Source organism: Cololabis saira, chromosome 6, assembly GCF_033807715.1.
Source record: "Cololabis saira isolate AMF1-May2022 chromosome 6, fColSai1.1, whole genome shotgun sequence".
NCBI classification, from domain to species: Eukaryota; Metazoa; Chordata; class Actinopteri; order Beloniformes; family Belonidae; genus Cololabis; species Cololabis saira.
The window spans coordinates 39,769,621-39,830,568 of record NC_084592.1 but is presented as its reverse complement, the minus strand read 5'-3'; the positions used below and the strand labels follow the sequence as shown (position 1 = coordinate 39,830,568).

The 60,948-nt window shown below is 42.4% G+C and overlaps 1 protein-coding gene across 4 annotated transcripts; it reads right to left on the bottom strand.

Annotated features, from left to right (window-relative positions):
• Positions 1-338: 338 nt before the first annotated feature.
• abcb6b (ATP-binding cassette, sub-family B (MDR/TAP), member 6b) lies at positions 339-51,821 on the bottom strand. Of its 4 annotated transcripts, none has more exons than XM_061724565.1 (19): positions 51,626-51,821; positions 49,111-49,297; positions 42,495-42,587; positions 42,261-42,337; positions 39,997-40,112; positions 39,800-39,921; positions 38,830-38,939; positions 38,490-38,555; positions 38,278-38,403; positions 36,910-36,986; positions 35,634-35,697; positions 31,963-32,048; positions 31,497-31,554; positions 28,528-28,632; positions 17,345-17,519; positions 17,141-17,253; positions 15,190-15,284; positions 4,580-4,648; positions 339-684 (listed from the first exon to the last, which is right to left on the bottom strand). In XM_061724565.1, the coding sequence occupies exons 1-19, from the start codon at positions 51,683-51,685 to the stop codon at positions 570-572; spliced, it is 1,914 nt and encodes a 637-aa protein (XP_061580549.1). In that variant the 5' UTR covers positions 51,686-51,821; the 3' UTR covers positions 339-569. The 4 variants fall into 4 exon arrangements, with proteins under 4 accessions (XP_061580549.1, XP_061580550.1, XP_061580553.1 ...); XM_061724566.1 differs by having other exon boundaries at positions 39,800-39,846; XM_061724568.1 differs by having other exon boundaries at positions 550-684; positions 15,228-15,284.
• Between the last annotated feature and the right edge of the window lie 9,127 nt (positions 51,822-60,948).

Genomic DNA, 60,948 nt, shown 5'->3' with positions numbered 1-60,948 from the left:
AACCTGACTTTAGACTCAACAAACTATTCAATCTGAAGAAAAAAAAAAAACTTTGCAAAACAAGAAATGCAAAAACAGATGGACTAACAAGGAGAGACAGCATTGTATACACATACTTTTACTCGCGGGCTGAAGAGACTCAGGTGGAAACAATCAAGGAAGAGAAAATACAAAAGGGAAAAAAAGATGAACACACCCAAAAGAACAAACGTTCACCACCACCCTCAACCACCACCAACCCCACCTCATGTGAAAAAAGGGTCTTGAACAAGTATTTTCTTTTGAAATAAATACTTTTAATTCATTGATTTATGACTTTAGATAGGGAATTTGACATGTCATTGAATTTCTGTGGTATTAAAGTAAAATTTCTGGTATTATGACCGTCATATTCACTACATATGTGTTAACCAATATTTGCTAACACAAACTATACATTCTGTAGTTAACAGCTGGCAGGAGTTTAAGTGTTTCAGCGGCAGGTTAAAATGAAAGTCCTGCCTGGAACTTTGACAGCAACAAAAAGATGTTCCTGGCAGGACTGAATGAACATGTGTGCAAACTTGGCATCAAGTGTCTTCAGTAAAGTTACCAGTCCGTTTCTCTGTTGGCGTGTCAAAACCTTTCTGTTGCTTCCTCCACATGGCTGCATACAGACCCCGTTGCTCCAGAAGCTCATGGTGTCTGAACAGAGCAGTGACACATGAAGGACATGCCAAAACAACACCACAAAGTTAAAATCACAACCTCCAAATTCATCATCTAATTCATATTTTCTTGATTATGTACTGTACCGAAACTGTACTGGCAAGATTAACAAAAAAGAACATTTTCATTCATAATAAGACAGGAAAAGAAGGGCAGGCACAGCAGATGGTTGGTCACTTATTGCTTATGACACCGGTGCTGCCTTAAGAACAAAGTTGAGCCGTCTAAAATCTTCACACTAAACTTTAACTGACTTTACTATGAATTAATAAAACCACAAATGTGTTACTGTCTGGACTGGCAGACAGAAGGAGACAGAGAGGGTCAGAAATAGAGGCTGCATTCAGAGAGGGCAAGGGACAAAGAGACAGATGGAGGGTAACAGAGAGGAGAGTGGAGGGTAGGAAGGAGGATGCAATGAAGAGGTGGCCAAGAGGTAAAGTGCAGAGGAAGGATGCTCTTATATATTATAAGGTTTATAAATTCCTTCACAGTGAGGAAGCCTAAGTTGATCATTTAGATGTTCCCTGTGTCTGTGAACTAAAGATTATTTTTACAGGACTCTGAAGCTCAAGGTCGGGTCAACAGGTATTGTTCCTGAACTTCCAAAAAAGGCATTTCTTTCTAAAATAATGTCCTTTCAGCAATGTAAAGGCTAATTATTGAAGGCCTTATTATACCCACCCATTCATTAACAATGGCTGTCCAAAATTTGGTCCCAAAATGTATTGCCTATGACCCACAGACATGAAATTGCCTTAGGTGGCACAAGAAGGCAACCGAAGAGGTAAACATACCACTTGCGCAGATTTGTGCAAGAAAGAAGCTTTCAACTGTTTGCAGGGCAGAATGGTACCCGTGGAAAAGGAAGGAAAGTGCTGTGAAGCATGTTGTATTGATCGCCAATCCTTAAAGCTATTAGGGTACACGCAAAGTTAGTATTTTGTGCTCAAGGAACGACATTTCTGCACAACTTCTTGAGTAAGCCTGAGAGAGATCAGAAGCTTAAGCCCAACCTGGCCATCAGAAGTCTGTAGTTTGCTGAAACAGATTTTATTATGTAGGAACCCAGCTAGGTCCAGGAGGGGGCCAGATTAGCTCAGTGGAGTCCCTTACACTGCACTGCCCAAAAATCCTGAAAGTGATCTGAAGGGGCAGAGCTGTTAACCAGTGGATACGAACAGAGGGTGTATTGATCCCATAGGAGAAGGACTCCAAGTACATAAGCTGATTCAGTGCCATCTCACCTCTAAGTGTTACAGGTTAAGTTATTCATCAGTATTCTGTCACAATGACTGATTGCGTTTCTTCAGAAAACAGCGACTGTGATGCCACCGTTCAGAAAGGTGGAGTCCCATGAGGCCTTGCTGCTTGGAACATATCAAGATGGTGACAAAACTCATTAGGGAGGCTCTGCAAAGGAAAGAGAATGTGCTATGCATACATACGCTTGTGCATCATGCACAAGCGTATGGAGCTTTCCCTCCAGTAATACCATGCTCCTAGTAAGAACATGGACCTTATCCTAGATTACTATGGAAACCTTTAAAAAAGACTCACAGCTGGATCATGTTGGCATAAGATTTAAAATGGAAGAATTACAAGCTACACAATTTCAGTGTCAGTCGTTCTTTTTGTGCTTGCCGTCAAGTCAGTGGTGGTAGAGTGTAAGAGGTCCTTGAGCAAGACCGGACTGTGATGGCCACCATTAAGAGTCTTTGTGGATGAACCTTCAATATTACATCTCCTCTGGGCCTCAAATGCATTCTCCAAGGCCAAGAGATGCTCACCATTTTGAGTAAGGATGAGCATCAAACCAGCAGAAATCCATTACCCAAGTGCTCTGGAGGGGGACAGTAGTGGACACAGTCTGATTCTCTCTGACTGGAGCCACTATTCCATCCATCATAGAGCAGCCAGTCAAAAGCCTAGGTAAGGTCTTGACTTCAGCCTGAAAGATTTCCCCTCCATTCAGAAAACCAGCAAAGAACTTAAAACCTTGAGTCAGACAAGACTAATCTGCGCTGGATCCTGTAGCCTACTGGCATATGCAGTGTAATGTCAACAGTGGAGGCCTTGGAGAGAAGGATTGGATGTCATTTGTGAAGATAGCTTGTCCTGTCTGTGCAGTGGAGATCAATGCAGGAAAAGTAATATCCTGCACCTCCCCCTTAGTTGCTCTGCGGAAGAGTTTATGGTATCAAGGATAAGGAAAACTCTGCATACAGGGAACCTAAGATGGCATTGGCAGGTATCTAGGTGAAAGATAGAAAATGGAGCACAGAAGAATCTCTGGAGGTTGCTGGATCAAGGTTGGATCACAGGGCAGTTGTGAGGTCTATAGCAACAAGGTTTACAGGCACTGGTTACTGGTTTAGCAGCTAGGGTTAACAATGTTCAAGGCAAAACCCAACAACATCAGGCACAGAGGATGTACAAGGTTGATGGAAATGAGACAACATGGAGCTTGGCCCAGATGGGAAACCATGAAGCAACGAATGATCACCTGCCGTCAATGTCTGGAAACCAGACTTCCACCACATCAGGTTTTTGATCAAGGTGTTTATGATGTCCTACCCAGTCATTTAAACCTCCATGTATGGGGCACAACTGAGTCACAGTCCTTTTGTCCAAGAAGGTGAACAGTGGAATATGTCATGGGAAGCCACTCAAAAGCCCTTAGAAACGAACACTATAGCTGGCGTCACAACCAGGTACTTAGGGCAGTTGCTGGAAGCATAACATTTGCCATCAACACCATCAAATGCAACCACAAGCTGAGGACCACAATGCTCCTGAAAGTCAAAGGTGCCAGTGCAACCCAGAGCAATGCCTGCTCCTCACCACCACAACTGACTGGAAGTTAGAAGTGGACTTTGTTAAACAGCTCAAGGCTTCAGCCAGCATTACTGCTTCACATGCCACCAATGAGATAGAAAGCACACCAACCAGGAGGTTGTTGAGGAGTGGGGTGAACAAGACTGACAGATTTGCTACACGCCTTTGAAGCTGTGCTGTTCAGACATGCTATATGCATTTCATAAAAGATTTTTTTTTTTAAAGCAAAAAATTTTTTCTAGTTATTGGTGCCTTAAAGTTTTCATCCAGCTGAAAAGAAATGAATTTCTTTACATTGAACATTTGCCTTTTGTTCAAGATTTTTGGGATTACAGCACACCTAATGTAGTAATTTCTGCACTTTTTCAAATAAATCCTTCTTCTGAATTTGACTGGACTAAAACCTTTTGTTCATCAGGGCTACTATCGTATACAATCTTTACCATAAGAAGTGACTGATTCAAAGTGGTTCACCGTAAATGAGATGAGATGGGTTCTTCTCCAGTCTCTGTTGCATTACGTCACACACCAACGTTTTCCTACAGAAATTGGGTGTATTTTGACACCGGAGGTTAAATGGGTCGCTCTTGTGTTTACATCACAGTGTCAATCAAAGGATTAATGGTTTTTTTGTCAGTGTTCAACGCACATGCCTGCGGGGGGGCACAAAAAGGTCTGCAGTGAGGGATGGACGAAGTGCAGCTTTGTGTGATCAAATCTCAGGTCTGCTCTTATCAATACCTCAGCTTTATCCTTTGTTCGTGTGTGTGTGTGCAAATTAAGTGTGAGAGTGGAAAACCTTCAAACCTAGCTCCAATATCAAAGGATCGTATGCATCAGCAGCTAAATGGTGAGTATGTGTGAGTACGCGCCTTGGGCAACCGGACAGATATAGGAGGTTAAAGGGTCAGGCAAAAACAAACTTTGGGGTTTTGATCTACAGATAACAAATTTGAAGACACTTTGGACACAGAGTCCGTCAGGCGTAACACACAAGCATGCACACACCCAATGAACTCTCAACGAGCCTTACCTTCCTCTCTCTGCAATCTGTCCTCTGTGGAGCACCAAGATCTGATCTGCCCCAACAATGGTGGACAACCTGTGACATCATGCAAACATGGTTCTTCTTTAAATTATTCACAGTTATATCAGACACTAAAGCAAAGTGCAATGACATAATCTTCCAATATAATCTTTTACATTCAGAGTTAATTTCCTCTGAACATATAGGTGGCAAGAAGAAAAATGGAAACTGAAACTCAGCCTTTTGTACTTAAAGTAGAATGACAATTATTTTAAATATAATGCCATACGTATTATATTTTTAATTATTGATACAATGAAATAAATCAATATAAAAGCAGCAACAACTACAGTTTTTCAGATGGCCATTTACTCAACTCAATTTCATTTATAAAGCACGTTGAAACAACACAGTTGGTCAAAGTGCAAAAATTAATTAAGATAAATTAAAAGAAGATGATGAAAGAAAAAGATAGAAGGAGAAAACAGACTAGCATTTATAACAAGAAAAGTCAACACCTCAAAACTAGGTTGAAAGCCAAAAGAATAAAAAAATTAAAATGTAACTTAAACAGGAGCGGGTCAGTCTGCCGTGAATGAAAGGCATAACAACATTAGATACAATAATCTAAAAGAGTGGGTCAGCCTACCATAAATTAAAATTCAGAGAAGGCTGCTGTCTCAAAGTGAGTTAGAAGCCAAAGGAAAAAAATACACTTGAACCGCCACCTTATTGTGGTGGAGGGGTTTGTGTTGCCCGAATGATCCTAAGAGCTATGTTGTCTGGGGCATTTGGCCCCTGGTAGGGTCTCCCATGGCAAACAGGGTGACATGCCAGACTAAGAGCAATTCACAAGCTTATCATGGAAAAGGAAAAATCAAGGACCGTTACGTCGCCCTGATTGGCGTCTCTCTGGAGCCAGGCCTGGGGTTGGGGCTCGAAGGCAAGCGCCTGGTGGCCGGGTCTTTGCCCAGGAGACCCGGTTGGGCTCAGCCCGGAATGGCAACGTGGGCCCGCCTTCCCATAGGCCCATCATCCGCAGGAAGGACTATGAAAGGCTGGTGCTATGTGGTCTGGGTAGCAGTTGTGGCGGGGTGCCTTGACGACCCAATCCCTGGACCAAAACCCTCTCAGTAGGGACATGGAATGTCACCTCGCTGGGGGGGAAGGAGCCGGAGCTTGTGCGTGAGGTTGAGAGATACCGGCTAGAGATAGTCGGGCTCACTTCCACACATAGCCTAGGGCTCTGGAACCCAGCTCCATGAAAGGTGCTGGACCCTCCACTATTCTGGAGTTGCCCAAGGTGAGAGGCGGCAAGACTGGGTGGGCTTGTTTATAGCCCCCCAGCTCAGCCACAATGTGTTGGAGTTTACCCCGGTGAACGAGAGGGTCGCTTCCATGCGCCTTCGGGTCGAGAAAAGGTCTCTCACTGTTGTTTGTGCCTACAGGGCGAACTTCAGTACGGAGTACCCGGCCTTCTTGGAGTCCCTGGGAGGAGTACTGGATAGTGCTCCAACTGGGGACTCCATTGTTCTACTGGGGGACTTCAACGCTCACATGGGCAATGACAGGGGCACCTGGAGAGGCGTGATTGGGAGGAATGGCCTCCCTGATCTGAACCCGAGTGGTGCTCTGTTATTGGACTTCTGTGTTAGTCACAGTTTGTCCATTATGAACACCATGTTCAAGTATAAGGGTGTCCATCAGTGCATGTGGCACCAGGACACCCTAGGCCGGAGGTCAATGATCGACTTTGTTGTCGTTTCATCTGATCTTCGACCGTATATCTTGGACATTCGGGTAAAGAGAGGGGCTGAGCTTTCAACTGATCACCACCTGGTGGTGAGTTGGATGCGCTGGCGGAGGAGGAAGTTGGATAGACCGGGCAGAACCAAACGTATTGTGAGCTTCTGTTGGGAACGTCTGGCTGAGCCCTCTGTCAGGGACATCTTCAACTCCCATCTCCGGGAGAACTTCACAAACTCACAAATTCTGAGGGAGGCCGGGGACATTGAGTCCGAGTGGACCATGTTCTCTGCCTCCATTGTCGACGTAGCAGCTTGAAGTTGTGGATGCAAAGTCTCAGAACCCGGTGGTGGACACCGGAAGTAAAGGATGCCGTCAGACTGAAGAAGGAGTCCTACCAGGCCATGTCAGCCTGTGAGACTCCTGACGCAGTAGATAGGTACCGGCAGGCCAAGCAAGCCGCAGCACGGGCAGTCCTGGAGGCAAAAACTCGGGTCTGGGAGGAGTTCGGTGAGGCCATGGAAGAAGACTTTCGGTCGGCCAACACCGTTTACAGTGTAGGTGGGGAGCTGTCGACCTCGACTGGGGACATCGTCGGATGGTGGAAGGAATAATTTGAGGATCTCTTCAATCCGACTGACATGCCTTCCATTGAGGAAGCAGAGTGTGGACTCTGGGATGCGCTTGTCCATCACCTAAGCCGAGGTCACTGAGGTAGTTCGTAAGCTCCTCGGTGGCAGGGAACGGGGGCAGATCAGATTAGCCCAGAGTACCTCAAGTCTCTGGATGTCCTAGGGCTGTCTTGGTTGACACACCTCTGCGACATTGCATGAAAGAAGGGGACAGTGCCGCTGGAGTGGCACACCGGGGTGGTGGTCCCTCTTTTTAAAAAGGGGAACCAGAGAATGTGTTCCAACTATAGAGGGATCACACTTCTCAGCCTCCCTGGGAAAGTCTACGCCAGGGTACTGGAGAGGAGAATACGGCCGAAAGTCAAACCTCGGATTCAGGAGGAACAATGCGGTTTTCGTCCCGGTTGTGGAACACTGGACCAGCTCTATACCCTCCGCAGGGTGCTCGAGGGTTCATGGGAGTTTGCCCAACCAGTCTACATGTGATTTGTGGATCTGGAGAAGGCATTTGACGGTGTCCCTCGTGCCATTCTGTGGGGGGCACTCAGTGAGTATCGGGTCCGGGGCCCTCTGTCAAGGGCTGTCCGGTCTCTATATGATCGGAGCAGGAGTTTGGTTTGCATTGCAGTAAGTCAGACTTGTTTCCAGTGCATGGGCTGCCCTTTGTCACCGGTTCTGTTCATAATTTTTATGGACAGGATTTCTAGGTGTAACCAGGGGCCGCAGGGGATCCGGTTTGGGAACCACAGGATTTCATATCTGCTTTTTGCAGATGATGTTGTCCTGTTCGCTTCATCGAACCGGGACCTTCAGCATGCGCTGGCGCGGTTTGAGGCCGAGTGCAACGCGTCAGGGATGAAAATCAGCACCTCCAAAACCGAGGCCATGGTTCTCCACTGGGAAAGGGTGGCGTGCCTTCTCCGGGTGGGAGAGGAAGTCCTGCCTCAAGTGGAGGAGTTTAAGTATCTCGGGATCTTGTTCACGAGTGAGAAAAAGATGGTGCGTGAGATTGTCAGACGGATCGGTTCAGCGTCTGAAGTTATGCGGTCGGTGTACCGGAACGTCGTGGTGAAGAAGGAGCTGAGTCGAAACGCAAAGCTCTCGAATTACCAGTCAATCTACGCTCCCACCCTCACCTATGGTCATGAACTTTGGGTAATGACCGAAAGGATAAGATTGCAGATACAAGCGGCGAGTTCGGTCACTCGGGAGGAGCTTGGAGTCGAGCCGCTGCTCCTTGACATTGAGAGGAGTCAGCTGAGGTGGTTTGGGCATCTGTATCGGATGACTCCTGGACAACTTCCTTGAGAGGTGTTCCTGAACCTATCCGAAGCACCGCCCTGGATACCTAAACCATTCTCCAGGCGAGACAAAAGGATTTGATTCTTCATAGTATCAAAGGCAGTTGTTAAGTCCAAGAGAACCAAGACCAATACAGTGACCACAACCTGTGGCTTAAGACCGTCACTAAAATAATGGTGCCAACTCAGTACTGCAGCGGATTGGAACACCTCAAGAATATTGTGCTAATCAAAAAATGATATCAGCCGGCAGAAAAATACTTTTTCCAAGGTTTTACAGAGAAAAGGGAATTTACAGATTGGCCTGAAATTTTATAACATTGAGGAGTCTAAACATGGTTTAACACTGATTTAATTTAAGACTCCAAAAGTCATTCGAAAAATGTCGGCCCAACTAAGAGGTGCCCAGGAGTTGGACTTCATTCTAGAGGTAAACAAGCCACCACATGTGCCACGAATCCTTAGTCCAAAGGGGGGCAATGCAGCAGGATAATGACCTAAACACCAGAAATCTATAGCAAAATCAGTGAAAATTTAAAAGAATTTGTCCCAAAAATTCTAATACCATCGCACCAACATCAAATTCTAGTCCAAATGTCTGAAATGTTCCAAATCATACATTGATCAAAAAACATGAGCCTTGGATCTCATTAATAGCTTTAAAATAAAAAATAAAAAGTAACTTCCTCTCTGGTTTCATCTGGTATCATCATGTAGAACTGGCCCAAGACCTAAACCAGAGATTGGGTGAGAAGATGGGAAGATCAGGAGACAGAAACTGGGAGGTCCCACTCATGCAGCCAGTGCACCTAACGTGTCATGGAGGGCGGAACAGTGGGACATTTCTTTCAGCGGTTGTTACGTCACCGTTGCTCCTTCAGAGGCAGTATCAGATGCAGAATGCTTGCTGCGTAAAATTACATTTTGGAAAGGCATAGCAGGAGTGTGGAGGTGGCTGAAACATCTGGAGAGAGGATGAAATTAGTCCGTCATGGGGACAGCGAGAGGCAAACTAGCATAGCGCCTGGTCCGGCTGGGTGTCGGAACGACTAGTCTCTTAACAAGCGAGCTGACTTCACTGGCCATGCTATCAAATTTGTTCCTCAACTTGAGACACATGCTAATGGACAAACCCTGTTGCCGCGCTTAGCGACCTGGTTGTGCCTCCTGAAGCGGTGCCTTCATCTCCCTCCTGCACCCCCAACAGCAGACCAAACACCAGCGGAATAAAGTACCCAGTCGTTGACAGTGGACCACTGAGTAGAGTAAAGTCACCCTCTTTAGATTGCAGAATGCTGTCATGCTTCTTTGAGAGCGCACACATCGGGGAGGGAACATGGAAGCTCTGTATGATCACTGTGAATGCACAGCTGGAGAGTGGAGGCAGAATGAAGAGCGGATCTCTCGTGGGCCTTTGTATCTGTTTGTAAGAATGACTGGATGTTAAACATGTTCAGCTGTCCTTTAAAAATGAAAAACTACAACCGTTCCAGTGTAATCCTCAACAGAAACACACTTCACCCCCCCCCCATAACACATGTGCAGCAGACACACAGCTGAGTATGCCATTCAGGGTTGGAGAACTCTGAATGAACCCTTCTGTAAATTATTAAAGATAATATTTATGACAACTCCCTGATGATCCTCTGATTACACCCACGCTCAGCCATCTAAATGGCTCTCGCCTCTGGATTCACAATTTCACTTGAAAAAGAAAAGCAGCCACCAGGTGGATAGCTGGAGATACCTCCTGAATTGTCAGTTTTCTGTTGTTTGTTCATTTATTTAGAAGTGTAAGTTTGAATTTGAGAGGAAAAAGTAGGGACATGTTTCCCTTGCTCCCAGAGGAAAACACATTTGCATTCACACTACTTTTGCAGAATGACAGAAAAAGGAAGAAGACTGGGCTCTGCTCATCCCTCTCCAAACTGATGAGTGTCACTTTGAGCTTCAGCTGAACTACCACAGTGCTTTAATGTCACAGAAGGCTATCTTTGGACAGCCTCCTTCAATATTTGATAGAAACCCTCGGTCACAGGAAGAAATATCTCTCACCAGAGACAGTAGATGTCAACGAGTTTTTTTTTTCCCCCCTCCATCCATTCAGGCTTTTCAGTGAATCATAGAGGCATATTTCTCAGGGTATGATACCAAAGTCCTGTTTTTAAGGTTAGGTCAGAGACATTACAATGAACAGGAAGAATATTAAAGACTGGTCAAGGCTCACAACATTTAAAAAGTGCCTAAAATCTTCTGTTTTTAAAATGTTTAAAAGGAAGGAGTGCCTCTGCAGGTGCTGCTTCATCACAGTAAATGATGCCGAAAATACATCTACCGTATTTTCTGGACTATAAGCCGCTACTTTTTTCATAGGTTTTCAACCATGCGGCTTATACAAAGGTGCGGCTATTCTGTGGATTTTTCTTCCACCGCTAGGGGGAGTGCTAACCGGAATTAGAATAAAAACTAAGACAAAATAAATGCAAAGAAGAATACGCTACTTCTTCTTTAGCAGATAGAAGTAGGTAGAAGCAGATTTCAAACAGATAAATAGATAAATAAATACTGGTTATTTTCTCTTGGTTCTGTCCAGTTTTAATCAGCAGTTGCTGCCGTGTTAAAAGACACTGTTAGGAAAGGATCTATTTAGGTACAAACATGTACATCATTTACAGTTCAAAATCATTCTGTACATGTAGTAAATATCTAATCTAACAACATAAATATCTGCGACTTGCATATATATTTTTTTTAAATAGAGCGGATGCGGCTTATATACAGGTGCGGCTTGTATATCTTTTATTATTATTTTTTTTTTTAAATAGAGTGGATGCGGCTTATAGTCCAGAAAATACGGTAGTCATTTCTAATGGTGTCAAATAAAATGTGATGTTCAACCTATAAAATGAGCCTCTTCTCATGTGTTTCCAATCCTCTCCTAAAAGCCCTGAACTGTTGGGTTCATGTAACATCATTACACGAGTTACAGCCTTCTTACAGTGGATTTCTTTTGGCGGGGGTGGGTTGACCAGATACCCTTCGTCATTCTCGTCTCCGACTCCCTTCCAGCTCGTTCATCTGTCTGTAAAGCGACATGGGTTGTTCGCGGTCAAATGGTAAAACAGACTCAGCATCGGCCTTTAGTGGAGCAGAGACGATGGTTGTGTCTTAGATATTTCTAAACTGCACCATGGCACTTCTGGGCGTCCTCCATGAATGGCTGCGAGTCGCTGTCACTGGCCCGGTGGGGTCCGGGATTCAGCTTCTACAAATGACTCGATCCAGCAGCTCCGGCGTAAAGGTCTGATTGATGGAGAGCTCCTGACAGGTTTGTCCCTCCTGCAGATTCACCATCTTCCCTTAGTTACTCAATTTCGTCATATGAGCAACTGCAGAGAACCTATGTAGGTTTAAACTAGTCTTTTTCACAGTTATTGGGTCTCCTGCACGCTTTAAAAGTTCAGAGGACTTCAGGTGACCCCTTATCTGGTTTTATAGTTTAGTCTACACTTTTTTTTATTGGTAATTAAAGAGTGACATTTAAAAGTATCTGAATACTGCAGGAAAAGAACCGTGTAATCAGTCAATCGGGTTTCTGCTGCAGCACAGCTTTCTCTTACATTTATCTGATATTCAAAGAAGTTTAACTCATTGAAGTTGTGAGAAGAGGATGTTCACAGCAGGGGGAGGTGTTTGCAGATTAAAATTCATCAGCTTCTTGTATCTTCAAAAGAAACAGTAACCCCAACCCATATCTTGATGAAAAGATGATTTAAAGCTGACACCGTGACTTGTCCTTGTGTGCTTTCATTTCATTTAAAGCCAAACTTCATCCCACAGACGGTCCACGTCCCAGGAGCGGATTCCATCTGCTGCTACTATTGAACATTTAAGAAGCTATTGGGTCATCCCACTGAGAGACGACAGCTCAATTCAAATAAAGTCTGGACCACAAGAGACTAGAACTGTGATGTGAACACTATACAACTAATCTTACAGCAGTTCACTGCAAAATATATCAAGAAATGTAAAGATAAAATACGAAGTCTCGCTGTAACTGGTAACTGGTGGAGATTGGTTCTGGGTTGACCCGGAGTGAAGCTTAGAAAAGGCAGCTATCTTCACTCCCTGTTAGCCCAGTTAGCTAGAGCTGACTGGAAGAAGACCAGCCAGACTGCCTCCTCACTGGCAGTCAGGTCCTCCGGTCAAATCCCCTTCACCTTGGACTGTTTAGGCAACTAACCAGACCACTAGTTTGGCCGTCTAGGCTACTGTCCAATGGTCCACGGACTATGCGGGTAGGTCCGGTCAACCCAAGATTGACGATCCACATTTCAGCTCTATGTTACCAGTAGGGTTGCCACCTTTCAGAAATAGAAATAAGGGACGCCCCGATTTCAGCAGCGCAGGCGACAAAAAAAAGGGACATCCCCAGAACTTCTAAAATGCTTAGGAATGTATTTATTTTATAAAACAAAATGCTTTGATTTAAAGTTTAAAGTGCCTTAATAGCATTGAACTTGCATGACTGTACAGACAGACAACCATACTAGCAATTGAAATATCCTCCTATGCTATGTATGTCCACATCAGCCAGGATGTATAATATAGCTACAGGTGAAGAATATGGTGTAAAAGTTAATTTATTTCAATAATTCAACTTAAAAGGTGAAACTAATACATTACATAGTCTCATTATATGCAAAGCAAGACGTGTTAAACCTTTATTTGTTATAATTTTGATGATTGAATTGTTTATTGATTTCATAATATAGAGATTTTTTATTTATCTGTGAGCCATAATCACCAAAATTATAACAAATAAAGGCTTGAAATATCTCACTTTGAATGTAGTGGGAAATAATATATTTGTTTCACCTTGAGCTGAATTTACTACTAATGAACTTTTGCAATATATTCAAATTTTCCGACCTTCACCTGTATATTATGACATCAATAAATAAGAGCATAATATGTGTCTGTATTGGTTCAATACAGAACGCAACTTTTAATTCCCAATTACGTAACAATTCCATATTTCAAGGGACGGGTGGCGAGCCTAGTTACATGATTCCATGTAAGGTGAGGTTAGGTAGCATCATAGGTTAGCACGGGGTAAGTTAAGCTAAAACAGCTAATGTGTGGAACGTTAGCTGAGGCACGGTGGTTTCAGCCGATGCCCCGGCCTGGTTGTTCCATCCATCATCATCATCATCATCTTCTCCCGCTTATCCGTTACCGGGTCGCGGGGGCAGCAGCCTCAGCAGGGATGCCCAGACTTCCCTCACCCCAGACACTTCCTCCAGCTCTTCCGGGGGGAGTCCGAGGCGTTCCCAGGCCAGCCGAGAGACATAGTCTCTCCAGCGTGTCCTGGGTCTTCCCCGGGGTCTCCTCCCGGTGGGACATGCCTGGAACACCTCCCTAGGGAGGATCCGGTACAGATGCCCAAGCCACCTCAGCTGACTCCTCTCAATGTGGAGGAGTAGCGGCTCGACTCCGAGCTCCTCCCGGGTGACCGAACTCCTCACCCTATCTCTAAGGGAGCGTCCAGCCACCCTGCGGAGGAAACTCATCTCGGCCGCTTGTATCCGCGATCTTGTCCTTTCGGTCACTACCCAAAGTTCATGACCATAGGTGAGGGTAGGGGCGTAGATTGACCGGTAAATCGAGAGCTTCGCCTTTCGACTCAGCTCCCTCTTTACCACGACGGTCCAGTACATCGACCGCATTACTGCGGACGCTGCACCGATCCGCCTGTCAATCTCACGCTCCATTGTTCCCTCACTCGTGAACAAGATCCCGAGATACTTGAACTCCTCCACCTGAGGCAGGACTTCTCCACCCACCCGGAGAAGGCATGCCACCCTTTTCCGGTCGAGAACCATGGCCTCGGTCTTGGAGGTGCTGATTCTCATCCCTGCCGCGTCGCACTCGGCCGCAAACCGCCCCAGCACATGCTGGAGGTCCCGGTCTGATGAAGCCAACAGGACAACATCATCTGCAAAAAGCAGAGATGAAATCCTGAGGTTCCCAAACCGGATCCCCTCCGGCCCCTGGCTGCGCCTAGAAATCCTGTCCATAAAAATTATGAACAGGACCGGTGACAAAGGGCAGCCCTGCCGGAGTCCAACATGCACCGGGAACAAGTCTGACTTACTGCCGGCAATGCGAACCAGACTCCTGCTTCGATCATACAGAGACCGGACAGCCCTTAGGAGAGGGCCCCGGACTCCATACTCACTCAGCACCCCCCACAGAATGGCACTTTGGTTGTTCCATCCGTTTTCCTATTTTTACCGTTGATGGCTGTATTCAGTTCTTGCCAACAAGAAGAGGTCTATGGTCCCAGAGAGCCACTGTCCTGCGTGTTTTAGACGTCTCCCTGCATCACACACACCTGATTCTAATAATAGTCATTATCAGCATGTATTCAGCATGTCTCCTTGTGCTTCGAAAAGTTTAAATGCTATATACGTATATGGTATGTAATTTTTTAGATTAACATGGGTGAAAAAGCCATAAAATTCAAACATGCTTTTTATTAAATGTGTGTCAGAGCCTTTCAAGTCTGTTTCAATATCACCCTGACGACACATTTGCTGACATGTCATCACGCATCACCCTACGTCCTGAAATCGTCTTTTAATTTAATCTCTCCATCCTTCTTCTTTGTGTCAACTCTAATCCTGTATTCCTTTAACCACGTCCCTTGTTTCCGTTCATCCCCTTAACTCCCACTTTGGTGCCTTTTCATTCCTGCTGCTTTAGTTGCAGTGGGACAGACGGCTGTCATCTCATAAACAATAGAGCAGGGCACCTTTCATTCCTCATGCTGCCCTTTTCCTCTAAAGATAATCAAACATGCGTCGGTTCCTTTCAGGTTCCACACTTTACTAAATTAACTGTGTAATCTTGGAGTGTTTGATAGCAATGTCACCTGTGTGCCACCACTATGGTGGTCCTGTTGGTGCAAACCTCGGCCAGCGAAGCCTGGATGTTCCTCTCAGTCTGGGTGTCCAGTGAAGAAGTGGCCTGAAAAAACAACCACTGCATTACTACTACTGTCATTTAGGAGATGCTTTTATCCAAAGCGACTTACATCTGAGAGAAAAACACAAGCAAGGAATCACATAGGAGGGTCCAGCTGGATAAGTGCTGGTCAGACTTCTGTGAGTTCAGTTGGACAGTTGGAGTTCAGGTGCTGCCATGCCAGTGCTAGAATTTGTATTTATTTATTCATTTATTTTGTTCCCCCGCCCAACACAACAGTCCCTTTATACAAAAAAGTTACATCTAAAAAGACATCATAATATCATCTTGTCATAAGTGCATGCAGCTTACTCAGTGCTGAGTCCTGCAAAGAGCTGGACGAATCTTCTATCTAATTCTGATGAGCAGAGAAGTTTACTAGATACAGAAGTGCTCCTTAGAGAGCTGAGTCTTTAGCTTGCTCTCAAAAGTAGACCCTGCAGATCGGACAGAGTTTGGTAGGTCATTCCACCATCGGGGAACAATGGAAGAGAAGAGTCTGACTACTGATTTCACACCACGTTGTGGTGGAAGCACCAAGCGTCTTCCTGGCTGAGCGGAGCTTTCCAGAGGGAGTGTAGCTCTGGATGAGGGAGTGAAGGTAGGCAGGAGCCTTTTGGGTAATAATTGTTTAGTATGCCAAACTTTCACTGCAGCCATCTTTAGTGGAGACTAGTTTGTGGGTCTTTCTGCCCTCAGTTTTGTCCTCAGTAACTGAAAAGGCTCCTTTTCTGGGTTCAGTGAGAGTCTTCATGGTATGTTTAGGGTCATCACCCATCTGCACGCTGAAGCAAAGTAATATCAGCTGTGTAGCACTCGTCTGAATGCAAGCAGAGACCGTGCTGTTTCAGTTAGTCGGAGATGGGTGAACCTCTGCCAATCTTTACATCTGACGGACTCATGTTACTGACCTGCTGACAACAAACCCAATAAGTTGTTAAATGATCTTCCAATTACTTTTCCAGCCTTTAAGCCTTCCAGCGTTGCCTCCATTTCAACTTAATTGAGATATGTTGATGTCATCAGATTTAAAATAGTCTCATGTCTTCTATAACAGGACAAAAAGTCCCAGTTTCAACATCTGATGTGTTGTTTACTCTATTTTTGCTAAAATAGGAATTTATGAGATGTGCAACTCAGTGCATTCTGTTTTATTTACACTGGATCCTTCATGATTTTGGTCAGATAACCTTCACACATTTGCACCAACTATTATTTTCATTTTTCATAAATAACACAATCTCTTATTCGAGCTAGCTGGTTATGGAATATGAAGTGTAATTCTTGCACTTTAATTTTGCTTTAATCACCTGGTTTATCATAGCAGGTGGAGCTTTTACGGGAGGACACTCTTAAAGAGACAGGAGCACTTACAGAGCCTTTCACACAAAAGGCGTCAAAAGGTTACTTTTTGCTTTTGTATTTTGTATTTTAAGTTAGTCTCTTCGACGTTTTCTGATAGACCTTAAAAAAAAGTGTGATCTTTTTTCTTTTGGTCTGTGATGAATTACCCTTCTGGTTGGAATTTTCTCTCTGTCGGTCCTAGTCTGTTTTATCTCATTTTTTTCTTTTATTTACTCTGTGCATATTTTTACTATTGAATCTGTCGTGCATCTGTGCTCTTAATCCCTCTCTGTGAAAAGTTATGCACTTTAAATGGCCTTGTTTATATAAGCGATGATGCGCTTCAGCCGTGTTTTACACCTTCCATCTACATAGCTACACGAACGTTGCAACACTTGACTGCTGTTTAAAGCAACGACACCTGCAGCTCGTTTTTCACATACGTGCATATTTTCACATGTTAGATAAGTAATGAATGAGATCTTCATCCGTCACTGTGACTTCTGCAGCCTCACCTCATCCAGCAGTATAATCTGAGGTTCCTTCAGGATTGTTCGAGCGATGGCCACTCTCTGCTTCTCGCCCCCGCTGAGCTTCAAGCCTCGCTCCCCTACTTCTGTGTCATAACCTGCAGGGACACATTCCAGCCACGTTTGTTCATGTCTCCATTATACACCTCATTCAAGTCAAAGTCCAGCACACCCACAGGAGAGCCCGACCTTGAGGCAGCTCCAGTATCCTGGCGTGTATGTCGGCGGCCGTGGCGGCTCGCTGCACCTCCTCATCGCTGGCTGTAGCTCGGCTGTAGCGAATGTTGTTGCCTATCGTGTCATTGAAAAGGACCGTATCCTGGGGAACCACACCAATGTACGACCTCAGAGAGGACTGACGCACCTGAAAAACAGGAGATCTGAAACAAAATACTCGTGCCATGTGCCTCACTTCAGTATTTCCCATCAGGTCAACTGAAAGTAAGCATTACTAACTTCCCTACTTTGAAAATACTGCTGCTACCTCAGACTTTTTTTTTACCAAACAGTACCACAATAAGAAGCACAGTGAGGAAAGATAGTTTTGAGGAATATAGGCAGTACTCGAGTTGTAAAATAAAATCAGGGGGGATGGTGGATTTTAATCATATGGGGACAGATAATTTGTGCTGATTACAAATATAATATATTACAAATAGCAATGACCAAAACAATGACAGAAAAGAATGACATAGCAGCAGTTAAATACAGCCTTCTGTAAGCTTTAAATATCCACTGGGCTTACATCAAATACATCAAAACACAACAATAAAAAACAGTTTTCTGAACTTATCAATATGCCTCTGTCCTTCACAGGATAAGTAAAATGCATCACTGCAAAAACTCAAAATCTTAACAAGAATATTTGTCTTATTTCTAGTTAAAATGTCTCATTTTAGTAAAAAAAAATCTCATTACACTTAAAACAAGACTCATCACTTGAAAAAAAAAATTCACCCGTTTCAAGTAGATTTTCACTTGAAATAAGTAGAAAAATCTCCCAGTGGAACAAGATGTTTTTGCTTGTAATAAGAAGATAAATCTTGTCCCACTGGCAGATTTTCCTACTTATTTCAAGTGAAAATTTACTTGAAACAGGTGAAAATTGTCATATGTTATTTTTCTTGTGTTATTTTTCTGGTGATGACTCTAAATGTTGAAATAGGAGTAAAACCACATTCATTGATGACATGACATAAGGGGTGGAAAGGGGAGATGGCAGTTTTACAGGGGGGATGATTTTGACTGTTTTTATTTCAGGGGGGATGCCATCCCCCCTCATCCCCCCTCAACTCGAGTACTGAATATAGGATCATATTTACTATGTAGTACCAGAACAGAAACTGTAGTAGAAGCAAAAAAAATCTAATCTTTTAAGCCAAAGTTACAGACCCCATTGTACCTGTGGAACAGAAACATATCTCAAGCATCATGAGCATGTGGGATGTATTCTTTACAAAGCTGGCTGTATGGCAGGTTGAACTGGTTGGAACTCGTCCTCCTTCCAGGAGCATACATCAGCATGAAAGTTGCATGGCTTAATCCATCCTATACTATATAATGCATGCTGCCCCAGGTCACAGACGCAGCTCGTGTCCTTAACTGGTTCGTATTCCTGCTTCCCCTCCAGGCTTCTACATAATAGACTCATCTTTTCTGCTGCTCTACATCTAAAGACACTTTATGTAGCTTTACAACACTGTATCCTGGGGAAAATACAACCTCACTTCCAGGAAAAGTTGGAATGTTTTGTAAAATGTGTCTTAACAACCGAATCCAATTATTTGCAAATCTCAAACCTTTTTACAAACCTCAAACATCCACTTCATTATTAAGTATACCAGGTAGTACCAAAAAAATACGTCAAGGATGAATGCAGATAAAACATGAAAATTGAACTTGATGGCAGCAGCACATCTAAAAAAAATTGGATTATGGACAACTGGACAGGAATAGTAAAAGGTGCAGGGGAAAAAATAAATCCCAGAGGAAAAGCTTGAAGTTAATTAGGTTAATTGGCAACCAATCAGTAACATAATTGGATATATAAAGAGATCATTGAGACTATTAGAATTAAAGATGGGTAGAGGTTCACCCATCTGTGAGAAGCTGCATCTACAAACTGTAAAACAATTTCAGAATATTTCATCACCTATAGCACACGAATCCAAGAACGGGAAGAAATCTCTGTCTGCTAGGGACAAGGCCTGAACTCCACGTTGGATGCCCCTGATCTTCAAGCCCCCAAGAGACACTACATTAAAAACAGGTCTGATTCTCCAGTAAAAGTTGGTGCATGGGTGCAGGAACAGTCCCATAAACTGTCATCTAACACGGTTTGCCATGGCGTTCACAAACGCGGGTTAAATCTCTATCCTGCAAAGAAGCCATGTGTGACCACAATCCAAAAGCACCATATTCTCAAAGCTCATTTAAAACTGAGGCAAAGTGGAAAACCAGCCTGTGGTCAGAGAAAGAAAGATTTCAAGAATTCAGTTCAAAGGCCAGCATCTTTTACAGCATGGGGTGAATTAATGCCTATGGAGCGGGCAGCTTGCATGTATCGTAAGGAAATATCAAAGCTGGTGCACAAACACAGGTTTAAAAACTTAACACTCAAGTCCAAATGTATTCTATTCAAATTCTTTATATTTGCTTCAGAATCCACACCAACATACAGCAAAGTAAAATGCCAAACACAAACACAAAAAAGGCAAAGACCATCTATTAGACCACAAAGATCAGGTGAAAAGGCTGGAAAGTTGGACACAAGAATCTGGAAACTGGAGGTCTAAACATAGAGAGGTGAAAAATGAAGGAGCGTAATGACTGATTGTCTGCAGGTGTTTATCGTGGGAACAGAACAAAAGAGAGAATCTAAAACGTCAATCCAAGAATTTCAAAATAAAACAGGAAATGAAGCCAAGCAAACCCTAACATCTGGTAGGAAAGTTGCCAAAAAAATAATGCGCCTCCTGGACAGCCCATTATTTTCAGTGTTTTTGTGCTTCAAAGCAGATAAGATCTAACACAGTTATCGATATGGTTTAAGGTGTAAGCAGATGAAGTGTTTGATAGACCATCAAACTGCACCTGAATCCCCGTCCAACATTGTTGAGGGTTAATTGTGGTGCATAAACATCTGAAACCAGCAGATTCCCTTCAAACTGTTTGGAGATGGGTTCCTCTGACAGAACTGGACTCGGTGCCATTTTCTACACATCTAAATAACAATCACACCTTTATCTCAATGACAGCAGGGTTTTCATCATGACTTACTGTGGCTGTTTGGAACAGAAGTCAATACTAACACCTTCTGATGTTTTGACCGTGCCTACAAGTTCACGGAAAGTAGATTTCGTGGTATTTGGCCAGAGTCGAGCCAGATGTTTCATCTTGCTCTTTCCTCACAAGGACTCAGCCGACAGGTTCTCCATTCACCTCTGCTGTCTCCCTTCTGAACTGGTTCACCAGAAAAACTGAACGCTGAACAGCATTGATCTCCTGAAGCTGAAACCAGACTAAAACTGAAGTTCATGTCCCATTAATGAAAGAAATGTTGATCAATAAACACACAGATGACTCGCTTGGTGTAGATGTCTCACTGCACACGCTGCCCCCACCCCCCTCCCCACAGCCTCCCACTGAGCCCATTAGTCTACAAGATAAAGTCACAATTAGGGATTCAAATATGAAAACACCAGATATCTACTGTTTATATCATTTACTTGTATGCAATCCAACGTCAATATCGTGTACTTGGACAATTACCCACACGCTCCAATGGAACAAGCCATCTAGACATGCAACATACGGAAATTAGACAACACTTCTCACATCACGACTAAAGAGAGCTGGGGCCTCATTTAAAATGGAGTGCGTAGAATTCATACTAAAAGTGCACGTACACCCAAAAGCCGAAAATGGCGGGCGCAAAAAAAAATCCGGATCTATAAAACCGCGTGCCCGCAGACTTCCACGTAAGGTTCTCTTTATAAATCACAGTCCAGCTTGAAGGCTGCGCACGTGAATCCGCCTGGTATCCCGCCCTCTACACGCCCACTTTCTACCAAAAATGGAATCATTTTGCATATGAATGAGCCTGCTGAGCATGCGCAGCGGCTTCCTGCAGGCCCCCCCCCCCCCCACACTTTTTACAGTTTTAAAACTAACGGTAGGCTCAGCAAATCATCAAGACACTCGGGACGGCGGCCCGGCACCCCCGCTCCCTCTCCTCCCTCCCGTCTCCCCTCAGAGCTGCTCTAGGCTGATTTATGGTTCCGCGTTACACCAACGTAGAGCCTACGGCGTAGGGTACGCGGCGACGCGCAACCTACGCCGGACCCTACGGCGTAGGCTCTGCGTTGGTGTGACGCAGAACCATAATTCCGGCTTAAAAGTAAACAACATGTGCGCACGTACCCGTGTATGACAGGCAGACACACACGGGGAGAAGGGACTATTTCTTTAATTTTTATTTTTTTTAAACTTTACCCTTATGAACGCAATTGTTATATAGTCCAACTGTCCTTATTTTAATCAGAAAACTTTCTTTTTTCCTCTTCGGCGTGGAGTAGTGGGCTCGGAGCGGCAGCCATCCCCACATCCCCGCCCCCCCCGCCGCCTGCTCCGTTATCAGCACTATTTTATTATAAGTCTGACATATGTTGTGATATGTGATGACATTATTAAGAGTATGACATGCATCTGGCTTCATTTCACCACCTCACAGCATGCGTCGCCAGTTCCCCGTGTCTTAAGTACATTCTTACGGGAGGGTCCTAGTTGCCGTAGAGATACGCAGATTTTTCGGTTAGTTTTTTCTTTTTAGATCCGAGGCTTTGCGTAGAAGGTGGCTTCCGCAACTTTCAGGCGCTTTTTCTGCGCAAGCAAGCTTTATAAATGAGGCCCCTGGTCATTTACCCTGTCACGAGCTGAGTGTATATTAGTATAGTTATAAGATCGGTCTTATAACTATTCAATAGTTGTAGGACCAGTTTGGCTAAGTTATATGTTTATATTTACCACAGTAACCCGGGAATAAAGAACATTCAAGGATTTGAATGTTCATTTATGCAGTACCTTTTAACCTCGTCTAGGTTCTACAAACTTTACAATGTCTTTCTTAGTCATCCATTCACACACACACTAATTTTGCTGAATAACATCCCTCCCAACGCTGACTCATAGTGACCATGTGATGATAATTAATCTGGGGTTGAGCCAGAACGACTTGTTAACACAAACATCCCTTGACTGTCTAAAACAGGCCGTGAGAGTTTTGATACTGACACATTTAAAAGGTATTTATAGAGAAGAAGATGGAAAACGTGGAAGATTTTGATGAAGTGACAACATATGAAACACATTGTGTGTAAAAGTGCAGGCATCAAGCTCAGCATCCTCCCTCTGACTCTGCAACAAAGACCCCATGACGATTACCAGTCTTTTTTTATTGATTCTTCTCTTTCAAGTTTCAACGAGCCACTCATTCTTCCTGTCAGCATTTTTCCAGTTCACCAGAACTGACGTACAGAAAACATCAGAAATAACATCAGGAAATTAAACTTCTTAGTCACGACGGATCTGCTGAACCCCATGAACTGGTAATCATCTTGAGATGTTGCTGCGAAGGGAAAACCAGAGCATCCACAGGGAGGCGGTAACGTTCAGTGTCAGTGGAGCTGATGATCTATTGGCTGAGAAGATTGTCTTTTATTCAATCAAATCTTGGGATGAAAAGTGCAGAATGTTCAGGACAGGGTAGAGGAAGAACATGTGAAGGAGACAAACTCCAACTGAAGAGGAAGATATCTGTGGAAGCAGCAGTGTACCTGAGCACAGTGGTGACGTGGACTTTTGTGGCCAGTTTGCTCTCTTAGCTGAGGTTGAGCGTGTAATCGTCTCTGTGATATTTAACAGTCACAGGTCCTTTTAAACCAGGGATCAGCAACCCGCGGCTCTAGAGCCGCATGTGGCTCTTTAGCGTGGCTCTAGTGGCTCCTGGAGTTTTTCAAAAATGTTTAACAATTTTTTTCTTTTTCTTTTTCCTTTTCTTCTTTTTTTCCTTTTTTCTTTTTTCCTTTTTTAATCTCGACATTTGGACTTTTTTCTCGAGATTGTACTTAAACATTAATCTCGACATTTCGACTTTTTTCTCAAAATTTTGACTTTTTTCTCGACATTTTGGCTTTTTTCTCGACATTGACGTTTTTCTCAAGATTGTACTTCAACATTAATCTTGACATTTCGACTTTTTTTGACGAAATTTTGAATTTTTTCTCGACATTTCAACTTTTTTCTTGACATTTCGACTCTTTTCTCGTCATTTTGACTTTTCTCGACATTTCGACTTTTTTTCGACATTTCGACTTTTTTCTCAAGATCGTACTTCAATATTAATCTTGACATTTCGACGTTTTTGACGAAATTTTGACTTTTTTCTCGACATTTCGACTTTTTTCTTGAAGTGCATGATGAAAAAAAAAATCTTCCCCCAGTTATAACTAATATAGAAACATGCAGCATGTATTGCCTTCATTCTAAGGCTTATACAAGACTTTTCATTTTTTGCAGCTCCAGACATATTTGTTTTTTGTGTTTTTGGTCCAATGTGGCTCTTTTAACATTTTGGGTTGCCGACCCCTGTTTTAAACCCTGCTGCACTGTCACTGGTGCCTTTAACCTGCAGGTGAAGGTTTATATCTTGATCTCGACATCTGTCTTCAACAGATTTCACGCGATTAGAGCTCTCTTCTTCCTGTCTGCTTAGCTTCAACCTGACATATATAGGTTTTAACAGCCGTCTAAGTCAGTGTTCTTCATTGGATTTCTCTCTGGAACTCTGTTATTGACCAATTTACTTGAATCAGGCTTTTTAAAGTAGGGAAACATCCAAACATGCAGGACATTCATGGAATACTAAAACGTGTATTTTACTCTACACACTAGTTTTGTGCAGAAGAAGTCTGGTTCTGCCAGACATTTCTTCTCTTTTTTTCTTTCCACGGTCGCCTGGTGCTTGCTCAGGACAAGGGATCGGATCCAAGAAAGGTTTTGATGCTAATTTTGGTTTCCTTAGGGATGCAATAATTATTATTATTGTATTAATTGGTCTAATTTGGGACGAATAGAACTAGATTGTTGAAATATCTTGACGTTTGTCCTGATTTGGTGAATAATGTAAATAATGTGTTTATTGTAAAATGTAATGTAAATAAAACTGAATTAAATTTGACTTCCAGCTGTGAATAACCTGAACCTGAACCTATATTTCTTGTTCTATTCCAGGTCTACTATGGATTCGACCCGAACTGTTGAGGTTTGGGTCGTACCACGTTAAGCCAAAGCTAACAAAGCAACATGCTAACAAACTGTGTGCTTGGCCTCTTGAAGTGTGAGGAAGGATGCAAGCATGAAAATGGGAAAGCCTGCCCTATTACTGAAAAACTGCAGCTCTTCTACACCAATACATCTTCAGCCTGCCAGATATCCTTCAAAGAAGCTCCTGCACAACATGTTAACATTTCCTCTGACAATGTCATAGAAGATCCACAAAGGTCAGGAGAAACCGACGTCTTCCTCCACCTCAGCTTCATTTTGCATTGTGAAAATGTGGCAGCAGCTGTTCTGGTAACACAGCGTCCTTCCATGATTTTTTTGATTTTTTTTTTCCTTGAACAAAATGAGCTGGCCAGGATTTTTTCTTAATCAAAACTCGGTAAAAATTAATAGCAAATGGATGATCCCCAAAACAACCCAATAATTCTGTCAGTGGAGGAAGCTGAGGAGTTTTACCGCCTCCTCTTCAAACAACAATACAAAAGAGTCTGAATGTAATAAAAGAGCTGAACATGTGTGTGGTGATTAAACGGTCCTCCTGCTGCGTAATTATAAACGAACGTCTTTATAATCACCATCAGACTGCTCCGAGCAAGCAGGTGCGTGCACGCTACGGACTGTTGTTGGCTTTGTTTGAGAGTTTATTATTGGTAAATCAGAAACAGTTACTTCGACCGTGGCAAATGTACTGTCTTTACACACACACACACACACACACACACACACACACACACACACACACACACACACACACACACACACACACACACACACACACACACATCTGCAGTCTGGACTCATTGCTGCATTATTCAGAAACCTTTTACTATGATTTATTCACAGTGTTACAGGAGCACAGCCCAACTCTGTGTATGTGTGTGTGTGTGTGTGTGTGTGTGTGTGTGTGTGTGTGTGTGTGTGTGTGTGTGTGTGTGTGTGTGTGTGTGTGTGTGTCAGAGTGCGGGGAGAGAGGAAAAGGGAAAGATGGAAAGCTGTGCGAGGGATCAAGGACATAAAAGAGGACTAAGAAAAAAAAGTGTCTACATTCAGCTGGAAACATAGATTAGTGCAGATATAAAGGAATAGTTCACATTTTCAGACTCTCAAACCTGAAGACGTTAAAACTCGAAACACACACTTACTGTAACCCAAATGATGCACGTTTTTTTCTCAGAGTAGCTTTTTTCTGTTTTGCACAATCTTGTTAAATTTGAAATATTATGGGAAAAAAAAACTGTATACAAGAAAGAGCAAATACTATATTTCGGTGTCTTTGGTGACTCCCAGATACAATACTTGAATGTAAAACAGCCTGCCACTTAGGGGCCACCATGTCTGAGAACATGTCATCCAGTGAACAGATCTGCAGGGTTTTGTGACATCACAGACCCAATGAATATTATCCAGTTTCCTCATCTGAATCTCCAGCCAAAGCATTTGTCTGCATGAGTTGACTATGTGACGGATCTCAGAAGAGGAACGCTCCTGAAAGAGGTGGAGAAAAGTTGAGTGCTTGACTCCACCCACCAGAAAACGCTGCTTTTAATGGAGCTGCGAAGAAACAGGGAGCTGCTGTTACGTATCTCTGCTGTATTTGAACCGAAACATGTCACCAAGACCTTAGAAGTTGTGTTGATTAGTCACATTAAAAGAATGTCTCTTTAACCGGGTTCATGAGGTCATCGAATTCAAACACGTCTTTGCACGTCTGTTCATCGCTGTTATGGGGAGGAGTTAGATCTCTTATCTCGTTTTTCTCTATTGCAGGTTGTGTCTTATTAGATATATACCCCACAGTGTTGTGCTTCCATGCAAACTTAAGTTTCTAAACAGTGACCTCTTGAAGCAGGTTGTTAGTGAACGAAATCACGATCACGAAATCACGAAATCAAATGTGTTTCCCTCATCTGCAGTTTGTTTGTAGACAGTCGGGTCTTCAAGGACCAGCTTAACTTTATAACCGCTGATGATTATTATACACCGTTAACAACTAAACAAAAACTGAGAGCAATAGTTTCACCTTCACTTTGACACATTTTCAGACCAAAGCGGACCCAAACAAAGTGGACGGTTTTGTTTCTTCGGCGTCTGAAATCATTCATCCAATGGCTTTTAAACACAGTTTTGTTAAATGTGTCATTTTTACGGGCATAAAACTTCTTCAAAAGTACCAGGATTAAGATAAAGGTGTTCTCAAGGGGACGGTCGAGGAAGATTGGGAGAAAAAATGTTTTGAAAGGATCTGAGATTAGTTTCAGGTCTGTGATTTCAATGTTCCAGCAGAGCAGAGATGTCAGCGTGAGCTCTTGGAGGAGATCGTACACTGAAAAAAATTAATCTAAGCGCATGTAAATATAAAATATTTAAACCTGTGATTTTAACAATTAAAAATGAAGTTTGTTGCTTTACATGAATACATCTAGTTTTGAACTTAAACTGCATTTTTTCAAAAAACAAGACATTGTGCATTTTTTCCTTAACAAGCAGTATTTATGTAATCCCAGGCAATCTTTTCATTTACACACAAACAACAAGCAATGATCTTGTTGTATTTACCTTTCCTTTAACAATTTTAATCTATTGGGCAGATTGACCAACGTTTTAGATGAAACATGCTTTATTTGTTTAAGTAGAACACCACATTAAAAAATATCTTGCTTGATCTACTTTAAAAAGATTAAGGCAACTTTTTCGCATGAGATTTTTATGTAGATCAAGAAAGACTAGTCTTTGTATAAACTACTTAATTTTTAGTATGTACAAAATTCATTTGCAAGTAATTTTGGTAAATAAAGTGAACTTAATTTTGGTAAATAAAGTAAACTTAACACAATTAAGTTGACTGTACTTGCAAAATGTATTATCTACATACAAAAAATTAAGTAGTTTATACAAAGACTAGTCTTTCTTGATCTACATAATAATCTCATGCAAAAAGTTGACTTATTTTTTTAAGTAGATCAAGCACAATATTTGTATCAGTGTATCAATCAGTCCTTCATGGTAGATGCACTGCAGAGAAGCCATGGATGTGGAAGCCCAGAGGAAGAGGAGGAACACCAGTAAAGAAAGCCTGGATGCAGAGAGGCTGGACAGATATCTGCGTCTGTGGTTCCAGTTGGGGAGCATGGAGGAGGAGGTGTGGTGGTGGGGAGGATGGGACAACAATTACCCATCATTCAAAATAATAAGATGCCATAAAGCATCTAGCTCAGGGGTCGGCAACCCAAAATGTTGAAAGAGCCATATTGAACCAAAAACATAAAAAAAAAAATATGTCTGGAGCCGCAAAAAATGAAAAGTCTTGTATGTATAAGCCTTAGAAATGTCGAGAAAAAAGTCGAAATGTCGAGGAAATAATCAGAATTTTGTGAAAAAAGTAGAAATGTCGAGAAAAAAGTCAAAATGTTGAGAAAAAAGTTGAAATGTCAAGGAAATAATCTGAATTTTGTGAAAAAAAGTGGAAATGTCGAGAAAAAAGTCAAAATGTTGAAAAAAGTTGAAATGTCAAGGAAATAATCAGAATTTTGTGAAGAGTCGAAATGACGAGAAAAAAGTCAAAATTTCGAGAAAAAAGTCGAAATGTCGAGATTAAAAAGGAAAGGAAAAAGGAAGAAAAAAGAGAGAAAAAAGAAAAAAAGGAAAAAAAGGAAAAAAGAAGACAAGAAAAGACAAAAAAAGAAGAAAAAAAACAAAAAAAAACAAAAAAAAAGAAGAAAAAAATGGAAAAAAAAGGTCAACATTTTTGAAAAAGCTCCAGGGAGCCACCAGGGCGGCGCTTAAGAGCCAAGGGTTGCCGACCTGTGATCTAGCTGATAAATAGATGGATTTAGAGGAGTATATGTTTGTCAGCAGCAGCAGCTACGTAGACTACCTACACCAATCCAGCTCAAGCCAGTTAAATGTTTCTGACTGCAAATTCTCACAGCACGGTTTAATGACGATCAATGATTTACTGTCTGATTAAAAAACATAAGTTTTTACATCAACGGCTACAGAAAATGAAGAAAATTACATGCACGTGGCTTTACCCTGGAGATGTCCTGCCCGTCGACGCGGATGCAGCCGCCCTGAGGGTCATAGAACCTGAATAGGAGACGCAGGATGGAGCTTTTCCCGGATCCGGACGGTCCCACCTGCACAAACACAACGCTCACTTCTAAGTTGTAACATCTGGCACAGCAACGCTTCTCAAGTTGATGAAGAAATAATCAGCTGTTCTGACGAAACACCTCGGTTATTAATGCAGATTTAAGATGTCTGATTCCAGGATCACTGCACCTGAATACCATCGCCTCCATCTATGAACCACAGGGGTCATGAATGTGCTCATTTTGTCTGGATATTCAAATGAAAATGTCATCTATATGTGAAAAAATGAAGGCTGATGAAACACCTATTAACACCTGTCATGTCTCAGTAAATGTCTTGGAAAATAAATAGCCAAGAATAAAACTTAGATAATTAAATGTTTAAATCTACTGTCCAAAGGAATATTTAAAAACATTTTATTATCTATTTTTGTTTATTTATTTAAACATTTCTAAATATGTTTCCTTATTGTATGTAAACACGTTATTTTTCATATTTGAAATATATATTAAATATATTTAAAGATATTTGATTTTTTTTTTATTTTAAAAGTAATTTTCCCTTCCTCTTTATGACACGTGTTTATTTATCTTTTCATTAATTCTCTCATTGATCATTTAATTAATTAATTTTAATCATTTATTTATATGAAAACTTTTAACTTTTATAACTTCTATCGCATTTTCCCGCATTAACCAGTAAAGTCATTTAAAGCAGGAAGTACTCTCGTTCCTCGATGTTTATGGAGAAAACATCCACGAGGAGTAAAATGAAAAGCATGTTTCGAACCACAAATTCTCAGCAAAATAGTTTGAAGCACATTTGGATTCCTAAAGTGCACCTGGAGGACAGGGGACTGTCGGAGGAGGCGGTGGTTCCTTTGCTGAAGTCTTTTTAGCCTCCAAAGTTGTCTGAAGAGAAAATAACTCATTAATCCTACACCGTAAAAGCAGGGGATTGCACCTTTTGTCCCTATTTACGTTTTATTTGCCACAATGTTGTTAACGTGACCATAGTTAACTGTTTCATCCAGAGATTCACATTTATCTGTTTCACAGAGACACACAATCCCATTTATGGGAATTTTGCATAATGGTTGATTAGGACAAACAGGTCAAAGGTCAAAGGAGCAGGGACGCTTAGTTCTGGACCAGCAGTCGGTCCCAGTCCTTCTGTCCATCTCAGAACATAGAGCTGCTTTTTTAACTAGTCTGAGGAACCACGGACAACGCGTTTCAGTGGCGGCACGTGATTAGTTGGGTTTCCCAGCCAAGCTTGGAGTTCATGAACGGGTCAAGGAGCTTTGAGTAGCATTTCAAATGCTACTGTACTTCAAATGCTATACACATTTAAACCAAGCTTTATTCGAGATTAAGATCTCCAATTGATTTTGATTTTCAATTGTTTTGATTTATTGTCTGAAAGCAGGGTGTCCTCATGACGGAGTCTTCAGAGACATAATAATAATAATAATAATAAAAATAATAATATTTGTCAGTATATATCTCATGAATAGGCTTGCCAACCGTCCCGTAAAATACGGAATTGTCCTTTATTTGAGAAAAAAATGTTGCGTCCCGTATTGAACTAATACGGGACACGATTTGTACCGTATTTTCATTAACTTTTACACCATATTCTAGTTGAATTATTGAAATAAATTAACCTTTACACCATATTCTAGTTGAATTATTGAAATAAATGAACCTTTACACCATATTCTAGTTGAATTATTGAAATAAATTAACTTTTACACCATATTCTAGTTGAATTATTGAAATAAATTAACTTTTACACCATATTCTAGTTGAATTATTGAAATAAATTAACTTTTACACCATATTCTTCACCTGTAGGCTATATTCTACATCTGGGCTGATGTGGACATACATAGCATAGGAGGATATTTCAGTTGCTAGTATGGTTGTCTGTCTGTACAGTCATGCAAGTTCAATGCTATTAAAGCACTTTAAACTTTAAATCAAAGCATTTAGTTTTTTCATATAAAATAAACACATTTTTATTCAGTTCAGAAGTTTTGGGGCTTTTTTTTTGGCTCCTGCGCTGCTGAAATCAGGGCGTCCCTTATTTCTATTTCTGAAAGGTGGCAACCCTACTCATGAAACACATGCTTTTAGCCCATCGCTAGCTAGTTCCATCATCAAGCCGGGTCTTCAAACTTCCGCCAGGTCCAGAAGTTTTCTCTTTTAAATGTAGAGGGGAAGATTTTCTTCAGCAAGCAACTTTAGAATAGTTTAAAGAAGTTAAAAGTTAAAAGAATAGTTTAATAGATACTGCTGTGCAGAAAGCAGGAAAAAGAGGTTTCTTTGGGTGCTCAAAGCAAGCTAGCACGATCTGGGGCCAGGTTCAAGCAGCCAAGATGGAAGCTTAATATAACGGCAGCGTCACAACAAACATTAAGTTGGCTGGATCTCCGGTTTACGTGTGTGGAGTCTCGAAAGCCACAGGAAGCTTAAATAAGCTTCTGATCCGACTCAGCGGTGACACTTTCCACTAAATCCGAAGCACAATTTACAAATGGTCAGTTAACTCCAGGGATGGTTTAAATCATCTCCGTGATGGGTTGAGGAGACCGGTTTTGGATATACATTTAGGGAAAAGACACCAGGGGACATTCAAAGAGTACTTCCTTTTTGCTCAAAGAAACGGATGTTTCACTCTGTTAGCTGTTACGCCATCAATGTGCTAAAGTCTGTTTCAAAGCGAGTTTGAGCTCTGCATATTATTTCCTACAAAAATGATTTATATTATATCGATTATATCACAATATTTCAGATTTGCAATGAGATGCAATGTTTATTTCTTCCCTGACATGTTTCAGAAATAAATTTGGGTGCTAGTTTATAGATGGCAGGGGTGTAGACATGGTGCTCGGAGGAGAACATACCAGAGCGACAGTCTGTCCTGCCTCCAATGTGAACGACACATCCTGGAGAACCTCGGTGCTGCATTCAAACACAAAACAGAAACAGACGGAATGTAAATTAACTCTGTTTATTCCCAAAGCCAGGGGCAGAGAAGGGAAGAAGAGTCCAGTTCATTAAAGATCAGTGTGAAATCACTAACGTTCATGATTTATCATATATCGATACTGGAGCTCTTCCCCTCTGCACATCTGCTCCTTCTTGTCAGTTAATTTAAACATAAATGGTTCTGCACAGGCAGGTGAACACACTCAGCATCTCAAAGTCATTATTGTCCTCCAGCTGATGGTAAACAGATGTTTTAAGACTTGTGAAGCTGGACAAACACACTGAAGCGCAGCCAAAAAACAAAAACATCCTCTCTTTCAAGCATTTCATTTTACGCAGCTTGTATGTAGCGGGGAATCAGATCTTTTGTTGGCCACACACCCGGGAACGTAGCTGAAACAGACCCTCTGAAACTCCACCTGACCTGCTGTGAGCTGCAGGTCCTGTGCATCGTCAGCATCCTCCACCTGCGAGGAAGAGGAGGAAAAGAAGAAGAAGAGAGGGAGGAAATCGGGATTCAAGGAAGAAGAGATATGGAAGAGAGAGGCAGAGTGGTCGGGGTGGGTGATAGGGTAGCAAAGACAAGAAGAAGAACAACAAAACAGAGAGTGAAGCTTCATGTGTACCTCTGACAGAAAAATGAAAAGTTAACTATGTTTGTAGGTCCCACGTGGGGACGTCAGGGACGTCTCCATTTAGCTGTCAACACACCGGCCTGACTCTGTGATGCGTAGGGTTGCCACCTTTCAGAAATAGAAATAAGGGACGCCCTGATTTCAGCAGCGCAGGAGCCAAAAAAAAAGCCCCAAAACTTCTAAACTGAATAAAAATTTGTTTATTTTATATGAAAAAACAAACAAACAAAATGCTTTGATTTAAAGTTTAAAGTGCTTTAATAGCATTGAACTTGCATGACTGTAGAGACAGCCAACCATACTAGCAACTGAAATAGCCTCCTATGCTACGTATGTCCACATCAGCCAAGATGTAATATAGCCTACAGGTGAAGAATATGGTGTAAAAGTTAATTTATTTCAATAATTCAACTAGAATATGGTGTAAAAGTTAACTTGTTTCAATAATTCAACTAGAATATGATGTAAAGGTTAATTTATTTCAATAATTCAACTAGAATATGGTGTAAAAGTTAACTTGTTTCAATAATTCAACTAGAATATGGTGTAAAAGTTAATTTATTTCAATATTTCAACTAGAATATGGTGTAAAAGTTAATTTATTTCAATAATTCAACTAGAATATGGTGTAAAAGTTAACTTATTTCAATAATTCAACTAGAATATGGTGTAAAAGTTAATTTATTTCAATAATTCAACTAGAATATGGTGTAAAGGTTAATTTATTTCAATAATTCAACTAGAATATGGTGTAAAAGTTAATTTATTTCAATAATTCAACTAGAATATGGTGTAAAGGTTAATTTATTTCAATAATTCAACTAGAATATGGTGTAAAAGCTAATGAAAATACGGTACAAATCGTGTCCCGTATTAGTTCAATACGGGACGCAACATTTTTTTCTCAACTAAAGGACAATTCCGTATTTTACGGGACGGGTGGCAACCCTAGTGATGCGTGACCTTTTATCATTCAAACTCTAAATTCTTATAAAGTAGTTTTATTCTCAAGATTTAACCAAGTTATAAAAAAGAGAAACACTAAACAAAAGAAGTAAAAAGAAAACAATGACAACTAGCTAATGAGTCATCACTTTAGCTACTCAGCACCAGCATCATCAAATCTGACATTGTACTTGTGGATTAAGAGTTAAGAGACAGGAAGAGAAGGGGTCTAAATACTTTCTGTACCCACTGTAGGTTGTCACAGTTTTGGGTTTTGTCATGGTTTTTGTATTTTATTTTGAAACACCATGTCCTTGTGTTAGTTTTGTCCTGACTTCCCTTGCTCCCGTCTGCCCTGATCGTTTGCACCTGTGTCTCATCAAGCCCTCTGTGTATATCTTGTCTTGTCTCTCCCTTTCTCCCTACCGTTCCAAAGTTATCTCCACCACGTCTCATGTCGTGTTTTTTGGGAGTTTCCGTCAAGTTCAGGTTATTTTTGTGTTTGGAATCCTGCCACCTGCGTCTCCTGCATCTGGGTCCAACTCATCCAAACCATGACATAGATGGTTAAGTCTGGGGGGGTTTTTGTACATGGTTGTAGATTTCCTTGCCCTGTATGTGTTGCTTTATTGTGAATCTTTGCTATTCTGTTATAAATCAGTGGCTTCTGTCAGAATGTCAGATTTAGTTAATAATTTTTTTTCATTTGCACACATTCACTTTATTTCTCTCTCTACCAGTCTCATTTTCTTTAACTCTTCACCTCTTTATACGCCATTTACATTTTATGACCACCAGTGTCTACAGCCCGTCTATCTTCATCCTCCTCCTCCTCCTCGTCTGCAGTTTCCCAAGCTGAAGAAAAGGGTCGCTGTGTTTTTAAGGTGCTCAAATGCTTTTGTCTACATTCATGCGGCTGTTTACCATATCAAGGGTCTGTGAATGTAGGGCGCTTTAGTGAGGCAGCCGGAGGACGCCTTTTCCCACCAAAACACACACACAACCAAAACTACATTCAGACACACACAGACTTGAGTTTTAGAGTGTGTATAAGAGCACAAGTACACACAAAGTTGCACACAAACACTTTTTGACCTCCTAATCTACCAACTCCTGACTGTGTGAGACTTTTTGTGAGCGGAAGTCGAGTGGTACTCATCTGTCATAATTAATGCTTTTACGTTTCTTAAAAGCAGATTTGCTTGTTTTTTCTATCAGAACCAGTTTAACTGTAACTCAGTTACAGTAATAGTCAAAAGGTAAAGCAGTAGTTACTTTTCATGTTGACCTAAACAAATACTGTCTCGTAATTGCATACACTGTGAATCTAAAAGTGGATTAAACTGTATTTTTTAAGTTCCCCAGCTCTGTCAAAAAAATCTAATTTTACTGTTATCAACAATAATGGAACTGCAAACCATTTTCCCCCTGAGGATCAATTCATCAGCAGCTCAATCAACTTAAAGCGCTCAAACTTCAAGATTTCTGGTTTTCTTGTGGTCTTTCTTTAAAACTTTAACTCTTAACACTTTTTTGCATTTGTTCTTTCCTACTCTTCCTCTACCTTTTGCGTTCTCCCTTGATTATTTCCCCTGTATATAATTGTATCTGACCGTACCACCTAGGGTTGCCACCCGTCCCGTAAAATACGGAATTGTCCTTTATTTGAGAAAAAAATGTTACGTCCCGTATTGTACTAATACGGGACACGATTTGTACCGTATTTTCATTAACTTTTACACCATATTCTAGTTGAATTATTGAAATAAATTAACCTTTACACCATATTCTAGTTGAATTATTGAAATAAGTAACTTTTACACCATATTCTAGTTGAATTATTGAAATAGTTTACACCATATTCTAGTTGAATTATTGAAATAAGTTAACTTTTACACCATATTCTAGTTGAATTATTGAAATAAATTAACTTTTACACCATATTCTAGTTGAATTATTGAAATAAATTAACTTTTACACCATATTCTTCACCTGTAGCTAAATTCTACACCTTGGCTGATGTGGACATACATAGAATAGGAGGCTATTTCAGTTGCTAGTATGGTTGTCTGTCTCTACAGTCATGCAAGTTCAATGCTATTAAAGCACTTTAAACTTTAAATCAAAGCATTTTGTTTTTTCATATAAAATAAACACATTTTTATTCAGTTTAGAAGTTTTGGGGCTTTTTTTTGGCTCCTGCGCTGCTAAAATCAGGGCGTCCCTTATTTCTATTTCTGAAAGGTGGCAACCAGGGTACCACCTGATGGTTTGACAGACCCCCGTGTATATATATAAATTGGTACTTTGCTCTGTTTCTTGCGACTTGAATATGCTTCTATGGGCAGTTGTTTTGATTGAATGAAGAACTATTGTTTAACTAATTTTGATCTCTTGCAACGGGGTCCACCAAAACCTCATTCTGACAGTTTTTGTCAGACCAGAACAACAGGAATTTGACTCGTGCCTCACCTCTCTGTGCTCTGCCAGCAGCGACATCATGTTCTCCATGTCGACAAACGCACTTTGGATCAGCCTGCAGACACAAATGACACTCAAACACTTTCACAGCGGTGCTTTGGTGATTTAAAGGGCTAGAATCATTTGCATAGTTTTCTTTAAAGTGGTGGTAATTCCATGGTTTCATCTTCGCTATCAAAATCAGACTGTATTAAAAATCTGTTGTGGTGAAGTGTAAAGGTTAAGAAAGAATTAAAAACTCAGTAATTATGGGATATTTGAGACAACTTTGAGACTCTGCAGCTTCTTTGTCAGCAGTTTAGCAACACTGAGCTGCTTTGGTGCAGGGTTGTTATTGTTGGTTCTCCCAATTTGGTTAATTCATAATTTACTTCCTGTTTTATTTTGAAAGTCTGTTCCTTAGTTGGTTGTGGTTTAACTTCTTAGCCCCTGTGAGTTTATACATTGTCTTCTCTTTCCTTTTTTCACTGTTAATCAATCTTGTTTTGCACTTTTTTGTTGTCGCTGTTGTCGTCTTCCTTGAAATCTTCTGCGTTTTTTGTTTTTGTTTTGTTCTTTTGTTTTGCTTCTGTTGCCCCTGCTTTTAGCACTTTTTGGACTTCCTGCAGCTCCAACCCCGGCTTCCCTTCTTTCGGGTCTTCTGAGAGAACAAAAAGTCAGTAGGGTGCATTATCTTTGAATAAATTGGTTTCAGCTTGTAGTTATTGAACTGCCAGACTTTTAAAGCTGGAGTTAATTTTGAAATTTCCACTTAAATTAAAAAACAAAAGATATTTTATCACCACCGCCGATACAACAAACACGCTTCTTGGAGCTGATCTTTTTTTAATTTTCTTTTTTAACTCATTAATCCGTGACATGCGTTTTCATGATAAAATGAGTCAAAGAAATAATAGCAGCCTTATGTCCCCAATTCAGCGTGTTGTTTATTTAATTTTGTTTTAAACTGCAACTCTAGCAGATGTAGCATGAATAAAATATACAATCACGGTATGTATTTTAGTCACAGTTGGTGCTCAGAGGCATCTTCAGAAGAACAGAACATTTTCGGTTGCTGTGTTTTAAGAAATAGAGACGAGGATGTTGTTGAACCCTGATCTGTAGGCTTGAGTTCTGTCACTGCTTAAAAAAAAATCTACTTAGATTTCTGAACACAGCCGACCCAGAACACACAGCGTAAAAGCTCTGGCAGGAAAATTGTTTGAAGGGGTAACGCCTCATTATTGCAAACTGTTAAAGTCCCAGAAAAATGTCCTTCTGCCCTCACCTGTAATAGGTACCAAACCAGTTCAGGGGTGTGTAGAGCTGAATGATGTAGGTTCCAAACAGAACGTAATCTCCAACCTGCATGACAACAAAAGCCATCCAGGTATAATTAAATAAAAGCTGTGAAACCTTTTTTTTTTTTTAGTTTAGTTTAGTTTATTTTCGGTCATGACACACAAAAAAATAAATAAAAAACCAAGAATAAAACTGACAACAAGAAAACGTTCAATTGTTCAAAGAAAACATAACAAAAAAGTTTACAGTATACAAATAAACAAATAACATCTAGACCGAAAAAAGGGGTAGGCTGAAGCAAAGCTTATTATTTGCCTACCCTCAAAAAGATTAATTAAATTAATAAAATAAAAGCAAAAAGTAAGAGAAAGACTGCCCGTAAAACAAATTGCCTCTGTAGGGATAACAAACATTCCTCAAAAAATAAAAGATTTTTAAAATAAAGGTGCAGTCTACATGTTACCTTCATCCTTAAAAAATCAAAGCAAATCACCAATTAAATAAATAAATAAATACCCAAATCAACATCAAGCCACTCATTAATTTAATATAAGGAAATCATCCTTCTTTTCAATGTTTTTTTAAATAAAGTTAAAGTTCTACATAATTTCAAATCTATATCTAATTTATTCCATACATCCACTGCTGCCACTGTAGTGCATCTTAATTTGGTGTTGGTTCTGATTGACAGAGTTAAATCTCTGAGGATGCATGAACAGGCTCAATAGTTCTCTGCAGTGGTCGGCACAGGTGAGTCACCTACGTTCTTACGGAAAAGCAACTTTTATGCGGTGTGTGAGTCAAACGCCTGTGGGATTTTCAAGAAACTTTCCAGAGTTAAAATTAACTTAAGTCTATAATTAGATCTTAAATAGTGTACATTTGCCATGGAGACCAAAATGGCATGAATCAAATCAGTTTTAAGTTTGAACGGGATATGCATTTGAAGCAAAAGGGCATTTAATGTCTACAAATGGGACAATTGATGGTGATGATGAAATTGAATAAATTGCCATTTTTTAGCCTCTGCCAAGACTCAGAGTGCTGCACTGATCGATTCACCTGCTGTTTTCCTGCTCCAAACTTCCTAAAGATGAAGCTGATGATCATGACTTCATGTAGCCAAGAGAACCACATCAACATAAAGCAGAAACATCATCCTCACGCCACTAAACTGTCTCTTGGCCGCACCTACAAATTCTGTTTGTAATAGCTACGAACAGAACTGCTGACCCAGTCCCACTCTGGCAGTCCTACTCTCACCAGAATTAGTCCAACAAATGATGTTGACCAAACGCTACGAGGTGAGCATTTGGTCAATTTTGACAGTGAATAAACATTCCTTTGTCGATACCTGGAATTGTCCGTGAGAGACCATGTAGGCACAGAGCAGCGATCCAGCCAGCAGTCCTGATCCGATGATGATGTTTTGGGTTTGATTCAGCAGAGCGAGAGATGCTGAGTTCTTCCATTCGCACCACTGCACAAATGAGAAATCAGTTAAGTGCATCTGAAGACCTGTAAATACGGGAGAAATACAAATGGTAGACAGCATGAAAAACGCACCTGATATTTGAAAATGGCTTCTTCAAAGCAGCGGACTTCATAATTTTCAGCATTGTAGTATTTTACCTGCGAGCAACATGCAAAACATTCAGGAGTTCAACTGACTTTCTTTAAAACAGCTGAGACAAAAACTCAAGATTTATCTCAGACATCTTTAACAAGCATTGCTACTATGAGCTGCTGTATTATATACTTAAGGAACTGTTATAATACTGCTGAGCGTGTAACTACTGCTACAGAGGTTACAGAGAGTAACCCACTTAAGTGGCAAAATAGCATAAATCACTTTATACAACTGCGTTCCCGCCTTCCTCAGCAGGGATGTGATGGTGCCACTTACCGTCTCGAAGTTGAGCAGCGAGTCTACAGCTCTGGATTTTGCACTGTTGTCCTGGTTGTTCATCTCTCTCCTGTACTTTGTTCTCCATTCTGTGATCAAGATGGTGCAGGCTGCAGACAGGAAACAGGCTGCTTAAGCTCAGCTTGGCAGTAGTGAGAAGAAAAAGCATAACATCATTTTCCACTGAAGGGCAAGATACAATCAACAAAAATGAAAGAACTGAGTACGGCTCTTACAAAAAAATGGACCAGTAGTTGAACAGGTGTGTTTGTAGTTTAGAGCAGTTTTAGAACTTTATTTGCAGATCTACACACTCCTGTCAGCAATATTTATGATTTGAAATGTGGAAAAGCCTACCGGTACTTCTATTTTTGTAATTTTTGCGCTATAATACTGTATTTTCTGGACTATAAGCTGCACCTGTATATAAGCCGCACCCGCTCTATTTAAAAAAAAATAATAAAAAAAGATATACAAGCCGCACCTGTATATAAGCCGCATCCGCTCTATTTAAAAAAAAAAAGATATGCAAACCGCAGATATTTATGTTGTTAGATTAGATATTTACTACATGTACAGAAGGATTTTGAACTGTAAATGTTGTACATGTTTGTACCTAAATAGATCCTTTCCTAACAGTGTCTTTTAACACGGCAGCAACTTTGCTGATTAAAACGGGACAGAACCAAGAGAAAATAACCGCTATTTATTTATCTTTTTATCTGTTTGAAATCTGCTTCTACCTACTTCTATCTGCTAAAGAAGAAGTAGCGTATTCTTCTCTGCATTTATTTAGTCTTAGTTTTTATTTTAATTCCGGTTAGCACTCCCCCTAGTGGTGGAAGAAAAATCCACAGAATAGCCGCACCTTTGTATAAGCCGCATGGTTCAAAACCTATGAAAAAAGTAGCGGCTTATAGTCCAGAAAATACAGTAGTTGTTTTTTTCTTGAACTAAAAGGAAGACTCACTGAGGTAGAGGACCATGCAGGTGAAAACAACGAGTCCAAACCAGACACTGAAGTAGGAGACAAAGTAGATGATGGCGATGATGATGTCACAGATGGTGGGGAGGATACTGAACAGGATGTAGCTAAAGACAGAAACAATCACATGTTGGTGGGTTTAAGGACCGCTGGATGTAGCTGAAGGCCTCCACCCGTCGCACCTCAGCAGGTTGTTGATAGACGAGGTGCCACGGTCAATGCTCCTCAGCACATCACCGGTGTGTCTCTCCAGATGCCAACGTAAAGACAACCCATGCAGGTGAGAAAACAGACGCACCTATAGAGTGGAGGGGGAACGACAGAGCAAGGTCTTGAGTTGCGCCCAGAAAAGAGAAGCAAAGCACATTTATTAGTAATATGCATTAGGAAAAAAACGGATATCACCAACTCCTTCTTACTTCCAACACATCATATACGACTGCTCGGTCAGCGTTTCTTAGAGTGCTTTAATAATGCACCCTTTTAGAGTACCCATTTTTGCCAAACATATCTACAGCAGGTTGGAGGTAAATCGTTGTCATGGGACAATTCACCATGGAAACCAGAAAGGGAAGACTGATTTTTTTTTAATTTGGTTTCTAACTCTGATACTCTCTGACAGACTACCGGGTTTTGGTGACTTCAATCTGACAAAGCAGTACCAGAAGAGGGAGAAATGAAAAAAATAATGAATTCATTAGGAAAATAGATGGATGGATATATTCATCATTTTTTCTATAACCACTTCATCCTGTTCTGAACCATGAAGGTTGGTGCCTACTCAAGCTGCCATCAGGCAAGAGACGGGGTGCACTTGGACAACCCAGCAGTCCATCACAGAACCAGACAGAGATAACACATGGCAAGCCAACAGGCCATGGAAAACTCCTTAATTAACATGTTTTGCATAGAAAAGAGCAGAAAAAACATTTAATGTAAGCTTATACTTGTTCCTACAGAAGATTTGGATTCAAAATGTGAGCTATTAGTGAGACCCGCCCCTCAGACTGATAAGACCCAATGGCTGTGAGTATAAGTTCCACAAGGAACTCTGCAGCTTTCACCTCCACAGACAAAACACTGGAAAACTCTCATCTGTTTTATGGAGTATATGACAAATAAAATAAATTAAAACAGTGTGTCTGGGGTAACACCTACTCCAGGTATGCTGACAGGATCTGGAATGGAGTTTATTTTAGTCCATTTCCTAAATCCAAAAAAAACAGAGTTAAATGTCTACTCTAGATTAGGGTGCCAACTTAACCTCCAGAAGATCTACAAAGATCTACGTGTCTACATTTGCTCAAAGGTAAATCAAAACAGAAGTACTTTTAACTCTGTGACTGTTACCTGAAGTTATTTGATAGCACATGTTTCGTAAACAATGCAACTCCTGGCTGGAAAGTTCTTTGACTTCGGCCTTCAGCACCAGTCAACCTTTAACACTGTCCCAACCCATCATTAAAGACTTGAAGATGACAGTTCTTTCAGATCCAAAGCTCAGGACCACTGTGGCTTTGAAAGGATGAACAGTACTGTCTTCAGTAGTTTGTTTTTAATACACACGAGGATAAATCTGCTGTTTGGGTTTCTGCATCATCGATTTTCACTTGTGATCTTGGAACAAAGCAGTATTGCTTAAAATTAGTTCCGTTAGACCAGGGATCAGCAACCCGCGGCTCTAGAGCCGCATGCGGCTCTTTAGCGCCGCCCTAGTGGCTCCTGGAGCTTTTTCAAAAATGTTTCACTTTTTTTCCTTTTTTTCCCCTTTTTCTTCTGTTTTGCTTCTTTTTTTCTTCCTTTTTTTCCTCTTTCTTTCTCTTTCTTTTCTCTTTTTTTCTCTTTTATTCCTTTTTTTCTTTCTTTTCTTGTTTTTTTTTGCTTTTTTCTTCTTTTATTCCTTTTTTCTCCCTTTTTTCTTCTTTTTTTCTCTTTTTTCTCTTTTTTTCCTTTTTTTCTTTCTTTTTTTTCTTTTTTCTTCTTTCTTTCCTTTTTTCCACTTTTTTCTTCCTTTTTCCTTTCCTTCTTAATCTCGACATTTCGACTTTTTTCTCAACATTTCGACTTTTTACTCAACATTTGAACTTTTTTCTCGAGATTGTACTTCAACATTAATCTCAACATTTTGACTTTTTTCTCTAAATTTTGACTTTTTTCTCCACATTTTGACTTTTTTTCGACATTTCTCCTTTCACCATTTGTCTTCATTCTAAGGCTGATACAATACCTTTCATTTTTTACGGCTCCAGACATATTCGTTTTTTGTGTTTTTGGTCCAATATGGCTCTTTCAACATTTTGGGTTGCCGACCCCTGCGTTAGACGCATCTTGTTCAACAATTGTTTTAATCTCCACATTTCAATCTTAACGTTGTTAATAATTATGAGACTGAAGAAAGTTGGAGATGGAAATGAAAGGGAGCTGAATGGAAAGAAGTGACGGGTACCTGAACACCTCGGCTGGTGAACTGCTGAACTTTGATCCACATAAACTGACGAAGGTTGCTGATGAAACCGGAAGTACCTTCGGATACAGGGGAGGCAAAGACGGAAGCTGAGTGACAAGACGAAGGTGGAGGATGGAAAACAAAACTGGGGGGATGAAAAGGTGAAATACAGGTTTGGTAGCAGCTATTGCTGTCCGAAGGATGACTTTTCACCAACATACCTCACATACGTACCTGCTCCTCCTCCCTGTAGGAACTTGAGCAGTGTGTAGATGCAGACGGTGGAAACCAGTGAGGTCCAGGGGCCTCCTGCAGAAAGCTCATTCACTGCACACACACATTGATGTTTTCATAGCATAACCTTTGAAAAAACATGTAAAATCCCTTCACTTTGAGGATGTTATTCAGGTCTTCTATGCTATGACTAGTTTTCTTCACAGACTCAATTATGTATCTTTCATTGGACCTGTACCAAACCTAAACTTTAACATCATCTCCTTGCAGCTTTTCCTTTTATATGTAAATTTAAGACACAGTAGACCCGGGAACAACCAACAGCTTGATATTTGGACTCGTGCAGATATTTCCATGCGTCATCTAAACATGCTTATTCCCATTCAAGGTCACGGGTTCCTGCTGGAGCTTAGCCCAGCAGCTGGGATAAGCAATGGACTGGACTGGTTGCCAGTTTACAGACATATAGTCAATTTAGAATAACCAAACATGTGTGTGTTTGGACTGTCGTGGGAAACGGGAGAGAACCCATGAAAGCATGTGGAGGACATTGCTAGTGCACGGAAAGGCCCCAGACCAGATTTGAGTCAGCTTCGAGCTGTGAGTAGGGTTGCCACCCGTCCCGTAAAATACGGAATTGTCCTTTATTTGAGAAAAAAATGTTGCGTCCCGTATTGAACTAATACGGGACACGATTTGTACCGTATTTTCATTAACTTTTACACCATAATCTAGTTGAATTATTGAAATAAATGAACCTTTACACCATATTCTAGTTGAATTATTGAAATAAGTTAACTTTTACACCATATTCTAGTTGAATTATTGAAATAAATTAACTTTTACACCATATTCTAGTTGAATTATTGAAATAAATTAACTTTTACACCATATTCTAGTTGAATTATTGAAATAAATGAACCTTTACACCATATTCTAGTTGAATTATTGAAATAAGTTAACTTTTACACCATATTCTAGTTGAATTATTGAAATAAATTAACTTTTACACCATATTCTAGTTGAATTATTGAAATAAATTAACTTTTACACCATATTCTAGTTAAATTATTGAAATAAATTAACTTTTACACCATATTCTAGTTGAATTATTGAAATAAATGAACCTTTACACCATATTCTAGTTGAATTATTGAAATAAGTTAACTTTTACACCATATTCTAGTTGAATTATTGAAATAAATTAACTTTTACACCATATTCTAGTTGAATTATTGAAATAAATTAACTTTTACACCATATTCTAGTTGAATTATTGAAATAAATTAACTTTTACACCATATTCTTCACCTGTAGGCTATATTACATCTGGGCTGATGTGGACATACATAGCATAGGAGGATATTTCAGTTGCTAGTATGGTTGGCTGTCTATACAGTCATGCAAGTTCAATGCTATTAAAGCACTTTAAACTTTAAATCAAAGCATTTAGTTTTTTCATATAAAATAAACACATTTTTATTCAGTTTAGAGGTTTTGGGGCTTTTTTTTTGGCTCCTGCGCTGCTGAAATCAGGGCGTCCCTTATTTCTATTTCTGAAAGGTGGCAACCCTAGCTGTGAGACGACGGTGCAAACCACCAAATCTGTCTGCTTTCGCTTCTGTTTGAAATTAAAATAAATCTGTCGCTCTTCTTACTCGGGCTTCTGATTTAATCGAACCTCCTCACAGTAGAAACACATTCATTGCCGTTTGCACAAGTGGTGGGAATCACAATGACGTGGACGAAAAGAGGAAAACAAGCAGAGGCGGAGGATGAGGAGGAGAAGAAGAATGACAAAAGAAGATAAAGAGACACAAATAAGACTCAAGATGAACTGGACTGAATCATTTTGTCTGCGTTCTTTAACTTTTCAGTGTGTGTATGTTGGGGGGGGGGGGTTCTCAGCTCTCTTGCATCACGGCCTGGAACTAGGGGGGTGGTTGGGAGGCGGCTCAGACCAGGACACAAAACCTCCGTTGTACCGGTGAGTTAACTCCACCAAAAAAGGCTGCTAATGCTGGCTAAGCATGACTGGCAGGAGGGGTGACCTCTCTGAAAGCCCCCCACGCACACATCAACAGCGACTCCTCCTCTCTCACACACAGACACACATGAAAACCTTCTCCACGCCTTCCTCATCCCACAAAGCAGCACTCAGCCTCATTCTCACCGCGCCGGCTCATTCTTTCATGTCCATCCAAAAGCCAAATGGCCGTTTTACTGAAAAGGAAAAGCAGCTGAAGACAAAGTGGACGCCTACTTCCTCTGAAGTGGAGACTTCTGGGTCGTTGCCTTGTGGGAGAAGCAGACTTGTGTACAAAATAGGGTGCAAAAGGCCTCTGCAGATAATGTCACCCCCTCCTGCCGAGCGCTGAATCACCACCCTGAAACTCATTCTGCTCCCTTTTTACAGTTTACTCACCCTTTCCCTGCATAAACTTTGCCTGACATCTCAAACACTTCCAACTTGAAGTAAGCTGAACCTGATTTATTTGTTGTCTCCAAGTTGAATCTGATGTCTTGTTTCAAAGATTTGATTTATGATATCCGGTTTTGTAGCTGAGGAAAAGGGTGGAGTGAAAGCGTGTCGGCGTGTCTGGTTGACCTCTGAATCTGTTATCATCGGACTCAGCGAGAAGCTTTTTGTGCGTCCTGAACCGGTTCCAGCAGGACCACGTTAGCTGCCGTTAATTACAGCCTCTGCTCTGCATGCTGAAATCAGGCCAGCAGGGTGCAGGTGATGAGATGAAGGCTTGAGGAGGAGGAGGAGGAGGAGGAGGAGGAGACTTTTTCAAACTGGCCCTCAGTACCAGACTCAACAGGCTTGCAAATACACTTCACTATTCACTGCATACTTGTCATGTTAATGAACATACTGTATTCGCCCGTAAATGTGTCGCTTATTTCAAGCTTACTTGATTTCTGTGCGCAGGTATCACTGTTAGGATACGTAATATTCATCATTAATTGTTTCTCTGTCCAACAGTAATATTTATCCTTTACTTGTGGTCAGAGCCGCCTGGGAGATTTGTGAGGCCCTGTGCGAAATAGCGGGGGGGGGCCCTCGAGAGAAATTTTGGGGTTTTTCGGGTCGGATTGAGTGTCTATATGTGCAATTTTAACTCTCCAATTAGCAAAATACTGGATACCTTCCCCTGCCTCATCATCATCTCTTGCCTCGACGCGGGGCCCCACGGCTGCTTGAGACCCGGTCGGATCTGTGATTTTTGTAACAAATTTATCAAACAAGCCTTTCAGAGAGGCATTAAACTCTTCCATTTTCTTTATTTTTTTTCTTTTTTCATCCCCTGATGGAAATTTCCTGAATCTGTCTCGTTCTCTCGACATTGTGTGACAGTTTGTTCCAACTCCACCGTCTGGATCAGAGCACCTTGTGTCTGCGCTTGGTCTGATCAGTTGTATGGAACAACAGACACACGCATCATTGCACATATATTTATTGATATGCACAGACTAGTACACATTTAGGTCTGTAATGGAACGTGTCTGTTGATATTTATAAGGGAAAAAACGAAAAATAAAAACGAAAAAAAAAAAAAAATTGAAAAAAAACAAAAAAAAACGGCCCATAGCGCGAGGCCCCTTGGGGCGCGAGGCCCCGTGCGGTCGCACGGTTCGCACACCCCTTGAGGCGGCCCTGCTTGTGGTCCAGATTATAAAAGTAATGTATTACATTGCTCACTACATCAGTCAAAGTTCAGTCACATTTAATTGATAATTCCTTTATTTCGTCACCAAATTCCGATCTCCACGTTTACCCGCTCAGCCAGCATTTATACGCACGCCCCATCTGAGCTGCAAGCGGGCCGCAAAACAGGTCCAAGGTGGCCCGCTTTTATACCCAAGTAGCCTGCTGTTAACTTAAATGAGTCCCAAATGTGAAATTTCAGCTCTCACATGTGGGAAACTGCTTTTTTTTTTTTCAGCAGGTGAATACGGGTCCTGAGTGGATAAAGCATTGAGCTTGAATCTCCACGGTTTTTCTTCTTGATCGACCTGTGAAGGTTTTTGGCAGCACGGGAAGAACATCTGTCATGAGTAGAGGTGCGAATCAAAAAAAGGTTCCATCTCAAAACGATAACAGCTCCACGGCGCTAAACTTGTCAAATTCGTTCAACAATGAGATAAAAGAGGGGAGTTTGAGCTGCAAGTATGCGATGACTGACTAACAGCTGCGTGTTTAGTGTCACATTACACCTCCATGTTCCTAAGACTGTATATTTTCCAATGGCAAATAATGATACAGCTCGACGTAGTGCAACAACTTAAATACTTGGGTGTGATTTTTGAGTCGCAGCTCAGCTTGAAGCATCTTGTCAAAAAAGATAATCAGCAGAATAAAACTGAACACGTCCCGTTTCAGTTAGGAACAACAACGTACGTAAGCAGTCAGCAGAGCCGCATCTTAGCTCGGTGATTACATCACTACCGGTGCTTAAAGTGGGCTGGTAAGTGCCCCCCCCACCCCAAGTTGGCCATCGTATTGTAAGACAATAGTAAAACCAAATGAAACTGGCTCTGAAGGTTTTCAACAGGAAACCAAAAATGCATCTTCACTGTTGCAAACATATGAACTGCTAAACTTGGAAAACGCTGCTGAATACACTGGATCTATTTCTGTATAAAACCTCAGCTGCAAACAATTCAAATGGGTCAACCAGAGCAGGATTTAAAGGAGACCGTTCTGTCCCACACAGGACAGGTGGACCGGGACGAGCTGCACACACCTCTCCCGCCTCTAAAACACAGCGTTGATACGAAGTGCAATGCCTGACCTCGTGATTCTTAGCTCATTCAACAAATATTCCCAAAAAATACGGTTTCTGGAACATGAAAACCGAGTTCACAGCTTTGTATAATTTGTGACCTGTATGTCACTGGTTTAGTTTTGTTTCATTTATCTGATGGTTTGTTTTCTACAAAGGACCATCAACCTGTCCGAGGGAGAAGAGACGACAGTTAGCCCGTTGCTAACATCTTCTGGTAAATGTTCATCAATATAAGTTGGCTCTATTTAAATCAAATACACTTGAAACTTCCAACTAACGTCATGGCAGTGGTATTCTTGGAATCTGAGACAATAAAGCGGTCGTGTTGAAGCCAAAAACCTGCAGAGGCGAATTTGTTTCCTCATTAAAAGTCGGTCTGGAATTAATAAAGGAAAGATCAGATTTAAACTTCTCAGGAAGATGAAGGCCGACTTTCCTTCACAGGACTTTGAGAGAGTTATCCATGCTTTTATTACATCTCATTTGGATGACCGTATATTGATTCTCGATCAGTCATCGCTGCAGCACTTGCAGGGTTGCTGCAATATGAACACGTTGGTCCTGTTCTGGCCTCCTTACGCTGGCTCCCTGTCTGTTTCAGGGTCCAGTTCAAACTTGAATAAATTGTTTTTAATGTCTCAAAGGCTTGGCTTGTTGACATTGTTTGTTGTATTGTACAACACTATTTCAACTCCTTGTTTTAAATGTGTTATATAAGTACATTTGACTTGATTTTAATCAGAAAGTTTTGGATGGATAAGCATAACGGACGATGGGTTGGCTATTGATAAAACTCAATTACCATCTCCGGGGGTTAGATGAAGACAATCATATATTACAGCAGAAATGCTTCTTCTTGAATGAGATGTTAATTTTAAAAGCAACAGCAGAAGTGTTGGAGGTTAATAACAACCCCACAGCTCTGTAACATCAGGAGGGTTCTGCAGACTGTATTCTCCCCTAAGCTGCCCCAACAAGAGAGGCAGCATGGACAACATGTGACGGCACCACCATCTAGAGTTTTAAGAACAAAATGCAGCAGACTGGCAACAAGGCACTCAGCTGTATGAGCTGCTGGAAGCTTGCTTTATCAACGAAATTCCAGTTAACAGTGATATTAAGACCCCGTCCACACGTAGCCGGATATCTGCGGATATCTGCTAAACCGGAGATATTTTCCTACGTTTGGACCTGTCATCCACACGAAAACGCAAATAAACGAAGGTTTAAAAAAACTCCGGGCAAAGTGAAGATTTTTGAAAACTCTGTTTATGTAGATGCGTGTAGACACACACAACCGGAGTTTTTCGTTTTCGAACGTCACATTATGCGCCAAAACAACAACAAATCTGCTCTGACGTGCGACTTTAATTTACTACAGAACTACAGATGATCCAGCATCTGTTCTCTATTTATTAAATAAATGGTCTCTGCTCTTGACCACCGCTTACTGCGTTACACCGACACAGAGGCTACGCCGTAGGGTACGCGGCGACGCGCACCCTACGGCGTAGGGACCGCGGAGCCGCGGAGGTGCAGCTTCCCCGGGAGCCGCAGATTATCTACAGGTTAGAATGCTTTTGAATGTGGTCGAAAACGCAGATCTTCGGTTATGTGTGGAAGGGTTTTTTTTTTAAAAACGATGTAATGTGGATGCAAATTTTTTTATAAACGGAGGGGGGAAATATTCGGATTTAAAAATACCCGGCTACGTGTGGACGGGGTCTAAAATGTGTCCAAAGCTTAGTATTGCTCAAGTTTAAATTCCATCTGTTTTCTAACATGAAGAATGTTTCTCAGTTTCTGTTTTGTGGTGGTTTTACCAATGTTTTTGGAGTAAATGGGCACCAGGACATTAACCAGCCGCTCTGCCGCCAACAAGCCCACGCACAGCATCACCAGCCCCTGCAGCGATGAAGTGCCTTTGGGCCAAACGTACGGCAGGAGCAGCCTCACCTTCCTCCCAAAGCCCTGCCAGACAGAAGGTGACGGGGAGGAGGAATGTTGGATCTGAGGACGGAGAGAGAGGAAGGGACTGACACCTGGAGGTCTGTGGAAGCTGAGGGATAGTTGTCATCATATATGTCATTTTACATGAAGTCATCTTTGCTCTGCCTTAATTACTTTTACAGACACAGGTTTGTTCAGACACAGACATAAAGAAATGTGTATAAATTTAGCTGATGCAGCGCGTCAGTGAGCAAAGCCATGCAAAATCCCTGCTCAATACCTCCTCCTGTAGGTCAAAGGAAATAATACACTCAGAGGAAAACAAAAGGTGGGAAAATGTCTCCACATAATAAAACTTTGACCTTTTCTACCTTTGAAAGGTCACATGGAAGCATTCCTCCGATTTGAGCCAACGATCACCAGGACAACATTAGTAGACTTCAGTAGCCATAAAAAGTTTCATCAGACTCTCTTCAACAGGGAGAAAAAGAGACCAGGACCAGCAAGACTGACAGGTACGTGGAAACAACTGGGCCACAGCTGGGCTACCTTTGGCCCACTGGCAGAACCGGGGCGTTATGTGGGCCAGATGTGGCCCGGGAATTATGAGCCAGGCCTAACAAGGGTTATGGCTAGGGTTGCCACCCGTCCCGTAAAATACGGAATTGTCCTTTATTTGAGAAAAAAATGTTGCGTCCCGTATTGAACTAATACGGGACACGATTTGTACCGTATTTTCATTAACTTTTACACCATATTCTAGTTGAATTATTGAAATAAATTAACCTTTACACCATATTCTAGTTGAATTATTGAAATAAATGAACTTTTACACCATATTCTAGTTGAATTATTGAAATAAATTAACCTTTACACCATATTCTAGTTGAATTATTGAAATAAATGAACTTTTACACCATATTCTAGTTGAATTATTGAAATAAATTAACTTTTACACCATATTCTAGTTGAATTATTGAAATAAATTAACTTTTACACCATATTCTAGTTGAATTATTGAAATAAATTAACTTTTACACCATATTCTAGTTGAATTATTGAAATAAGTTAACTTTTACACTATATTCTAGTTGAATTATTGAAATAAATTAACTTTTACACCATATTCTAGTTGAATTATTGAAATAAATTAACTTTTACACCATATTCTTCACCTGTAGGCTATATTACATCTGGGCTGATGTGGACATACATAGAATAGGATATTTCAGTTGCTAGTATGGTTGGCTGTCTGTACAGTCATGCAAGTTCAATGCTATTAAAGCACTTTAAACTTTAAATCAAAGCATTTTGTTTTTTCATATAAAATAAACACATTTTTATTCAGTTTAGAAGTTTGGGGGCTTTTTTTTGGCTCCTGCGCTGCTGAAATCAGGGCATCCCTTATTTCTATTTCTGAAAGGTGGCAACCCTAGTTATGGCATGTGTCATATTGACCAGATGTGGCCAAGATGTCATGACCTGGCTGTGATAGTCACGGCAACACGGCGAAGTTCAAGGCCTCAACAGCCAAGAGAAGGGATGATAAACCTTCAGCCAAACCTCTGAAAGCAACATTCAGAGGCTTCAGTTGTACACGTACGACCACAGGAGTCTACCATTCTGAACCGTGATCTGATGGCTAGTACTTTAGGCCGCGTTCAGACTGCCAGCCAATATCCGATTTTTAGCCCATCCAGATTGAAACTGGATGAGTCTTTTGAAGTCTGAACAGTCCCAAACCGCATGAGATACGATTTTTGCAAACCAGATCGAAACCACCTCCGGAAGGTAGTTTCATATCGCATTTGGGCAGTCAGTCTGAACAGCTCCAAACACTCAAATCGGTTTTGACTGTCCGTGACGTCACTCTACGCGACGCCAGACCAGACCCATGCGCCAAACCACCCGCCCATTTCGAGTTGTGGAGCTACGTTACAGGTATGGAGCAGTCGGAAGATGCCGAAAACAGCAGTCCTTGGACAGAGGAAGAAACTAAATGCCTCATTAATCTGTGGTGAGCTGGCTCCATCTTGTTATTGTTTTTGTTGTCGCAATTACATGACGTCACACAATACACGCGCTGGGTGACGCCTCCGCTCCGACGGCGTTGCTACGGCAACCCGTCAGATCAGTCAATGATGTGGCCCAGTCTGAACAGAGCCAGATCCGATTTGGACAATTGCTAAAAACAGTGTGGACAGTTAGCCCTGAAAATCGGATATGAGAAGGAATCAGATATGAATCAGATTTGCCTGCAGTCTGAACGCGGCCTTAGTGATGGGTAAGGTCCTAAATCTCTGATTCTCCAACACAAGTGCTATGTTAAAATACCCCAACTGCTGTGTCTCTGGAAGGTAGAAGAAATGTGGTAAACAAAAAACTTACATCAACATTCACAGCTCCTCGTTTCCCTCCCGGTTTACTCTTCGTGACGACATCTGCCATGTAATCAGCCGCCGGTTGGTTTTTGTTGTTTGCTGTCAGGACAAAATCTGCCGCAGCAGGACAACACCTACACGCTGGATATTACTGCAAATATTTCTTTAGTTGCGCGTCAGTTAGTCACAGAGTTTGACCTGCTGTGATGGTTATTCAGACTAAAGTAACACACACACACACACACACACACACACACACACACACACACACACACACACACACACACACACACACACACACGCACAGAAAAACACACACCTCTGTTGTGGTTCAGGCTTTGACTTTAAAGTAGCTGTGGTCAGCAATTTGTTTTGACCTGCTCTGCAGGGCTGTGGGTGTGTGTGGGTGTGTGTGTGTGTGTGTGGGTGTGTGTGGGTTGTTCTTTTTTTCAGTTCAAAAACTGTGAGCGAGCTAGTTTTTGACAGACATGGACAAATGTTTGAATATCCTTCCATAAAAATAGAACTAAACAATTTATGAAATATATAAATATTTAGAACTCCCATGTCCAGCACCCTAGTTTTTGCTTTTCATCTTTTTTTTTTTTTTTACATTTCACTTCATATGTACTTTACCTTATAAAACAAATAAAAAAGTCATTAGCATCTCTGGCCGATACGTGATTATTCTATTGTGTAACCGTTGGAAACAATCATTCCTGATCAGTGATCTCTAGCTCTCATTTATGATGTCAGGTTAAAGAAAAAACAAGTTTAATAACAGTTTTAAATGGCATGCAACATTTTGTACAAATGAGATCAAAGTAAACCTAACTTCTTGTAGTTGGACTGGCGGACTGGGGTTATTTCAATACATTCACTCTCTTATTCTCCTTCATTTATGAGCTTGTTGTAAATATATTCAGTTCCTGTTACCAGACCAGTATCGCATCAGAACATTATCCATCTACAAATGTTCTGTATTGGAGGTAGACAGAACATTTGTATCCCTCCAATACAGAGGTGATCTTTAGCTGTTCAAAGGAAGGTTTGTGTGTGAATCGAAAAAATGTAGTGAAGGAAAAGGGAAAGTTTCCAAAGATTAAAGTAATCAAGTGAAATACAGACACGCTGAAATTCTACTTGCGGTTAACAAAGTAACGAAGATACTGCGTTAAATTACAACACTGTCAAACAGAGCTATGTTTGTCGGGGCGGGAGGGGGGTTCCAGTTTACTGAGCCAGGGCTATATATAAAGACTGTTTTGATTATTTATGTATTTTTTTTACAGTGGGCTCACTGGTATGGTATGGTAGGTAATCACTGTATGTGAAAAAAAGATCCCTTACCCTGCCTTTAAGGTTATTGACAGCAACTGTTAAAAACGCATACCGTAATTTACTTCTAGCTGATAATGTTCACAGCATGACCATACCGTCCTTTTGATAAGGTTACGTAAACCTTTCAAATACGAACAAATTCAGAATTTCTCTGGAGTTTTTCCATCAAATTGACTAAATGTAATAAAATGAGGCGTAATGGCCTTTCTCTCATCTGTGAGCCATCTGCTGACTTCAGCCAGGGGATGTGGAAAGTGATGGCAACACCACATGATCCACCTTCTTGCAAAGTGGGACATAAACAAAGGAAAATACAAACAAGCAGGTTCTTTATTAGTAAAAAGTAACAGACCAGCAGGTTGCACGGAGCAGGACGTCTGTACAGACGTGTGCTGCCTCTTACGGCCACATGAAGCAGAAGCAGAACATTTGTCTACAAAGCTCAGCATGAACGAGCAATGAATAACGTGCACGGCGCTACGTGGCTCAACAAGTCCCGAGATGCATTGTGGTGTTGTGAGTGCTGGTTCAGTTATTAGAGAGTTATTAATAATTGTCTCACGATAGTTATTAATAATTAATAATGAAGATGACTTATCAAAATGAATAAATCAAAACAGGGCCCCACCTGACTTAATCTGGAAATAATAACAAACCAGCAAAATCAGTCTCAAAGTAGCTGTTGTTACATGCCATCCTGTTGCCAGTGGTGGTATTACATAATAACAGTGAAGGAAGGAGTCTGAGCACAGACCTTTGTAACCAGCAGCTGTGAAGTATAAAATAAACTAAATACTTCTCTCATTCAAATGAATCAGAAGTTATTTACACAAGTGTTAAAAGATCATGAAACAACACTTGCCTAAACTACACATAAACAACAACTAACTAAACAGTAAACACAAACTTCAGAGTGTGTGTGTCTCTCTCTATATATATATACGTCGCTGGCAGCCAGGCTGTCTCCCTTTCCTGTTCGTCGTATCCCGGTCACGTTGTCTCGTTGCGCACAGGTCCCCGTTCCGCTCGTCGAAGCGTCGGAACGTTTGCGGGTCACTCTGTTGTAACGTGGGTGGACAAAGGATGCATTCACTGGTTCTTGGTAACCAGTGGGCTTTCATAAGCGCAGCTAGCGGGATGGCTCCTAGGCTGACACTAGTCACTCTGATCGGAGATCAAGTGTAGTCCTTACAAAACGCAAGCTGGAGAGTGAGATTTAGTTGCAAACCAGCGTTCCTTGGTGAACAGCTGGATGGTTACGCTCTGCAAGGGGGTCCTGGTGAAGAGCGGCTCTTTTCCCTGCTCTCCTTGTCTCCGTTTTGACAAGTATGTAGCATTTGTAGCTCACAGAGAGCTCCGTGGAAGAGCTTGGAAGCTTGGAACAATTGAGAGCGAGGTTCGGGAAGCCACTGCTATTTAAAAACCAGCAGAGCGCTCTTCGCATCAGCAGGGGGGCTTGCTAATCTAGCCTCTGTCCACTATGCACTGTCCGCATACACATACTACCCCATTTATTGCCCCAAAGGGCAATAAACTGCAAAGGAGTCATTCCTTCATTTCCTTTTTTGTTTTAAGACCATGCAGTCAACGTTAAGACAATGTGGTCTTAAAATCGAGGCTGGTCTCAGAGTTAGGCCTCAAAGTTGAGATTGAGTCTTCCCATGTTCACATAGGGCTGTGGCCCAACAGTTGGATGGACGACTGGCAGTTACGGTCTATCAAAAGATGGACGTCCAGATCCGCCTCCTCACCTGTGTTCTCGTGTCTTCTCTCCTGTACAAGGTCAAAGATGAACTGGCGTATGCTGGTTATAATAAACTCTTTTGTTAGATCACTTAAACCTAACTTAAACCTAACAATGCTGCAAACTGATTCGACTAATGAGTTGTAGTGCAGCTAAACCTACGTCTAACAAGTGCAATGAGTCGTGCTTTAGAACTCAATGCATTCAAGAAGAACTATTTGAAAAATCACTTTATGAATTTGAGGACGTCATTCCACAGATGTTTATGGTTTGTTTTGTTTGTTTTAAATCTGTCACACTTGCAATCTTCAGATCAGCAACACAAATTCCTGGCGATTCAGGTCAGTTCAGAAAGTTAAATGGTTCTACGCAAGTCAAACCCAAGAGGGCTGAAAGCCGGTAGCGCTCACAGAACCACTGACCAACAGTATCATTGAACAGGTATACTTTACAACTCATGTAGACCCTGAACTCTAAGATGGTAATGAAAGAACTTTTTCAAAACAGATCTGCAACTAATTCTGGATCTACAAGAAAATCCTACATGCCACCTTAAGATTTTATTTTGTCCTTCTTGAATATATTTCGAGCATTCAGGGTTACCCACAGGCCTGAAAACATTCCACCATCACGGTGAAAGCATTTTCAGGATCCTGTGTCCAAGGAGATGGAGGCCCAGAGAATTTAAGACAAAGATGAAGCACTTTTCTCCACGTCAGATGCACGGCGATAGCGTGACATCGTTAGCCGCTACGTGAACTTTACTCGAGTAAAGGGAAACAGAGAATTGGGAGCTGGTCAATATTTGATCATTTTAGAAGATATTTTCAAATACAGCTGCAGTTGTGTCCCTCTTGACAAACAAGATTATAAAATTTTGTTCCATTCATCCATTTTCTACCGCTTATCCATTACCGTTTCGCAGGGGGCAGCAGTCTCAGCAGTCTCAGCAGAGATGCCCAGACTTCCTTCACCCCAGACACTTCCTCCAGCTCTTCCGAGGGGAGTCCGAGACGTTCCCAGGCCAGCCGAGAAACATATGGCCCTTTTCCACTAGTACCTACTCTGCGCGCTTCTACTCGCCACGCCCCCGTCTTGCGCTTTTCCACTACAGGCCGAGACGGGTAAAGGCTGGCCAAGTAGATACTTTTTCTGTTCTGATTCTGCCAAGGTTCTAACCGGGCTGAGTCGACCCTGTATCTGACGTCACCACCCTCCACGTCACTGATTGGTCGGGGGGCGGGGCCGTCAGACGTTTGAATCAGGAAGCGGGGAGTCAGCGCGAGAACAGCCTGCGGCTAAAAATCCTGTCCATAAAATGTATGAACAGGACCGGTGGCAAAGGGCAGCCCTCCCGGAGTCCAACATGCACTGGGAACAAGTCTGACCTACTGCCGGCAATGCAAACCAAACTCCTGCTCCAATCATACAGAGACCGAACGGCCCTTAACAGAGGGCCCCGGACTCCATACTCACTGAGGTCAAATGCCTTCTCCAGATACACAAAACACATGTAGACTGGTTGGGCAAATTCCCATGAACCCCCGAGCACCCTGCGGAGGGTGTAGAGCTGGTCCAGTGTTCCACGGCCGGGACGAAAACCGCATTGTTCCTCCTGAATCCGAGGTTCAACTATCGGCCGTATTCTCCTCTCCAGTACCTTGGCGTAGACTTTCCCGGGGAGGCTGAGAAGTGTAATCCCCCTTTAGTTGGAACACACTCTCCGGTCCCCCTTTTTAAAAAGAGGGACCACCACCCCTGTTTGCAACTCCAGCGGCACTGTCCCCTTCCTCCATGCAATGTCGCAGAGGCGTGTCAACCAAGACAGCCCTACGACATCCAGAGACCTGAGGTACTCTGGGTGAATCTCATCCACCCCCGGTGCCCTGCCACTGAGGAGCTTACGAACTACCTCAGTGACCTCGGCTTGGGTGATGTATGAGCACACCCCCGAGCCCACACTCTCTGCTTCCTCAATGGAAGGCATGTCAGTTGGATTGAGTAGATCCTCAAATTATTTATTCTACCGTCTGACGATGTCCCCAGTTGAGGTCAACAGTTCCCCACCTGCACCGTAAACAGTGTTGGCAGAGTACTGCTTCCCCTTTCTGAGGCGCCGGACAGTTCGCAAGAATTTCTTTGGGGCGGTCCGAAAGTTTTCATCCATGGCCTCACCGAGAAGTTTTGTTGACTCTTAAAAAACTGTCTTTGAAGAAGTGATTTGTCACTTCAAAACCACAAATCTGACGAATACACTAATGACCGATTCTGCACAGTCTTAAATATGATACCTTTCACTAGCAAGGACCACGCCATCAACAGGATACGTTTAAATGATTTATTGATACGAAGATGATAACGATGACGATGGTGATGATAATGGCGATGAGGATGACGATGATGATGATCTATGGATCGGTCGATGCGTTGTGGGGAAGCTGGTAGGGAATCCGCCGCAGCGCCCGGGCAACGACGAACCCCCTAGGAATCTATGAGGTAGAGAAAGAGAGGGAAGAAGGAGAAGAGAAAAGGGTGGGGGGGAGGGGTGCAGAGAACGAGAGCGAAGAGGAACTGAGGTTTTAGGTTAGTATTTGAAGGTTTGCCGGAAGAGGCGTGGTGCCGGAGGAGGCGTGGTTGAGGCGTGGTCCTGCTCCCGAAATTCGCTGGTTAAGCTCCAATTGACTAGCAAGGACCACGCCATCAACAGGAACCGTTTAAATGATTTATTGATACGAAGATGATAACGATGACGATGGTGATGATAATGGCGATGAGGATGACGATGATGATGATCCGTGGATCGGTCGATGCGTTGTGGGGAAGCTGGTAGGGAATCCGCCGCAGCGCCTGGGCAACGACGAACCCCCAAAACCGTGGATTATTTAAGAGCGATGAGACTGAGTGGATCTGAGGTCGCTAAGATCTGAGCGAATGTAGTGATGATAGTTTGGGAGGACGACCATCGGCCCATGGCTGTATGAGGTGCTCTGGGATACGTAGCGGGAGGCTGAAGTGGCGGCTCCGATCCTAAGGAGTTACCGGAGTAGTGCTTTGGAGAGATGCCAGATAAGGAGAGTATATGACGGAAGCGATGGTGAAACCAGAAACTGGTGACGGCTGTCCTGACTCGGACGCAAAGGATCTGTCGAAGATGTGCTCTGTGTTTTCCGGAAAGACAAGTGGTTGGCCAGGGTCTCGAAGTATTCAGGGGTGATTGGTCTTCGGGGATGAGAAACGAGAAAGAGAGTCGGTGATGGTGGTGGAGTGACCGGGGACATGTGCTGCACGGAGGATAAATTGATGTATGGCTGAGTGCCAGACTAGACGGCGCATGAACGGCATGATGGATGTGGATTTGGAGCGTCCTTTATTAATTATGTCGATGCTTATCGATATGAAGATGATGGCGATGATGGTGGCGAAGACAATGGCGATGATGATGGCGAATAATGATGATGGCGATGATGATGATGGCGATGACGATGATGGCGATGACGATGATGGTGATGACGAAGGCGATGACGATGGCGAAGACGAAGGCGAAGACGAAGGCGAAGGCGAAGGCGATGACGATAACGATGCTGATGACGATGCCGATGCCAATGATGATGGCAATGACGATGGCAATGACGATGATGATCTATGGTTCGGTCGATGCGTTGTGGTATTGGTTTGCAAGCTCTGAGGGCCATCCTGCTGCGAACCATCTGCCATCATGAAAGCCCCCAAAACCGATTGAAGGAGCAGCATCAGTGTATAGATTGATGTCGTGGGGGTGATCCAGTTGGTCATCATAAAAGAAAGTGATCCCCTTCCAGGTGGCAAGGAGGTTGAGCCGCAACAAAGCTCTGTACGGCTCGAGTTGTCTGGGGGGATGGGAGACAAGAGAGATGGAACAGCAGAAGCGATGGACGGCAAGTGGGAGATGAAGGCCCGCCCTTGGGGAATAATGCGCATGGCAAAATTGAGGTGGCCCAGGAGGGAGAGGAGTTGGCGTTTGGTGCAGCCTGGGGCTAAGAGGAAATAAGAAGACCGATAAATAAGAAGACCGATTCGGTTGAGCTTTTCGGTTGGAAGAGAAGCCTGAAACAGATCCGTATCGAGAGTGATACCGAGGAATTCGAGGGAAGTGGAAGGGCCCACCGTTTTCTCAGCGGACAATGGGACCCCGAGTTCGGAGAAAACGGAAGTCAGGGTGACCAGGCCGGAGGCGGGTGGCGATGGGAGAGGGGTAACGATGAGGAAATCATTCAAGAGATGGACGAGGAAGGATTGCCGTGGTTGTTGGAGAGGATCCAGCAGAAGGCCTCTAAAGGTGTCGAAAAGTTAGGGGCTGCTCTTGCAGCCGAAGGTGAGCCTGACTGCAAGTAGTATGCACCTCGCCAGTGGACGCTGAAGTATTGCCAGAAGTCTGGGTGAATGGGGAGAACTTTGAAAGCGCTGGTGATATCCGCTTGAGAGCCACGACCTTTTCCCGGTGAGTTTAATGAGGGCGATGGCGTGATTGATGGTGGCGTAGTGAAGGGAGAAGTCTTCGCTCGGAATCAGGCTATTGATGCTTGGAATGGAACTGCCATGAGGCACTAAAGATCGACGATGATCGTTTCTTTCCCGGTTGCAATGCCGAGAGGGCTTATTCGAAAGTTCGGAAAGGGGGGATGAGTGAACGGGCCGATCATGAAGCCTTCCTTAAATTCCTTGGCGAGCGAGCGATCGACTGATTCCGGCTCGTTTATGGCGGATTAGATTTTTGCATTCGAAAGATGTTGGCGGAAGTGAGATAATGCCGGGGTGAAAACCTTCACTGAACCCTTTAACGAGGAACTCAACGAAGCGCGGACTGGGGCGACCGTGAAGCGCCACTTCCAGAGCGGGAATGCCGATAGGTGCAGAGAGATGCTCGCCCAGCCTCCGCAAAGCCGAAATTCTCGCTCGGGTGGAGTGATGCCCGGCGCGGGCAGGAACGGAGCAGGAAAAGCTGGGCGCGACGGGGTACCGCGCGAAGAGCACGCCGGGGCCGTGCGGCGACTCAGTGTCCGGGCGTCCCAGCACGCGCCTCGCCGAACTGATGAAGGCGGGCTGCAGCCCCGAAAGCGAGGCGGATGCGGCATCGATAAAAGCCGCTGCCTCCGAAGCGGAGGGCCGGACCGAGGACGCTGGACAAGCCGTCCAGCCCCCGGCGACGTGAAGAAAGACGGAACACGCAGCTTCTCTGTAAAGAGAGAAGCGTATGCGAACTCGTTCGGTGTGAGCTCTTTTGAACGGGTAGATGACTTTCCTTTCGAGTGGAGTGGAGGCTGTTGAAGGTGCCGGGGGTGGGCTGGGGGTTTGCTAGCATCCCGGTGCTAGCAACCCCGGCTGAGTTAGCTTTTGTAGGTGCCGGGGATGGGCTGGGGGGGAGCTAGCATCCCGGTGCTAGCAACCCCGGCTGAGTTAGCTGTTGTAGGTGCCGGGGGTGGGCTGGGGGGGGGGCTAGCATCCTGGTGCTAGTAACCCCGGCTGAGTTAGCTGTTGTAGGTTCTGGAGGTGGGCTGAGGGGGGGAGCTAGCATCCCGGTGCTAGCAACCCCGGCCGGATCTAGCTGCTGTAATTGCTGGAGGTGGGTGGGGGGGGGGGGGGCGCTGGCGTCCCGATGCCGGTGGCTCCAACTGAGGTAACCAGCTGGGGCCGACGGAGCTGGGAAGCGCCTGGCAAACCGGTGCCGAGCCCCTTCTACCGCTGGCGGTTGAGGCTGCTGAAACAGCATGGCAGGGGGGTGTTAGCATCCCGGTGCTAATAATCCCGGCCAAAGTTAGCTATTGTAATTGCCGGAGGTGGGCAGCGGGGGGCGCTAACAACCCGGTGCCAGAACCCCAGCCGGATCTAGCTGCTGTAATTGCTGGAGGTGGACTGGGGGGGCGCTGGCCTCCCGGTGCCAGAACCCCGGCCGAAGTTAACTGTTGTAGTAGCTGGAGGTGGGCAGTGTAGGAATTGTTAATTCCTACACGCGGTTTCCACGCGGACGGCTTAAGGTGAAGGACCGCTCATGTGCAGTTGAGGTTCCTGCAATGAGGCTACGTTGTTCGGAGATTGTGTTTAACTAGAGTGTTAGTGAAAGACCTTGTGAGTAAAGGTAATGCTCGAACATCCAGTTTGTACGATCGCTTCTCTTTTACTATTGCGGTCTATGGGAAAGCTTTCTGGGCCCCATGGGATTTTTGTTGTAGTAAGAAAGAGACTTTTCTTTGACTTTTCTGGCCGTTATA

Excerpts from the sequence above, each read along its gene's own strand:
- abcb6b (XM_061724565.1), bottom strand. The coding sequence starts at position 51,685 with ATGGCAGATGTCGTCACGAAGAGTAAACCGGGAGGGAAACGAGGAGCT. Across the intron at positions 32,049-35,633 it reads TGCTGGCAGAGCACAGAGAG|GTGGAGGATGCTGACGATGC; the intron begins GTGAGGCACGAG and ends TCTTCCTCGCAG. Across the intron at positions 28,633-31,496 it reads CAGGACAGACTGTCGCTCTG|GTGGGACCGTCCGGATCCGG; the intron begins GTATGTTCTCCT and ends GTGTTTGTGCAG.